The 71597-nt window shown below is 40.4% G+C and overlaps 4 protein-coding genes and 1 pseudogene across 5 annotated transcripts; 3 read left to right on the plus strand and 2 right to left on the minus strand.

Annotated features, from left to right (window-relative positions):
• Positions 1 to 1272: 1272 nt before the first annotated feature.
• On the minus strand, positions 1273 to 2909 carry LOC144539392 (chymotrypsin-like elastase family member 2A; annotated as a pseudogene).
• mns1 (meiosis-specific nuclear structural 1) lies at positions 2776 to 8557 on the plus strand. The gene is made up of 10 exons (XM_071910301.2): positions 2776 to 2910; positions 3086 to 3310; positions 4355 to 4482; positions 4663 to 4765; positions 5947 to 6176; positions 6726 to 6942; positions 7029 to 7136; positions 7313 to 7570; positions 8105 to 8230; positions 8336 to 8557. The coding sequence occupies exons 1-10, from the start codon at positions 2908 to 2910 to the stop codon at positions 8444 to 8446; spliced, it is 1509 nt and encodes a 502-aa protein (XP_071766402.2). The 5' UTR covers positions 2776 to 2907; the 3' UTR covers positions 8447 to 8557.
• Positions 8558 to 8893: 336 nt separating this feature from the next.
• Positions 8894 to 11282, minus strand: tex9 (testis expressed 9). The gene is made up of 5 exons (XM_071910304.2): positions 11228 to 11282; positions 10295 to 10468; positions 9916 to 10050; positions 9065 to 9199; positions 8894 to 8971 (listed from the first exon to the last, which is right to left on the minus strand). Exons 1-5 carry the CDS (start codon positions 11270 to 11272, stop codon positions 8894 to 8896), a joined length of 567 nt encoding a protein of 188 aa, XP_071766405.1. The 5' UTR covers positions 11273 to 11282.
• A 5223-nt stretch (positions 11283 to 16505) lies between these two features.
• On the plus strand, positions 16506 to 35738 carry rfx7a (regulatory factor X7a). The gene is made up of 9 exons (XM_078283648.1): positions 16506 to 16624; positions 21619 to 21652; positions 24278 to 24363; positions 25148 to 25270; positions 27565 to 27681; positions 29818 to 29902; positions 30068 to 30275; positions 30481 to 30779; positions 31043 to 35738. Exons 1-9 carry the CDS (start codon positions 16506 to 16508, stop codon positions 34367 to 34369), a joined length of 4398 nt encoding a protein of 1465 aa, XP_078139774.1. The 3' UTR covers positions 34370 to 35738.
• Positions 35739 to 41612: 5874 nt separating this feature from the next.
• Positions 41613 to 70649, plus strand: nedd4a (NEDD4 E3 ubiquitin protein ligase a). 2 transcript variants are annotated; one of them, XM_071910263.2, is made up of 29 exons: positions 41613 to 41852; positions 42654 to 42727; positions 44580 to 44658; positions 44763 to 44801; positions 45235 to 45288; positions 59210 to 59260; positions 59779 to 59840; positions 60044 to 60146; positions 61004 to 61167; positions 61329 to 61446; positions 61942 to 62097; positions 62251 to 62334; positions 62611 to 62730; positions 62946 to 63152; positions 63690 to 63767; positions 63996 to 64050; positions 64153 to 64211; positions 64380 to 64445; positions 64721 to 64950; positions 65693 to 65814; positions 65951 to 66021; positions 66163 to 66258; positions 66357 to 66430; positions 66527 to 66587; positions 66687 to 66746; positions 66845 to 66952; positions 67082 to 67178; positions 67498 to 67570; positions 68128 to 70649. In XM_071910263.2, exons 1-29 carry the CDS (start codon positions 41808 to 41810, stop codon positions 68228 to 68230), a joined length of 2709 nt encoding a protein of 902 aa, XP_071766364.1. In that variant the 5' UTR covers positions 41613 to 41807; the 3' UTR covers positions 68231 to 70649. The 2 variants fall into 2 exon arrangements, with proteins under 2 accessions (XP_071766364.1, XP_071766362.1); XM_071910261.2 differs by lacking the exons at positions 41613 to 41852; positions 42654 to 42727; positions 44580 to 44658; positions 44763 to 44801; positions 45235 to 45288 and adding an exon at positions 51350 to 52681.
• Positions 70650 to 71597: the final 948 nt, after the last annotated feature.

Genomic DNA, 71597 nt, shown 5'->3' on the forward strand with positions numbered 1-71597 from the left:
TGATTTATTAAAAAGTAACTTTTACTTTGAGTATATTTTAAATGAGCTACTTTTCTTAGGTGTTTACACCAGTGATTTTCCTTCTGCTTAAGTAAAATCTCACCAGACGCTTCCACAAAATTCAGCATCACAGGGCTGTTAGACCCTTAGTCTTGTTATGCTATGGCCTGTAGGTTCATAATTTATAAAAACAAAATCTCAATCTTAATACTTTAGCGTTCTGGCTAACTCTGCTAACTTCAGTATGTAAACAAATCAAGTTATGCTTGAAGTCTCACAGGAAGAGAGATCTTCTGCCATTGAAAGTTCATTCTATTAATAGAATTGTAGGCCTATTTTACCAATCCCCTAAACAAGCCTGGCAGGTTTACACGTGTGCCATTAAAATTAGCCAGCGCTAGAGCTGACACAGGTTCTCATTTCCTCACTTTGAGGATAATGCTAGTCGCCTATAATTACTTAACATACTGTATGCTAAAGCATTAGCATGTGCACCAGACAGAGCTATCTACCGGAGGCACAGAGATGATTTTGGTGCTAATAGGCTACTCTCGTCATTTGCATGTTGCAAGGGCACCAATTCACCTGAGAACTGCTGGTCAGGGATTATGGCTGAAACTAGTGCCTCTAGATATACATAGACACTCAAATCATGCATGTGTTCCTGGTAGATTGCCACTTTAGCATACACTAGTGATAGAATGATAGTAGGCTCCTATTAACACTACCAAGGCCAAGAGTTTTCAAGTTTTAGAACTGAAATCGCTCAGCTTTCTAAATGTGTTGGTAGACTTTCAAAATCATGTAAGGAAATAGTGGTTATGCTTTACTTCCTTCAGTTGACAGGTAGATCGAGATATCGCTGTTGAATAGAGCAACACCAGAAACGCTCGACCAAATCTGAAGAGTGGGCGGGTCAGGAGTCTGGCACCAGGCTAGGACTGGATGCTTCTTAATCACAGTATATCTAATCCACACTCATTTGAGCCACACATACTTAAAGCCACACATACTTAAAGGTCTAAAAGTGAGATTTAGATTATATTATTCTTGTGCATATATTTTGTGATAATATGTGCTTTTTGCAATGTATTTCATTTTGGTAAATGACTGCATTTCCTATGCTAAGTTTGAAAGGAGGATTTTATTTGCAACATGAATATTCATGCAAAGAATACATAATAGGGATTTCTGTGCACTCCTACCGCTGACAATTGGTTTTCAAAGTATGCTGTCTAATGTCACTTGAATGACACTTCAATGATAGATATTCTACACCTGTACGGCAGGTGGCACACTCCTACAAATTTTAAGTGTAACTATCTGCCACTTGAGTAGGAGTTGAGTATGAAACTTGGAATTTCATGAACATTTGCATTTTAACACTCAATGATTTCCTTTTAAGTAAAACCATTTTCCTGCTTTTATTTCAGCCCAACTTTAAGAGCCGCATAATCACCACCAAGAAATGGCTGTCAATCAATAGCTGTGGGTTTTAACGTTAATTGCCTTGTCACAAAGACAGTAAACCGTAAGTACGCTGAATCTATCTGCAGAGCTGTAAGCAACAGAGAGAGCACTGCACTAACATTGTCAAGTGGAGCCAAAAAAACAATCTATGCACTGTACTGTAAGGTGCTTTGGACAGAAGCGTCCACTAAAAGGCACATATTATATTAACAAATATTGTACAAGCCAAGCCCATTTCCACTCACATTGTTGATCCAGGAGATGTAAGCACTGGCGCGGGTGAAGACGGAGGGCTTCTCGGGGTAGTTGCAGCCCATGCTGGAGCTGAAGCTCCCCACACAGTGGACGTCCCAGGAGCCGTCAGGGTTCTGGCAGTTCAGGGGGCCACCAGAATCTCCCTGAGGGGTAACAGAGCCAGACGTGATGTTCAGGCAAAGGATGGCGAAAACATTTAGAAATTCTACATATATAATAATCATTATGGCACTGTGTAAAACTATTCTAAACTGTAAGGCTGGTATATTTTCACAGGAACTCCATTTCTATATTACATGAGACTGTAGAATAAAATTTAGGGGTTGTGGGAAATGAATGTGACTCACGTTGCAGCTAGCCAGCTGTCCATCTCCTCCAGCCCAGATCATGTTCTTGGTGACCAGGCTGCCCCACCAGTCAGGCTTGGTGCAGTTAGAAGGCTGACCACAGGCAGGAGGGCCTGCTGCAGGATGTCAGCGATGGGACCTCCAGCTGTGGAAAAGAACTGGGCATTCAAAGTTAGCGCTGTAGTCAACACCACCTTAATCGAGTCCAAGTCAATTCCAAGACCAGGTCCAGTTGAGTTCAAGTCAAGACCAGGTCCAAAGGGCATTGAGACCAAGTCAAAGCCAAGACCAAAATAGGCAATAAACAGTGTACATGTCTTTCCAAATGTAAAAATAAAGCTTAAGGAGTTTCTTAAGGATCAACATTTATTTATTTAATTATGACTAATATGGTCCTCCATAATAGATTGTTTCTCCTTTCTGAGTTTGTTGTCATTTAGTTTATATTATTATATAACTTTTTTTGTTCATCATCTTATTTAATCTGTATTTATAAGATGCAGTAGGCTATTTAATTTTTCCTGCCATTGTATGTTTCATAATTTTTTGTGCAAATACTCACTACTACTAAACTAATTAACTTACTTGCATACACATTTATAAACAATCCTCAGACAGGAACTCTAACGTAAATTTCCCAGAATACAACACGGCCCTGACGTCCTGGCGCGGTGTTGCTAGGACAACAAAAAACAAAACACCTGAGGAAAGCATCAAGTGTGCATGGCGGCTAATTCGCGTCTGTCGAACAAAACAAGTTTAAATGAATTAGTTAATATAAACGTATTCACGAATATAAGGACTAGAGAGCTGCGTAGCGAACTGCGCAACGAACATGGTAAATTTGCGCGGCCAAACTGAAGTCAGAGTTAGCTTGACTCCGTTCTTCGTTAGCTGTGAACAGAGCAGTCACGACTTAGCGTCAAGTTAACACAACTCTTACCGTTTGCCAACTGATTCGGCTGTATTTGGTTTGTTTGGTCGCTTGACTTTTTTCTCTGTCTCTCTCCCAGGCTTCAATGAGCCAGAGGCGCAACTGGACGCGCAACCAGCAGCAGAGAATAATGTCTCAGCGTCAGTGTCAGGAGGAGCAGAGACTACTGCAGACCAAACGCATTGACAGAGAGAAGCAGATGGAAGCCGGTGTGATGAATGAAGAGAGATCTGAGAGGAAGAGACATCTGCGTAAGGTTCAGGACGAGCTACAGGAAAGGCAGATCGAGGGCGCTCTTCTAAAGGTATTTATTCATTATTAAAGGCATTTCTCAATAGGATTTGATTTATCTACCCGTTATGCTACATAGGTGAACGCTCACCTACAAACCCGTAACGTAGGTAAGTTAGTTAACAACTTGGCACTCCCCATCATTGTTTTGTTGACTGAAGTCCTTGTCACCTGCAGGAGGCCCAACAATAAGTTTGGTATCCCAGAACCACCCATCTCTATATTAGCTCTTGGCACTGGGCAGACACACATTTGCCTACATTATGCTTTACACTACATATTACACTACACTGCATAGGCTTATTCTTTTGGCTTGAATTAGTCTGCACAGCAGTTCAGTAACTACACTACACTAGCAAAGAATAGACTAAACTATGTAATGTATGTATGGTTTACTACCATTCAGCAGTAGAGGCTTAAAGTTCAATGGCTGCCAAGTATACCATCCTATTGAAGCCAAGAGGAGAACTGATACTGCGGGCTTGTTAAGGCCCACTCAATGAATTTCTGAAACTTTATTGGACTCCTGACAAACAAATGAATAAAACCACTAATTGCTCTCTGCATAATCAGAGCAAATACATACATACCATTTCATGAAAATCTTTTGAAAAAGATAGTTTGTACATTATATATCCACAGGTTGTCCCAGAATTTAGGGGCCCTGACTATGAATGCCAAATCACCTTTTGTCTTTAATCTAAACTTTGGAACAGTTAAAAGGAGTTTTATTTGTAGATCTAAGGCAGCTCTTCTGTAGATAGGAAGTTAAAACTCTGTAATATAGGGTGTTACCAAGCCATTTATTGTATTTTGTGCTTTGTTGTTTTCAATAAAATCTTACGATCTTACAAATGGAAGCCAGTGTTGCAACAGTGCATGATGATTATGATTCCTGAAAAAGTACCTGTAATTGTAGTGCAGAGATTAAAATGCATGTTGATCTGATTAGTTACTTCGCTTTTGTAATCTGATTCCATAACCTAAGGATTACAGTTACTTCCCAACACTGTCAATTACATGTAGATAATCCAAGTCAAAACTGATTGACTTGCAGGCAGAGGAGGAGAGAATGAACAGGGAAAAGCAACTTGAACAAGAAGAGAGAATGGCAAAAGAGCTGGCCCGCATCAACTATGAGAAGCAAAGAGATGAAAAAATGAGGCAGTATATAAAAGAGAACAGGTATGCACACTTATATTGTCATTACCTTGACCTACATTATGGGTAAGTGTACAAACTCAGCTCTTTGATTGGAAGACCTTGCTTCTGTGTAATCATTATCTGCTTTGGTCTTTTTCATTCCTATCATCGCCAAATGTACATTTTTTTATGTTTTTTTTTTAAATGTATTATTATTTTCAGCATTGAGCTTCGAGAATTGGAGGTGAAGCTCAAGTCTGCATATCTGAACAGGGAAAGAGCTGCACAGATTGCTGAGAAGGAGGCTATGAGTTTTGAGACCATGGTGAGATCTGTCTTTATTTTGGCTGTTTTTCATTTCCGAGCTGCCAATTGGCAAACGTCGATTCCATTCTTTGGATTACATTCTCTCCTCAGGACAAACTATCTCTTGTCTGCAGTAAAACCAGACTCATTTCTTCACATTGTAGCTTTTGAAAGACAGAGATTCAGTGTCAACAAGTGTAGAAAATATCAGGAACTGTAATGACTAACATTCAATTCAATTCAATTCAATGATGCTTTAGCTAGCTAACATTAACTGAGAGATGTTGGGCAGTTTCAAGTTTTGATATGTTTTTGAGAGAAGGTAACCTGTTTGATCAGCTTTATGCAGCTGCTTCACAAAACTAAGGATTGGAGCATAATAGGTGCCTATTGTTACTGAAGCAAGTTAACTATGGCACACCTCATTTATTTATTTATTTATTTATTTATTGAGACTCCGGCTACTACTGCTTGACCATTTGCATAGACGAAAACTGAAATATTATTCATGTGATTAATGGAATTATTTGCTAACCATGCAATGGACAGTTACTTCAAAACATCAAAAACAGTTAAAATTGTGCAAAACCTACTTGAAACTGAACCCAGCTCAAAAATGACGTATTACCTAGCACTACTGCCTGTACTACCTTGTTGTGGAGTCACTATTCATCATCACTGTTGAATCTCTCCACAAAGCATATGGCTGCACCAGCACCGACGATTACTCTTCATTACGCACGTGTCAGGAGGCTTTGTTCTTTATAATGGCTGTGATAGTTTTCTGCTTCCTGCTTTTTACCTGAATTATTTTAATACAAGGGTGATAAATGCTACAAGGAAGTGGCAAGGAACCATTATGTCATGTCAGCCGATCTGGCCCCTGCAGCCGGTCTGTCCTGTAGAGGGCGACTGTGTGCCTGTCAGCTATAGACCAGACATATTTATGAGTTTGGCAGGTTGAACATTCTGTGCTGCGCGAATAAGACTAGGCCGAAAACAATTGTTTAGTAAAAAAAAATTCCCTGTTAAATGGACAAACAAATAAATACATTCCCTTGCACCCAACATGTATCATGGGCATAAAGATTGATAGAAACTGGATGAGAATAGTTGGAATCCTGACTCTGGTATTGACCACAAGTATATATTGTTTTGTTTTGAGGCTTACTGACTGTACCTCTTTTCCTCTGACATTAGCGTCAGGAGGCAGACTTTGCTCGCAAGATGAAGAGCGAACATGAGCGAGCGGCCACTGAGCAGCAGAAGCTGGAGCAGAAGCACCATGAGGAGCTGCTGCAGTACCAGAGGGAGCTGGAGCAGCAGCTCGTGGAGCAGGAGCGCAAGAGACAAGAGGCTTACGAGGAGTTCCTCAAGGAGAAGCTCATGGTTGATGAAATTGTCAGGAAGATTTACGAGGAGGATCAGATGTGAGCACGCAGCCACGCCCACACACGCATTTTTCTTGCTAATCATTACAGTCAAGGGATAACTGTGGAAAGAGATTAGTGCCAGCAGGGATTTGGTTTGAATGATGAAGATTTGCATGAATCTGAATTTGTTATCCCCATATTGAACTGGTGAATTAAAAAAATGGAAATAAGTTAATTCAATCATTTAATTTATAAGGCACGATTTGAAATTGAATGCAGTGGCTTGATATTGAATGGGATTAAATTAAAATTTTTAATTAAAATTTGCAAATCTTGCCATTTGTCCCATTCACATTCATGGCATTGCATTTAATTTCAAATTGTGCTTTACAGATTCAGTTATTGAATTCATTTATTCAACAAATCCATGTCTTTAAAAATTCAACAGTTCAATATGAGCATGACAAATTTAGATTCATGCAATTCAAATCCAATCTCTGCTGGCACTAATCTCTTTCCTATACTAAGTCCGAGTGTTGGAACGGTGTCAGAAATAATTGCTGTAGTGTAATTTGCTTGTTGCAAAATGAATGTCTTTTCTTGCAGGGAGAGACAGCTGAAACTGGAGAAGGTGAAAGCCACTCAGCAGTACATTGAAGAGTTCAAGAGACAGCAGGTTGAGTGGAGACGCATGGAGCGAGCGAAGATGGAAGCTGAGAACAGACGCATCAAGGAGTTTGCAAGCTATCAGCAGCAGATGGAAGAGAGCAGGATGTCCAAGATGAGAGAGAGAGAGCAAGCAAAACAACAGCTTCATAAAGTGGTAAGCGAACAATTCTCTCCAACTCCCATCCCTCCATCCAAGAATGATTTATTCCTTGGTTTGACTGTTTTCTTCCCTCCTCATAGCTCACTGAGAAGATTGAGATGGACAGGCAGCAGCGTGAAGAGATGGAGCGAGTCCGGGAGGAACTTTGTTTGGAGGAACAAGCAGAAGCTACCAGGCAGAAGGAGATCGTGAGGATGTTTATTTTACTACCTCAGTTTTCAAAAATCCAAACCACATTTTTAGCCACGTTTTCAAATGTCTTTTCAAGAGTATCCTTATGATATCTGACACTCCATGAACTCCTGTTAATTTATCTTATTTGCACCTGAATCCTGTGCATTTATTCTGGAATTTCTTCTAACAGGAGGAGATGGAGAAGAAAATCAGACAAAGGCTGATGTTGCAGCAGACCTGCCAGGACCAAATGGCATTCAAACAGATGCGGAAGCAGGCAGAGAAAGAGGAAGAAGAGGCTTTCCGCCAAATGATGATGGCCAAGTTTGCGGAGGACGATCGCATAGAGCAGATGAATGCCCAAAAACGACGCATGAAGCAACTTGAGCACAGACGGGAGGTGGAGAAACTAATAGAGGACAGAAGACGGCAGCATGAGGCTGACAAGGTACAGTTGGTTACAGGCCTTGCTCTCTGTACGCATGATCGGAAATATTCTACATTAAGAATAATGTGGTGCTGTTGGAACTTTTTTGCAAACTACAGTAGGTGTCCATTGATACTGATAGTATTGGCCCTTTTACTTTTACTTTGTATAAGTGAAGGCCACAGATACCAAGAACCAAGTTCCATCACCGCAGCATTTGATGTTTAGTCTTAAAAAATAGTACAATACGTTCAAAGTTTTTTTCCTCAGTTTCCCATAGCAATGTAGCTTCCTCATGAGACAAAAAATTGGTCATTAATCTATTTCTGATGGATCCCAACATGACAAGAGAACTAGTATTTTCATTTGCCTGACCTCATGGGCAAGACTAAACTTATGCAAAGAATATGTTTTATTGAATGTACATGGGTCAATATCAAGAGAAATAATCCTACCAATATGGTGCACCTCTAGTGTTGTCGTCTTTTAATTGTAATGTCACTTTTAAATGGCTTGCTCTGATGAATGGCAATTTGATCACTTTCCCCCCCCAAGGAGCTCGAGGCTAAAGAGAGAGCGATTGAGCAGGAGAGGGAGGCGCTGCGTCGACAGATAATTGAAGAGGAGAGGCAACGACTTCTTAAACACCATGCAACTAAACTCCTTGGATATTTACCTAAGGTATGAGGCTGCATGAATAATTCTATACAGGTTCATATGTTCTGTAGTTGAAGCATGCATGTACAGGATATGCATGTGTGTGACTGTCAGTGTAACTGTTTTCAGGGCTTGCTCCGAGAGGATGACCTCGAGCACTTTGATGAGGACTTCAGGAGCAACTTTCAGAAACGTCAGGCGAATATCTTCTCTGAGGAAGGCTGGGGAGGCGATGAATAACTTTCATTTTAAAAGTTTTATGCTATACCACTAGATGGCAGTCTAAGCTTGAAGTGAAAAAATTAAGTTCCAATTTTTAGTGGCAGCAAAGCCCTCAAGATATCATAGCATATGTTGATTCAGTAACAATAAAATTATTTCATCTTATTTTGTAACAAACTTGTCTTTATTAGGATACTATTGGACAGACATCAACATCACTCCAAACAATTACCAAAATAAAATTCACAGCTTTTCTGAGGTTTTCTGGTGGCTGAACGTGATAATGGGAAGGAATTAAGATCCGATCTTGCCTTGTTATGCTGTCACACTAATCAAATGCAGGAGAGTGGACTACCCTCCTGTACTCCACTACACACACACATCTCTATAAATATCCATTAACATGCATATCTAACAGGGTTGCTTTCTTTGTCCAAGAAATGAAATGCTGAATCTTCCACTGCTCTATGACTTCCCCCAGTCAAGAGCTGTCATGAATTCCTCTTCTGTGAACGACAACAGCTTGGCAGCTTCAAAGTGCATCTGCTCCGAGTAAGAAAACACTCACAATTAGACTCTGATTAAAAAGTAATTCGCTTTGATACACTGTTAACTCTCTTGCGTACAGAAACTTACTTTTTGTCTTTTGAGAATGTCTATCAACTTGAGCTGTTTCTTAAAACCCACAATGAGTTCTGCTTTCTGCTTTTTTAGCATGTTGTTTTCAGCAAGTAGATTTTCTTTGTTCTGATGATCCTCATTTATCTTGTCCTTATTAGATAGAAAAAGAGACTGAAATTAGTACAAGATTAGCAGAACTGAAAATCTGCATTCTGGGGCCTCAATTACCAAAGTACTTGAATTACATCTTCATAATGATCAAGAGGATTTCTGAAAAACATGCGTATGCATTATTTATGAGATGAACTGCACTTATTTAAGGTTACATACACGTACCTCAGGCTTATGTATGTGTCATATAAAGCACAAACTAACTACACTTCCAACGCATGTGAACAAGCTCAACTGCAGCTGCGGCCAAATGACTTCACTTATAAAGAGCTCAATCTGTCAGATCCAATATATGGAAGACTTCCTATATCAGATTTGTTAGCATCAAAGGCAGAATATGAACAACTTTAAAGGAAAATATTATCAAGTCTAGCAACATATGATATGAACTGTTTAGCACATTTTTGACAGTAAGGAAATTTAGCTCACGACAACATTTTTAACCCACATTTTGTGCTATTTTTACTCACATTTGGGATTTCCACATTCATATACATTCTACAATATCTTTTCCAGTTAAGATGGAGCACTTTCTGTAAATCAAGCAATCTAATTTTTCAAACATTGTGACAAGAAACAATGTCATTTAAATCCGCATCTTTACCCACCAGGTGTTTTAATAATTGAAACTACTTTCACACTTGAATATCTCCAGTATTTAAACATAGTGTGTGTTTATCTGGTAACTTACTTACCTTATTCATCTGCTTCATCTTATTCAGCTGAGCCTTTAACCTCTCCACCTCCTCCAAGGATCTGTTCAGACGGACCTCTACAGTGTTGTGGTTGCCTGCTGCTTGTTTGTGGGATCTGTTCAAACTTTCTATTTCCTGCAGAGAACATAAGCAACTATTAACAAGCACTGCCTAAGTTGTGTAAGTGCATCAGGCGTGTGCATTTTTTGATTTTGTACATCACAAGTATTGGACGAATATCAGATTTTACCATCTTTCACTGAAAATGAATCTTACCTGTTTTGCAGTCTATCATATTGTCAATCTTTACATAATATCCTTTAAAAATCCTTGACACTTTACACTGTACCTCAGACGGTAATCTGTCACTGACACAAACCTTTTGTAAACCAGCCACTTGCAGTTGGAGACCATCACATTTTCTGCCGGACTCCTCCGCTAAAGTTCTGTGCTTCTCTATCTGTGCTTGCTGAATGTTTGTGGTCTTCTGCAGTCTGGCTCGGTCCTCCGCAATCTCCTTTATTTTTGTGCTAAGCTTAGCGTTTTCATCATCCTGCAACAACAGAGACACGATCTTAAGTACATACAATATCCTTAAAAGTGATCTGCTCCTTCAACATATGAGCTTAAAATGATGGATTAGAAACAAGGATCTACAGAATATGCAAAAGATAATGCAACCACCAATGTAACGTCCTCTTGATTTGGTGCTTATTTCCAAGCATGGATTAGATTGGGGGAAGAGGGGACAAATTTAGATCCTGGTGTGTTAAGGGACTCTTAACACGCCTGTCTTTAGAATGATTGTCCACAAGCTGTAACTGGTTTTCTCAAACATATATGTGTCAAATTTGTTTCCACCCTGTGCTGCACTTGTTGGTTGGGTAGTTGCCGTTAATTTTTTCAGTCAACAGAGCTGAGAGTGACGCTCTGTCCCCCTCTGCTGATACACAGGAGCTTCTTACAGGAGCTTGCTTACTCATTAGTTTTGAAGTATCTTACTCATGCATGCTTGCTGACATGACTTGAACCCCAGTATCTCCTGTTTACTGGACTAGTGCTTTATCCAACTAAGCCACCTCTCCAAACCATCTGCCATCTGCATCATATTACTTGGTTTGATATCATTTTTATGGAGTTTCTGCCTTATTAGATAGTACACAGTGATAAGTGATAGGGAATACAGGGGAAGGAGGGGGATAACCTGCAACAAAGGTCATTGTCCAGATTCAAACCTATTGTGAGTACATGGTCACACTCAGCCAGACTGATAGTTTTAGTTTAGTCATTGTTATCTGTAAATTTACAATACCTTCTTACAACATTCATATGATATTCGATCCAGTTCCTCTTGCATAATCCGTAGTTTTGCCTTCAGAACGCGTATCTGAGCATCTGAAATGACAAAAAAAAACAGAACAATGAGCAAAATCAGATATAAAGTGCCTGGAGGGTAGTTTTCAATCCCCCAAAAAACTTTTGCAAAATTATTTGTTAACTTATTTGTTACCTGATCCCACGGTGTCTCCAGCGCTGGACGCATCATCCACAACATTTTCATGACTGCTGGGATCGTTCAGCTTCTCCTCCATGCTGCGTATGGTCTTTGCCAGGGAATAATCTGCTGAGTCTTCAACAGCTGCCATATCATCAACATGACATAACTTTGGTGTTCTGAAACAAAGCAAATATGAAACCTTTTAGGGCTCATTTGAAGAACTTTGATGCATAATATATTTTACAAATCCTTCAGTCTACACAATATAATTTCTTACCGATAAAAGTTTGTCAGAGTTTATCTTAACATTTTAAAAAAATATATAAACTCACGCTGTTTTATGGGAAACTTGCTCTTTTCTTTGTTTTCCACTGTGCGTGTTTCGTGATGCAGATGTTGGTGTGACCCTTTTTTTGGTCACTACCTAAGCAAGTAGATAGCAAACAGACGTAGCATCATCATACAATAATTGGTACAATAGGCCTACAGTAGTTGCATACACTATATCTATAGTTTTTAAATGTAACTTTAAGTTGCACTGAACAGGATATCTGCAGGTTTCAGACATCCAGATCCCCAAACTGATACCTTTACTCCAGGATCCTGTGTTGTAGTTTGTTGAGGCGTTATGATCCTATAGATAGATAGATAGATAGATAGATAGATAGATAGATAGATGGATAGATGGATAAAAATTAGTTGATGATTTTCATTGATGATGTTCATTTTCTTATGCTTTCTGCTTTGAATAACAAGTCTGAAAAAGTATTTATTACCTGGAGTCCTCCTCTTCATCTTCAATGTCAATAAGCAGGTGGGTGGATATTGGTTTTGACAAGACTAGATTCTGTTCTCTCTGGAATCCAATAAACACCACTTCATTAAGGATTTTAAAGCACTGAAAAGACTGCTCTCTAGGTTCAGTTTTCCCTCCTCTCAGTCTTTGAGAAGTAATCTTGGTTTAGTGCCCCTAGTCCCTAGACTTTTTTTCACTATAAGGGCAATTAATTATTTCTAAAATAAAATATAAACATGTAAATTACTTACCATAACTTGTTCTGCCTGTCTTACTAGATCAGCTGTTTTGGCCTCCAGCTCTGCATTCATGAGTCTGATGGAAATCACAATTGTGTGAAACAATGTTATATTTCTAGTTTTGACATCAATATTTTTGTACTGCAGGGCTGCAAGGGATATAGCTCAAGTGAACGCCAATCCACCGTATTTTTGGCAAGCTCTGTGACCAACACTGTTGTGGGACAAGAAGAGTGGTAAGTTTCACCTGTATATTCAGTATTTAGTGCCCTAAGGCGACTTTGATATAATGAAAATCTAGCTCATTCTGTCCACTAAACACCACATGTTTACACATTAGGATGCAACATTGCATACCAAATGAATACTGACTCATATATGAGTCGCATTTGTTCACAAAAACAAATTTGTCAAACTGTCTAACGCATATGTTGGGATTTTTTCATTCTTACATCTCTTACACATGCAACGGGGCAGTGCTCGCTAATTCCAGGATCAAAGACATCATCTGCAGTCGTTTTCTGGTCTGCTTGATAAGATTAGGTCAACTGAGGTAGAGCTTATTAAATTATTCAGATTTGGTCAGGTTGGTTCAGTGACTGGGTGTGTTAGACCAAGAAAACATGTCCCACAAATAACAGTGCTGCTCTTGTTGACAAATTAATAAAATTTTCATTTCTGGGGATCATCTGAAGGCCCGTTCCAGTTGGATTCAAAACAAAGCAAACAGATGTTTGAACAGGTCGTCTTACTTGTATTGCTCCTCCTTAGCAAAAAGGTCTACAGTAGTTTTCTTTGGTGGACCGGAGGCAGGTTTTCCCATCGGTCTGACCTCTGACCTCTTGGACCTGTCAGCCTTAGAGTCCATGCTGCCAGAGGATAGAGGTCTCTTGGGCTAGTCAACAACAACAAAACAAAACAGTACACTCTGTAACAATAATGCTTTAGGACAGTACACTCTTTAACAATAATGCTTTAGGGGATAATTTTCATATTTCATGGGGTCAATAAGAAAGTGATAGCATCATTAGATATGCATGATCAGATGCAGGTTACTAGTATAGGCCATGTACTTGCACAACGTCTCCACCAACATAATGGACATTGGAAGCATTTCTTGTGACAGGGCACCACCTGCCAACCATGAGTGTGTTTACATGCACACTGCATCAAATTGTACATTTGATGATAAACTTATAAAAGTTAGAAACGATCAATTACGATCGATACATTTGCCTTTGCAAATATTGTATTTGTTATTTTATATAACGTTAACGTTCGGCTAGATATTGATGTGTATATTAAGCTGAGTGGCAGTATTGCATACTATCTGAATGGTAATAGTATTTTCCAATTCTGTTTTATCGATTGCTTACTTATTACTTATGTTTATTAACCTGGGTAACGTTATTTATGAAGCACTTTAGCTAACCTGAGTTTAGCTTTTTTGTTTGCGACGTTACGTTAGCTGTTGATAACGATGTCACGATCAGCTCAGCTGTATCAAAAATCACGTTTTGCGAAGTGTAATTGGCACACTAACACCTCGATTTAAACGTGTGAGTTAACGTCACACTGAAACAGGCATACAAAATAACACTACATACCTCCAAGACTCTGGATAGGGACTTTTTCTGAAAAGTTGTTTCAGCCATTAGGTAAGTCAAGTCACTGGCGACGCGGTTGTGGTTGCATAGTAACGTGTCCACATTGTGCGCGCAGGTAGAGTTTGTCCTGAATGGGGACCTGTAGGGAAAGTCAAGTGGGGAAGGGGCGCCCTCTGGTGGTTGTAGTCCAACCTTGGTGAGAAAGGCTTGATTTCTCTGTAGGAATTTTCACTGTAGAAAATATCGCGGACAACACTGCATGAAATATGACAAGGATTCTGTTTCAATCTTTCTTTAGATTGTAACTTCTTGTAACTACTTGCGAAATTGGACGACATTACATTTTTAAAACATTTTATATCTTAATCAATTACAAAAAAAGAGGTTTCTGGTAAAGGTTATCAATGGGAATATGAATGGGTATTTTCTGATGAATGATTATAACCGACAGGGGGTGGTCACTTTTCTGTCTCATGGACTAGCCTTCAAGGTAGAGTCTATTGCACTGTTTGAGTGAACAAATCTAAATCAACATTGGCAGCAGTTGCAACATAGGATTATCTGGGAGACAGTTAAATTACTTCTCATGCTGATGAGCCTGCTGTGCATGCTATAATAAGGCACTAATGTACCTACCTGTGAGACAGTCTGAGGCAGCTGCAGCAAAGTTGCCTGCTAGACTGTTAAAATTAACCCCATGAAATGAAAATGACTGTTCTGAATTGTGTAGAGATGTAGACTACCACAAAGTACTCTGGGGCAACGACAGGCCAAAAAACACACATACACAAAAATTTCCACTCAAAACAGACAATAATTATTTTCTCCATTCTCTCTATAGTAGAAACAAGTAACTCAACCTGCATTCATGACTGTATCATTTTTATTGGCATCGTTATGAGAGATAGAGATGCTGTGCTGGGAGCTTGTTTTCAAACAGCTCTAATAGTTCATCTTTAGTATGCTTGCAATTTCAAAATAGGAGAATCATTCCTACCAAGTTACAGCAAGTATAGTGATAAAACCTGTTTAACAACAATTATATATAATCACTGTAATTAGCTGCTGCCATTGAGCCATTGGCTAACATTGAAACACCCACCCATATTGTACTTTTAATCAGTCAATTGAGCTTTGATTTCCATTACACAGGGTCTTAAAATTAGACTTACAGATCTGCCTATGACACACAACAGCTCCCAAAGAGGGGCTTCACTTTGACATGTTGCTCACACATACAGAGAGCTCAAAAGACTCCCATACCAAGTAGAGTTGGTGAGAAGAGGAGAAGGGTCTGGGTTTATCCACTTAGTGTGGCTGCCCAGTTAACATGAAGACAACTTTCTGGTCTAGGCATTAAAGGGAAGGAGAGAGAGAGAGTCTGCCATGCAGGGTCTCAAGCGACTGTTGAAAAGGCATCCTGCTATTTAAGACAGAAAAGATACACCAAGCTGTTACCTTCAAAGCACAATATCTTTGGCATTTAGATGCCCAGTAAATCATGACCATTCCACTCATTATAGATATAAATGTTCACATTTGGAATATTTTCATGCCATTTACAAACAGGCATGGGTTTAGCCAGTTACTATCCAATCACCAACTCGTGGGTGTTGAAATGACCAGTGAGAGGTGGACCTGCCTCATAAGATAAGATAAGATAAGATAAGATAGCACTTTATTAATCCCCTTGGGGAAATTCAGGTGCCACAACAGCAACTGATATCTATGAATAGAAATAATTATGAGAATAATAATCATAATTTCATAAACTAATGTTGGCGGTTTAGATGTTGTCTTGTGTGTGAGTGTGTGTGTGTGTGTGTGTGTGTGGGGGGGGGGGTGATGTTGACAACAACAATACTACTACTAATAATAATACATTAAGTAATGTCTTCTGGTTATATAACTATCATCTGTTTTGTGTGTGTGTGTGTGTGTGTGCGGGGGGGGGGGGGTATTTACAACAACAACGATACAACTACTAATAATAATACTACTACTAATAATAATAATACATGAAGTAGTGTCTTCTGGCTGTATGGCTATCTTCTGTTTTTAGTTTGGGAGGTTGCTAATGCGCATGCGCTTGCCCCACAGCTACTAGTTCTCACCATGCACATGCAAAGAAATCCCATAACGTGAAGGCAGCAGAGTAGACTGGAGTGAACCTACTTTTTATATTCTCTGCGCTTGTTTTCTATTCACACACGCTTTTATTTACACACGGCACAGTTTCGCGGTTGACAGCGTCGTAGTTTTGTTGGACACTCTCTTTAGGACGCACAAGTGTTGGGAGTTGAAGCCAGAAATGTCGAAGGAGTGGGTGGTAACAGGGCGTGCTATCCCGTTAGCACAGCGTCCTCCGGTCCATGTTGTTTGACCCTGCCTGTTGGAAAACACCACCCTCCACCCCTTCACCCCCACCTCCCGTCCCGAACCGCGCCGTGATGGCCGAGGATCAGCACCAGAATTCGGACCCCGGACCTGGGACCCTGCCGGCCCTGGGTACCGGACTGCAGGGCGCTGAAGCCAGTGCGCTGCAGCTCAGGATCAAGAACTCAATCTGGTAAGGGGGAGTGAGGAGAGACGATGTGTGAGATGTGTTGGGAACCAGATTAGTTATGCTAGCTAGCACGGTTTGATGCTTAACTGTCACGGTGTGAAAAGCCTAGCTATGTCACGAGCTAGCTTGCTTGCAGCGGTTGCTACCCGCCCATAACAACGGCGTAAACAGCGTGCCTGCTGTTGATGCTGACACCGTGATCTAAAATGTCGTCGGGTGATCAAAATGTGTAGATCAGGTCGGAGAGTGAGTGTTTATTTTTGCGGGACTGAGACTACAGTGGTGTCTTCGCACGAGAGAGCTTGTGAATTTAAAGCCACGATCATGTTACAAGAAATAAGTCCCTAACCAGATACTACTATCGGGAACTGGAGTCCTCCTCTCCTCCCCCGCCTCCTCGTCACTGGCTTGTTTACAGTTTGATATATTTGAAGACATTGTTTCAGTGTCAAAATGTTTTTATCCTTTTAAATTGTTTATATCAGATGGGCAGAGTAGAGCTGTTTTCAGTTCATTTTTAGATTTTTTTTAAACCATGAAGTTGACTCCCTCTCCATGGCACGTTGGACACCACAGGCATGTCTCTGTTGCATTTACAGTCTGGCACCTTCAAACCCTGTTCCTGCCATCTGCACAGCTGTTCTATTTTGACAAATAATCGCCTTTATGTTGTGCAAATGTTTTGTTTTTTTTCCTTTTTCAGAGTGCAGGATGTATTTGTCATTTGTTTCAAGTTTAACTATCAATACTCATCTAGCCCACATAGCAGCATGTTGAATGCTGCTGTTTTGGAAACTTGCAACACAAAGTTAAGGTTATATATATATATATATGTATAAAATAAAAATAAAAATCTTTGAATGATATATTTTAATTGTTTGCAGACATATGTACACAACGTTGCCCAAACATTTTCAAGCCAATTTATTTTACAGAGCTCAGAGTTCTGTGGTTCTTGGCAATTGGTGCATTCTTTAATCCAAACCAGGCAAAAGGTTTGTCACATGACCAAACAGGACCATAAAGGATGAAATTAACAATGTGAAATGAAGGGAAACTGTGCCAATAGGCATTCACATAAAAACCAAAAACACTGGCTCATGGCCAAGTGTACATGAAATGTAATGAGACAAAAGCAGAATGCAAACAGCAGTACAGTTCACTGAAAATCCCTTTAAGAGCCCTTTGCAGTCTGGCATGTGGCAGGCTGGTCAGAGAGGAAGCCTAGTGGTTGAAGGGTTGTTGGTACCACACTGAGAGCTTCCTCAGCTGAAGATAAAACGTTTGACAGTGCATTTTTCGTAATTGAAAAGCAGAATAAATACTGCTGGATATTTGCCAATTTGAAGATAAAACTGATTAAATAATTAAGCAAACATTGGCTTATATAATTTGTATTCTAATATATCTGTCTGGCCATACTTTAACATAATTAGAGTTGAGTGTCTGTCTGCTATGGGATGAGAGAGAGAAGTGTTGACAGTGTGTCTCCCAGTCCCTTCATAAAAAATAGACCCATCTCTAGTTCTGTAGCCGTCGCCAGTGTTCGTGTCTGTGGTTACTATGGTTTAGGTGAATAGCAAGCAAGCCTTTTACATACACACAGACAGACAGAGAGACATTAGGTCTGTACCTTTTTGGCTGTTTTGACACTTGTTTACTTTCTGTGGGGTGGGGGGCGGTGGGGCTGGAGCAGTCATTTGGGGGCGTGTGGATATTTGAGAAAAGAGGAAAAACTAAGAGTATAATAATATACAACACTATGCATAACAGTCAAGAGGATTAGAACAGGAATATTGAATTTCACCTCAGTGACCCGCTGCTGAGTTGTTTAAGGCAGAATGAGGCGGTCTTAATCGGGGTCAGCAAGTTCATTTGCACTGCAATACTGCTGGATCAGAGCTGGAACGGGACATGAGCACAGATAGCATACTCTCTGTAAACACTGTTACAGAGCGGTGCTATTTAGATGTAATTAAAAATGCACTGTCTATTGGTCACTTTATCTGTCTGTTGGCAGCACATTTTGACCAATATTTTGTGCAGATAATTTCTAATGACTGAAAACTGACTTAAGCAGGATTAATATGTATAGAAATAAATGTATTAATTTTGCTTTCATTTTTTCACACACTTCCATCTGTGAATATAAAACTGGATTAAAATGTCAGAGTTTTGACAAGTTACAATATCAATATTGCCAAAAATTGACATAAATTAATCATCTACATAAACATCACTGGAAAAGCAACAACTTACTATAAATAACGGCATATAAAATGAAACTGAAAATGTAAAAAATATATATATATTCTAGTTAGCTGGGGTTTGCAGTGTCACATGAGGTCGTATTTAACAGTGTTGGAGATTACAACAGTCTAAAGCTGTCAGTGAATTGACGTATATAGTCAAGGCCAGAAATTAGTTGACTCCTATACAGATAGGCCTGGGAATGGATATAATCAAACAGCAACTTTGAATTCTGATATCAGTACCTAAGAGTGTAATCTGTACATCTAGTGATTGCCTTTACAAAGTGTGTGTGTGTCATGTGGGCGCTCTGAGTGGGACTCGTGAATTTGGTTTTGAGTCCCTAAGCCTGAGTCACATCATCAGTTATGCCGTGCAGCAAGTCATGACGTCGCCCTCGCTGCTTTGTTTTCAAAGTCAGGTGGAACCGCCGCTGACTGCAACAAGCACTCAAAAATTTGTATTCGCTCTATTAGATTGGGAAAAAACATTGCTAAAAGCAATAGCTACATACAGTAGGTGATTTCCTGCATGCAAGGCAACACCTGAAATATAATGAAATATGAAAAGATCAAGGGCAGGAACCGGGTGAGGGGGTGAACACGAAAACCATAAGAGAACAATACTTTTGGAGGATGGGAAACATAACTGGAAACAAAAGTCATTTCTTATGTTCCTTGACATTACCATCATTCTGAATGCCAAGAAATCAGTTGATAACATTCTTTTACATTTTGGCGGTTATTACAGGTTTAGTTGTGAATGATCCCTGAGAAAGGCATCAGAACAGAAACCCCAGTAAACATATCAATGTCTCTTTCTGTCCCCTGCCTTCTCCTCCAGTCTTGACTTGCTGTTCTGCTGCTGCCTCTCTGCCTGCCTGTGTGAGCTAACCAAGGTGGCCCCTGCCTACTAACCATGAGATCATGATGGTAGCTCGTTCAGCTCTCCCTCAATTTGCTCTCATTCCACACATGGATTTCTGTGTTGTTTAAAATGTATTTACAGTCCTTAATGCCATGCTTATAAATGTGCGGACCCACAGAGAATGAAAGTTAATATCTCAAAAGTAAGTCATTCTTTGGATAAAACAGTAACCTGTGGCTCATTCTAGCCACCAGGATTTACATGCAGAACATTTTGATTAGTCAAAACATTTTGAACAATGAATGTGGAATGTCATAAACAGTTTTTTATAGGTTAGAATGTTGGAACCCAAATGAGAAACTGGTTATGCTCAGAACAAACCAATAGTAAAATCATTTCTGTTTGTTCCTGTAAAGGAATCTGTAAAAACTCTTGCTATCTTTTATCCAGACCACTCTTTTGGTAATCACATAAAGGCAATATCAAAAGCAGCATGTTTTCACCTCAGAAACATCTAAACTATCTTTAAAGAGTTTAATGAAAAGTAAATAATAGGTTAGAATATTAAGAAATTGAAAGATTTTGTGGAGAGAGTTTATGAGATCCACCAATATGTAGTGTCAGCTCTGCTAAGTAAGTTTATAGCATGGTGTGTGTGGTTATCGACTCAGCTTGTCAAGTAATGTGCAGGCAAGACTTCTCTCTGGGTGGACAGAAAGATATCCATCCAGCGCTCTATCCACTAAACTGAGGCCATAATAAGTGATGTACTTTGAAGAATCTGTTGAGATAATCTTCCCCACATTTATGTCTTTTCCCCATTCATTTCCCTGCAAAATGGCCTCAGGTGTCATTCACTGCACCTGCCAAAACTGTTTTATAAAGAGCTTAATGATGGCCTATCGACACTGGGAAATCCTTGGGCCCCCTAGTAACAGTCAATTAAAGTGAACTGTTCTCGTCGTGGCTTAGAGAGGTCTCCCGGGTCTGACCTGCCCAGCGTCGCCTAGTAAGAGTCTTTTAGTGTGACCTACCTTCTGTCTCAGAGTAACAACAACCCGACTTGTCTGCAGATTACAGATTAGGAATTAGACCTGACTGGAGAGGTTATTCACTTATCTGGTTTGACTGTTTTTAACATTGTATTGCTTTGAATCTACACAGAGCTACAAGATGCATGCCAACTAACTTATTTTTGTCTAAATAACTGCCCGTGCTTAGTGTCTTATAGTTGTCCCCCCATTTTTTTTCTCTGTCTTGCTGTCATGGTAATGATTGGTGTAAGTGCAATGCATACGTTTGCTCTGCCCCTTCCGCCTTTGTATGTTTATGTGTGCTTGTGATTGGCCTCCGTTTACTGAAGGATATAGGCTGCCTTTACATTAGGCATGGGGAACTGGACAATAATATCAGGGATCACAAAAAAGTGTTTAAATTAAAATAATAAATATGATTTAACATGGTGGCTAAAAACACCCATGAGTATAAGGTGAAAGTCTAACGTTTCATCATATTCATCCTTTGATATGAAATCCAAATTGGATGAAACTGAAGCATTGTGCTCAAACTTAAAAGTATAACTGTCCTCGAAGTGGATCAGATACTGATTCATACCTGTACTTTTCCTTAGTGACTGCCAAGGAATTACTGGGGGTCTGATATGAAAAAGGCCTTTTGTCTAAAGTTAATGCAGTGCCTGTCTGTCTCTTTACATATGACAACATGTGTTCTTGGTCGTGGGATACATGACCTGAGAGATGCTGATGGGAGGCTTGTCCCATACCGAACATTCCACTGCTTTATAAATAAATACAGTTTAGGCACAGTGCTCATATTACACTAGCTTCATACTAATTTATATTATGTCTCTCTTTTTCCAGCAAATCTGTACAATCAAAAGTGGAAAACATTTTGGTGAGTATTCTTAACAGTATTTTTAATCTATAAATTACCATTTTCATAACTCAGGGGAAATCCTGAGTCCTGAGTGATTTCTGTAGCTTATTATCTTTGTCAAGATAGCATGTGAGGAGATTTGTCATTCTGACTGACTGACATGTCTCAGCTCCAGCAGTTGAGGTTATGTCTCATGCACTTTTAAGTACCAAAATTTATCTTCCATTAAGCTTGTTTTATTTACCCTTCACATTTTTGGACAACAGGGAAAAGTCTAATAACCTCCAGTGTTTAATGTCTTCATATCACAGTTGAAAGCCCCAATCCATAACATGTTACATTCAATTTAGAGTTTGACTTAAGAAAATAACCTTTTTTGCAACTTTAATAGCCTGTCAGTGAACTTCAGTGAAAAATGTCTTCAGTCAGTGAATCACTTGGTAAACTAGAAGGGCACTCGGAGAGCGCAGACCTCCGCCAAGGCCAATAGTCCAGTCTTCTACGAATTGCTTGTTCGTGAGTCGGATCCACTATTATTCGCTATTATTGCTTGTTCGTGAGTCGGATCTGTATCCGCTCCAAAATTTAATGGGTTCTTCCTTGGCCCATGCTACACCCTTCCACGAAGTGTCATGAAAATCGGGCCAGTAGTTTTTCCGTAATCCTGCTGACAAACAGACAAACAAACAAACGGCACCAAAAACATAACCTCCTTGGGGGAGGTAACAAAGTCATGAGTGGAGCAACAGTGTTTCAACAGGGGGCAAAATACTGCAGTTAAGCATAGACACACGAGTAACCAACAATAGTGTAAGGTTTGTTACTCTAGTAGATTTGTTTCAGGCCTTGAATATTCTGTAGAGATGGGAGAAGACCATCAGAGGTCCAGAGTGGAGCGAGGTGTACTGTGTGTGCAGCCAAGTCACTGATACACATACCCACATTTTTTCATTTTTCTTTTTCTAGTATATGATATCTGAATGAGTTTCAATAGGTGTTTTGCAAAGAGCCTATGAATGTGTCCCTGTAACGTTATGTTTGGTCTGAGTCTTTAACCCCCATCACCACACAAAACCCTAGGTCAATGTAACTACCTGCATCCATGAAACACAATCACTCCTGATATCACTCAATATTAAAGCATCATTATTGAAAACTGCAGAGCATTACAGTGTATGAAAAATATACCCATCACATAGAATTGGTATATTGTGTATGGTGTATGGCAAGGCCCAAAAGGCATATAGTTAAGTGGATTAACCTGGAGAAAATATGTATGATAGGTCAGTGTAGTTAGATTCTAATAAATATTCTAATTTAGCTAAATATAATGAAATAAATTATTTTTAATCAAATGGTTGACCTTCATTTTCATCATGTGTGAACAATTCTGAGGGAATCACTGCCTTTGATGGCAAAGCCCACTGGGTGTTTCTGTCACATCTTGTGTCAGGAAGTGTCTCCTACACAGCTTGGAATAATAGTTACGGTAAATATACCCCTACAAATATTCACAGCCTCCTTAGCCTGTAGCTTAGCATTGCTTCAAAAATAACTAACACCTATTTGCAGGGGATGTGTACAGTGGGGCTGAGCAATAATACTCAACTCCAAACATGATGCTACTCTTCTTCATAGGAGCTCCCACAGTCCTAGAAACTTGTCAGTTAGACACCTAGCAGTGCCAAGCTGCACATATCAAGTGTTAGCTATCTGCAAAAGACTTCAAAATCCACACTGCATTATGTAAAACACTGTTAACACCACCAATGCGTCAAAGCAAAATAAATAAACTGATTTAAGTGTGAAAATAGGAGTTCATTGTGCATAACTGAGAATACAAAAACATACAGGAATTGACCATCCAAGTCAGCCGAGGTGAAGTCTGTTGAGCTTTAAGTGTGGCACTAAAAGGGCCCAGGATTGCATGCATGGCCTTGACATGCAGCCCACAGACACAAATGAATTGCCCAGTCTTATTGCCCCTACAATTTTAAAAAAGGACAGTCGTTATTGTTGTGAACCATTTGTATTTACCTCTCTTCCCCACGGCTGTGGCTGCTCGGTGAATGTTAACTTTAGCCATTGGTGATCTGTGGTTCCCTGGCAACAAAGAAGCGAATAGAAAAGACGGAGGGAAGAACATTTATTCTTAGAAACCAATTGAAAAGGGTGAAGAGCTCTGAGTGAGGGTGTGTGTTGGCAGTGTGTGTATGTACATTCCACATGACAGGCTGTCTGTACATTCACCATGCAGAGGCCGGTCCTGGGAAAAGGGTTAACAGCAGGGGATTTGAGTTCACCTCACAGGCTGCTGTCAATTCCCCAGTCCTGCCAAAACCTGTCTGGCTCTGAGTATCTGTCTGCATCCATTTGTATGTGTGCACATGCTCGGGTGCCTGTGACTATACATCTGTATTAATGCAGTATTTTCCCCTCCATATAAACTCATCACTGAACACGAATAATTAGATCATCTGCACAATGTTTGATGTGCACATCTGTTATGTTTGAGCTCTGCAGTTACAACAGGCATACCTCTGCCATTAAAACAATGAAGGGACATTATCATTATTGTGCTGATGAATTTGAAGCCCATCAATTATTAAAATTCCCTTTTTGTTCCCTGTCTTATTTCTATAGCAAGATGTCGAGAAGTTCTCGGACATTGAAAAGCTCTACCTCTACCTTAAGTTGCCTTCTGGTCCCAGCAGTACCACCGATAAAAGGTAAAGATGCACTTGCTCTTTAGCCAACATTTATAGAAATATAATCTGTATGTATACCCATGGACAGATGATGTAATATTTATGAAATATTAAATCACTTAAATGTTTAATCATTGCTAGTGGCATAAAGTTCAATGTGCTGTTTTCTGAATAATGTGTCTGTGGTGTTTAAATGATATAGAATGGTGCAAATTGCTCAAATGATTATTTTATGTTTTTCAACCACAGCTGTATTTTTGATGTCCTAGCATGCTAGTGATCAATTCATACTTATTTAATTGATTGGTGTGGCACCTTTAATGTTGTCTCTGTGACCTACATGGCTGCAACAGAAAACAAAAGCTAGCTATCGGACACACAAGACAGTGCCCATTAACCCCCTCGTTTTGAGCACTGCCATGGATTATTGGGATTGATTGAAGAAATGAAAACACTCTCTGGATGTTTTTACCACCTCGGTCAACATCTTCAGGCAGACCGTTCTCCTGGCACTGGTGTGGTAAATCAAACTGAAACAAAGGGAGGAGAGAAATCTGGGCATTCACGTTTGCACATACAGTATCTGTGTGTGCACACACCATGCAGCAAAACATTTTCTTGAGCATGGTGATCCAAGTTGCTGTGTGTGGCCACACACACACACACACACACACACACAGCTTAGAAGAAGCGTTGCTGAGGATGATTTCTAAAGGGCTGGGGTTACAAGGAGATGTCAGTCAAGTGCCTTACTGTTGTTCTTTCAGTGGTCAAACCTTAATCTATAATCCACATCTTTCCTCAGTGACCAGTGTGCCATGTCATCAAGCCGCACACAGCAGATGCATGCATTCAGCTGGATCCGCAATCATTTAGAGGAACACCCAGAGACCTCGCTACCCAAACAGGAGGTCTACGATGAGTACAAGTAGGTATAAACAGTGAGCCGATAGAGTGAGGTTTAGAGCAGTTATAATTACAATTACAGTAAAGTTTTTTAACATACGTTTTCTATTGTCTTTATAGCAAATTGTTTTAAAGCTGGAATCTGGGACTTTTGTCCAGTAATAAATAGTTATTTTATCCATCTGGACCGTGGAGTCAGGTTACAGTCAGAATACCAACTGGCAGTATTACCATGGTTGGAGACGCTCTCTGTAGAGCGCAATTGAAATTTTTGACTGGGCAGGATGAAAATCTGCTAACTATCCAACTAACGTTAGCCAACACAGCTTAACTGCGCCGGGTAGTGGAGAGCTCATAGCTACTTAGCATACTAGCCGACCCAAAGAGCTTACATTGAAAATTATTTTTGGCCAACCTGACTGATATGCTAGTGGCACACACTGTAGGCTGCTGTTACTGTCAAGTGGCAATATTTTACACCATCATAAGCAATGTTATTGCAGTCATTACAATAGTTACAATCATTGAAAGTCAAATGACCTGGTCTGGGGAAACCATTTTTACTGGGTGGGAACTGTTTACTGGTGAGCTGACGGCACACAAGCCACACTGGCTGCTACACCTTCTTTGACAATATAATACTACCGTGGTTGGTTGGTTGAAGTCCGAACATCATTTCAAATACTTTTCGCCTCCAGATGGGGCGACAACGTGGGAAAATCAAGGAAATCACAAATTTCAGCTTTAATAACCTGAACTAGCCACTTTTGAAGACTTTTGAGACTTTTCTATATTAACGCCACTGGTTCTTTATGAAACAGATGTGCAACATACATATACACACAGCAGAATTTTTTTTTTTTCATTTGATTTGTTGAGGTGATTTGTTAGTGACATTCAGTTTTTAATATATAACATCAGTTTATGTTTTGAGTTTCTTTCTCCTTTAAATTACTGCCAGCTAAAGCATCAGTATAAATAGATGCTGCAAGCATGGGAATCACTGTGCACCATGTGTTGGTAATATTAGAATGGAAAGTCTGAGACAGTCATTGAAATGCTGTGGCACTGTTATGCAACTGTCTTTTTAACTCTACTAGCGAACAGAAATACAGTGCCCTCCAGAAATACTGGCGCCCTTAGGATTGACAGGGGAAAAGGCTTTAAAGAAAAGTAATGTGCTGTACTCCAGTAATGTGCTCTACTCCTATATTTATAAAATCATATTTTTTATTCAAAAGTTAATAAGCAGTTTTCACAATGGGTTTCATACTTTGGTATAAAACCTACTCAAGTCTTTGTAAAATTGTTATTGAGTAAAATTTGATCTAGGTTCTTTACGCTTACTTGAAACAGGCATATGAAGTCTGGAGTGGAGCAAAATGACACAAATGAATGAGGGGAAGGGGGGAGGGGGATGCCACTACTGTGGTGTGTGCTGAACTTGACCCCATGATATTGCACCTTAGCCACCAGGACAGTCAAAATCGATATGCTCCATTACCTTGCTTCCACTTCATGATGAAAAAACAAAATCCAGTCTCGATGGGGATCTCCCTGTGGGCTATGGGGCTTGAAATAATATGAATGAGATGCAGTTTAAGTTTCAGTTTAATTTCCTCCCTCCACATTTCAGTACCTTCACATTATTCAGCAGTGTGCTCTACACTAAACCAGAGTAAATAATAGCCAAAGCTGAATCATACCCGAAAAGTCCATTGCAAGAGGTTACTTGAAGCAGTTACAATAATATAATATAATAATATAATATAATATAGGTGTAATTTTACCAGGCAGCAAAATTATGAGGACTTCAGTTTTTTTTCTCCACTTTTTTTTTGTTTGTGTGTTTGTTTTTTCCAATATAAAGTATTGCATTTTTTAGTCAATATTATCACATCTCGAAATGAATTGATGTTAATATTAAATTCTTAATACGGCAGCATTTTTGTGTGCAGATCTTCTGTTGTATTTTCACTTGGTGTTTTCTTTGATCCATCACCTATCTTTTGGATGTGTGTGTCTCTATGTGTGTGTTTCTTTTGATTTTGATCATATCCCGAAATAAACCCGAAACATACAAGTTGGTAGAATAGAACAATAGTTTTAAAGACTTATACAGCCTCACCTTCACCAGGGTTGCCAGTGATTCTGTAATAATTCAAATTCTGATAATAGTTAGCTACTTTGATATGGTTTGGTTACACGATTCAAGTCATATAAAGTGGTTTGTTTGAAAAATGAAATGGTTTTTGTGTTATTCATGCTGTATTCCTGATCTAATGGTTTGTTCTGTTTATTCATTATGTCTTTCAGGAGCTACTGTGACAATCTCAATTACCACCCACTGAGTGCTGCAGACTTTGGAAAGATGATGAAAAATGTCTTTCCGAACATGAAGGCGCGTCGACTTGGCATGAGGGGCAAATCAAAATATCCTTTACTGGAATGGATTGTAACAATCTGGCCTCTCTCTGGACTCTGGTCACGGACCATCTGCTGTTGCAGTTCATAAACTGTCTAAATATAGATGTGAAATGAAATCAAATAAAGTCCCCCTCTGCCTCGGGAGCAGCGGCATAGTACAGAGCCCCTTAGGGGAGTCGCTGTGATCTTGACCTTCACGACGCATTTGTGAATCAGAGGTTTTTTCGCTGACGTTGCAGCGCTAGACTTAGCATATCCATGGCCTTCAGTGAGATTACTGAAATTATTATAACATGAAGTGAGGTCATAGCTTATTTATTTTAATAAGTTCGGGTGTTTAAAAAGAGCATTTGAAAACGGTTACATGTATGCTCGTTTTATTTTTGTTTTAAATGTGATTCTTTTCAAAAATAGGCTGAACTTTTTATCGTGAACTGTTTATCCTTGTTGCGAGGGCAACTGAAACTCGATATGGGTGTCTATGTAAAACCAGTTGAAGTCAGAACATCTCTCCCTCCTGCAACCATCTGTTTCAGATTATTATGAGAGGTATATAATTGTTTGATTTTACACATCGTGCCCCTATTCGTTCATACTCATAAAACTGATCAGGCCAACTTTTTGTGAAATTGTTATCCAGAAGAAGAGTGGAGTTGGTTCTGAACTCATTTGAAATTTCTAATCTTAGTTGCACTCCAGCAAGGTGTCGGGGTGACAGGGATTGTAATGTACTGAGTATCACAGTACCCACAAAAATCATGTTCTCTATGTAGTATTAAGTGCTTTTTCTCCATTACTGGAATCCCATCTAACTCAAAAGTTTATGAAACACTTTTACTGGTAAAATGATTTGACTTGTACTTTCAAAGAAACTTTTATTTTAGAGGCAAGTAAACATTATTTTTTATATTTACTCTTGAATTGCCATTTACAGTTGGAGCAACTCCAAGCATTAGATGGTTTTGTGTTGCTGGTTTTTCAGATTGCTTAAAAAATCGTTATATTTATTTTTACATTGATGTCTGTGTGACAGCCGTTGCATGAGAAGGCACCCTCTAGAATTGGCTAGACTTATTTTACAGGCTTCACCTGCTGTCACACTCTAACAGGCATTTGATAAACAACCATTAACACAAAGCCACACTGAATTATTTTGAGCAGTGTTGTTCTCAACTTAAAAGGTTCAAGAGTGAGATGAGATTAACTGTTGTGTTGGAGGTTTAGGTGCTATGTCGCCTTCTAGTCAGAAGCTTCTTTCTCTGATCCTGTTGTGACAGTTTACCCTCATCTTACCTCGTGCTGTTGAATGAAAACATTTAGCTACTCATGGAGAACAATTGACTAAGCTTTATTATCCAAACCTACACATTTTGTCTACAATAGCCTTTGTAATAAATATATTCAGTGACATCCTCAACGGCCACCTCAGGATCCATAGACCAATCAGATGCCAGTTTTTTAAAAACTGAAGTGAAAACTATCTTAGTGCTAGTTACATGCTAGTTACATGCATTTTCATCTTAACACCCTTGAAACTGATTCCTCTACAGAGAGGGGTGTGTGTAAACTTTATATATCCATATTATACAGCACTATGAGGTGCTATCTCTCTCTGTCATAGTATTTAATGCCCAAGCAATCTATCATCTCCATCTACAGGCCAGTAGAGGTTACCACCACAGGTTCAAGCACATGAGGGATACATGGATCAAACAGTATCTGGCCCCTAAAGCTTACTACCACAGTCAAGTCAGACATTCACAGTTCAACATTGAGTTTAACAAAGTGTTAGTCAATCACCAACATGTCAAGATCGAGATATATGTTGTTTTTTTTTCTGATTGGTCTAACACAATGGTATTTAATATTAAGCTCTGTCCATTCTTCTCCAAGAGTAGCTGATTATTTTCATTCCTTTGGTTAATTTTTTTTTATTCATGCACTTAAGAAGAGCTGCAAAGGTTATGACAGATTTTTTTTTGCCCTCCACCCTGTCTTGTTGATAGCCTCACAGTGCAGTGATACTTTCTGGGGCATTTTTGGTCTTTTGTGTGTCACGCTTGGCAAACCATCCATATGTTATACTGCCAACATACATTAACATACTGGAATAAAGTGTTTTTGACCTTAACCCCACCTTACATATTGCTATAGTGGACTAAGGAAGAGGGCCTTTGTTCACATGCCATCATTACCCAGTCTGGATCTACATAAAACAGGGGATGGAGTAAGTTTTTTCTACACCTTCCATGTTTACCATTTCAAAATTATCTGACAATTATGTTGAAGTGACATTTGTTTGTATTCTCATCCCATTTTGTTCAAATTTGTCATTGTTCTGTGATGCAATGTGTCATATAGTTAACCACATATCTGTGTTGTGTAGCACCAGTGTGAGGTACCAGAGTCACCAGGCCAACTTAACAGCATAAAGGAAGAAGTGCGATTTGCAGCTTGCGGTCTGGTTTGTGAGTGGGCCCAAAAGGTGCTGAGTCGCCAGTTTGATGCTGTGGAAGACCTGGCTCGCTTCTTGGTCAACAGCCACTATATCAGCAACAAGTCTGTGGCAGCTCTCACCATCATGACCGGCACAGCAACAGGTAAGAGACATTCCTCATCATCTTTGTGCCTCTTGTGTGATAAAGAGGTAAATGGTGGCATCTGGTGGCAGTTGCTTCTTACTACTCTAACTGAATTGATTGTCCAATGAGTTGTTGCTTTGTTAATGCAGAACTGATTATATAACTTAATCATTAGCAGCAGCATATGATTATATATTTGAATCACCCTGCTTTCTTTCTTCAGGGGTTAAGTCTCCACAGCCAATCTCAGCATTTGTTCCTACTGCGGAGGCCCATTCCTTCCAGCCCCAAGTGACGACCCTGTCCTCACCTTCGGTCGACGCAAAGCAGCAGCTCCAGCGAAAGATCCAGAGGAAGCAACAAGAACAGAAGCTACACTCCCCCTTACCTGGAGAGGGCCAGGCCAAGCGGGTAGATGAGTGCGTGCCTGGAGCCAGCTCCATCCCATGTGCTAGCCCCACCCTTCACTCACCCCAGCCAACCATAGGCATCGTGGTAGCTGCTGTCCCTAGCCCCATCACGGTAAGCAAGCAGAGCTTTTCAGTTTAAGGACTGCCTTTCCTCAAAAGTAGATTACATTATTACACTTGCTCTTTTGTGCTATCCATTCAGTGGGTCACTCAAAAGGTAATACTGAGTGAGAAATGTTTAGATCAACGTATTTAGATTTGAATTAAAATGGTAAACTACATAATTTCATTTATGAAAAGCAATAAAACTTTATGTAACAGTAATTTTAATCTAACTTGCAGCTGTCCCTATTTTTTGATCTTCCATTTATGCAGGTGCAGAGGAGCAGGCAGCTGATGTCCCCCAGTCCAGTGGGAACAGCAGACGGCAAAATGTTGCCTATTAACTTCCAGGTGGTGACCCAGCCAGTTCAGCCTGTGAAACCCAAAACCCCACAAAATATTCTAGCCAGTCCAGTGGGGGACCGCGCAGCTCGGCAGCGCTATACCCAAATCTTGCCCAAACCCTCGGCCACAAGTGCCATCACTTTGCGCTCACCCTCTACCATGATCATCGCCAACAGCCCCATTAAGACTGTGATGCCTGCATGTCATGTCAGCTCTGTCAATGTGGTCAAGATGACAGCCATATCGCTTGCACCCAACAGCAGCAATACCACCACCTCCCTCACCAACACTATTTTACGCCCGGCATCTGCAGGCATTACCAGTTCTGGAGCTGCAGAGGACATTGGGCCCAGCCAAAAGATGAGGAGTGGGTCTGCTGCCCCCATACTGGCCCCTGTGGCCAGGCCAGGGCGGGCTACCAACATCCATCCCATCGACGTCGAAATGGAAGTTGAAGCTATACATAAGAACAGCCAAGTCCGAAGTCCTAGCAGTCTCACTTTGACTCAAGGAGGAACAGTAGCAAATAGGGCTGGAGGGGTTATACCTAGGGCTGCCAGTGTGCCCATACCTCAAACTAAAGGCTCCCTAGGACTGGAGGAAACATCTTGTACTAAAGGCAGTGGAAACCCCTCCTCAAGTACTAACACTGTGGCAGCTACAGACAGGAGCAATAATAGCACAAATAATGAAAGCACTTTGCACTTGATTGCCTCCACTCAGAAAACCAGCACTGTCTCAAATCTGATTGCCAGCATGGCACCCGCATTTAGGGGAAGCAGCAATGGAGCATTACCCAGGGAAGGTTTCTTGTCCACTCAAAATCTCAGGAAACGCTCAGGCCTCAGCCCAGAGTCTCACCTCTCTCCAGTCAAGAGGGTTTTCATCTCCCAGCAGCCAGTAGGGGGCTCTGATGGCCTTGGATATGGGATAAGTACCACAGCGAGTAACCTCCGCAGGCCAGGAGCTCCAGTTAGACCTGAAAGTGCACCAGCCATTGGGAAAGATGCGGTGAAAATGAACTCTGTTGTGTCCAGTCAAGTCCTTGCACTCTCTAATTCTTCATTTAGACCCAGTGGCTTTCACACTGTTGCCAAAACACAGAGCTTGATGCAGAGGAAAAACACCTCCAGTGTTATGGAAACTAGCACCTCAGTCAGTCATGCACTAATACAACAACAGCAGCAGCACACAATGGGTAACGTGCAAGCCATACCTAATAACCCTGACCTCCAGAAACATTCGGTTGTGAGTGACTTTAGGAGTTCGATCTCAACCAAAGGGGAACTGGAAAGATCTCATCAACAGATCTACACTCACTCGGTGGAGCAAGCAGACCATAAGCAAACATCATCCACTCCAGTCATAGAACCTCTGGATTTGATTGGTCAAGCTCCATCCTCCAGCCAGCTCCCTATGCAGACAGATATGGACTACTTTTCCTTTGATGATGATGTAACTCAGGACAGCATTGTGGAGGAGCTGGTACAGATGGAAGAGCAGATGAAACTTAAAAACCTGCAGGAATTTGGCAACTGTGTCACATTGCAAGGCCAGCAGGCTGTAATGCAGGGCAACATAATGTCCTCCAATCAGACCATGGCTACCTTCTACCACTCTGCAAACAGCAGCAGCAACCCAATTCAAACTCCAACCCCCACCCCGACACCCACCCCCACACCCACCTCTGAAATGATGGGTGGACTCCAAGGCCTGACCAGAGAGAGCCCCTGCTCCCGCATGGCCTCCACAACCCCAGTGGACAGCGCCCTGGGAAGCAGTCGTCACACCCCCATCGGTACTCCGCACTCCAACTGCAGCAGCACTGTACCTCCCAGTCCAGTGGAGTGCAGGAACCCCTTTGCATTTACACCCATTAGCTCCAGTATCACTGGTTACCATGACAGCAATACTGTCTCTAGCAGCCCTGTCAAGCCCATGCAGAGGCCAATGGCCACCCATCCAGATAAGACCAAGCTGGAGTGGATGAATAACAGTTATAACAGTAGCTGTGGGAGCTCCAACAAATCAAACAATGGAATGGGAATCCTCCCCAGCTATCAAGGCCTGATTGATGACCACTTCCAAAAGCCCCATGCCTTTGCCATCCCTGGGCAATCCTACCATTCTCATGCAAGGCACCACGACAACCATTTTGGTCGCCTGACCCCCATCTCCCCTGTGCAGCAGCAGGTAGCCAGCATGGCTAACATGACGAGGCAAGAGGGTTTTGCTGTGCCCGCCCCTCTGGATAACAGAGCCACCAGCACTCCCACTACAACTGCAGCTTTCCGATGCCGCAGCGTAAGCCCTGCTGTGCGTCAGCGAAACTTGAGTGGCAACACAGGAAACGCTGCCCTTCCCAATGTCCTCCGGACAGTGGTGTCTCCCTTTAACTCTCCTGTGACCCCTGAGATGTTGAACATCTTTGCCAACAGCCAGACAAATCTTGGTGTGAACAGCATGGCCCAGAGGAGCCGCTCTGTGCCGCTCAACATCATGATGCAGACTGAGGTACTACCCATGCAGGGCCCACAATGCAACAACCAAAAAATCACCAGTGTACTCCTGAGCAAGATGGATGGCGACCGTGATGACACTGTGCGGGGTCTGGGCATCAATAATTTACCCTCCAGCTACACTGCACGTATGAACCTCACCCAGATCCTAGAGTCTGACCCCAACCTCCCCTGCGGCGACAACCACCACACCATGATGACTTCTACTGACACTGCCAGCACATTCAATTTCCAGAGGCCAAATTACCTCATGGAAAATGCTATGAATGAACAAATGATTCTTTCTGCAGGTGACAGCCAAGCACAATCCGCTTCTGGAGAGCAGCATCAACAGCAGGGCCAGACTATGTTGCTAGCTCTGAACCCCCAGCAGCAGCAGCAGCAACATCAACAGTTGGATTTCAGCACCACTGTTAAAGAGCTTCTAACTGACAGCAGCCTTACTCCTGGCAGCCAACTCATGGGACAGGTGTCAGAACTAAATACTGGGGGGGCAGAGTTCCCTGGTGAAATCAGAATGACATCTGAGCTCTCTAGTAGCATCAATGACCTGAACACTTTGGACACAAACCTTCTGTTTGACCCCAATCAGCAGCAAGGGCAATATCAAGATACTACACCAGAGGAACTGATGAATGATCCACTGTTTCAACAGATATGTAGCGAGACGGCCCATTCAAGTGGACTTGATTGGCTAGAAAGCAAAGATCATCCCACTGTGGGATTGATGGGTTGAACATAGTGCTTACTTTATTTAGTTATGTGTATCGTGTTAATGTGTGGTTGCGTTTTGTTTATTTGTTAATTTATTTTCAAGCATTCACATTGTATTTTATAATGCAACACTGGACACTATGAAATTTGTCCAGTCTAAGTGCCAGGCTGAACTGAAATGATTGCTTTTCAAATATGCTGAAACACTCTGATTCAAATGCTGGTCATTTCCCTTTCTTCAGAGAACATAACCTCATATTGTTTATTCAAGAGCATTTTAAACAAGTAGATAAAGGTACTTTACTTTTAGAAAAACACAGGAACCTAATCCTAAACATATGTATGTGTTTGCATGATTCATTTTTTTATTTATTTTTTATGTCTGTCTAAACAGGGCCATGCATCATTGTTTTATGAAACATGAAACCATTAATACGCCATTTGCAGCAATATTTCCCCCATTATTGTATATAACTCATTGCTATTTCAGGTATTTTTTATAGGAGTCTAATTAAGGCATAAGGTGGAAAATTGAAGACAAATTAAAATACATGCTCAGCTTACCCAATAATATCTAATAACTAGAAAGTGTGGGTTGGCGTAATGTAGGCTCACTGAAAGCAACTGGAGGTATTGCTAGTAGTGACAGACTACTTTGGCACTCAGTATGAAGAAGCTTACCAGCCTGAGCAAGTAGTAACATGACTTGAAGTTAAATGTCAGGGAGCATTAAGTGTCAGAGTGGTTTCAATGCATTTTCTTTAGCTCAAAGACTGCCATAGTAACTACATGACATCTTTAAAGAAATGCACCAAGTTTTAGGAGGATTGGTCTGTTGGTCAACTTACCGTGATTAAGTGTTGAGAACATAGACACCAAAATCATCCATGGGTTCCCGGTAAGTAATTTGCTGCCTAAAAACCGCTAGCACACTTGTTTATGTGGCCTGTAGATTCCTAAATTAAAAAAATGAAATATTATTTCATATCAATATAGCTGATGTGTCACAGTTTATTTTTGGAACTATTTTAGGTAGGCATGTCACATGGAGCATTGGATTACGGGATACCCTTCATGCTGGAATGCTACATTTTATACCAGTCACTGACATCAGGACGTTAACCATTTAACCTCACTTCATTTAGCTGCCATTAGTCATCTGGGTATTTCAGAGACCTCTACCAAAGGGAAATAAATTGCAAGAAGAAAACATTTAACTGAGAATGGAATCCACCCCAACATGGGGAGCTCCTGCACTTTCAGAGTATGAGTATGTAAAAAGAATTATGGCTGAAGAAATGGAAATCATTTTCCTTAGCATAGAGGAAAATTTACTTGCTTGTGCAGAGAACTCTCCTACTGACCTCTTAAACCTCAATTTACCTTATGGAAAAATGTGCGAAAAAAGTGCCTTTTTGATTTGAAGGCATAGATCTTTATTTGAAAATGATTTGGTTTTGATATGGCTTTATTTGGATGAAAGTGAAAGGAAATTAATTAAGATTCTTATTACCAAAGTACACTAGAGGATCAGTCATTTGGAAAGGATATTGTATACTAAGCTCATTAGCTCAGCACTCTTCTGAACTATGCATTTTTTCACAACACAAGCCCCAAAGAGCAAAAAAAGGGGGGAAAAAAACAAATGTTGAAAAGGAGGTTCTCCAGATCAATAATTGTTACTGTATATGTAAAATAATGAGGCAGAATATTAACAGTAAATGCTCTAGAGGAACCTTGCAAGAGTTCGACAATCATTACTTAAAAGCGATGGAAATAGGTAGTTGCTTTCATTCTGGATTAAAGATCTTGCACTATGACAGCATCCCTGACAGATTATTTCACAACAGTGGAGGTCTATATGAAGTCATGTGCTTATATACGAAAACGGTTGGTCAAATAAGTTTCTTTATTTCTGAGTAGCATGCAGTATACTGATAACAATGCATTGATGTGATCATTTTGTGATTTCATTTTGTGATTTAAGTGCACAACTTCAGCAAGTTTGGCTCCTTCTGTAGCACCCATCATATTGCAATGACAATCTGTAATATAGTTCCTGTTTTTATCACCCTTTGTTTCTTTACAACAATGCACTGTATTTGGTTTGGATGATGAAGGAAAGTTTTCACCAAGAATCTGTTGGCATTCAAACATGCAAGACAATTAAGTATGACTCACTGATCAAAAGGTGAAAACCTTGTTTTACACTGGTGAAGAGCAGCATGTGAAGAAGGCATGTAACTCCCTGATGAGAGATGACACTTAAAGGTGCTTATCGGGTTTTATTGTCCTAGTCGTTATTATGGAGTTTTAGCTTCCTGAGCCTTATGTCCATACCAAAGAAAAACATTTAAATGTCAACCAGAACAACATGCAGTAAGATCTTGGGCATCTAATGCAAATTTCCCACATGATGGACATATTTAAGAATTACCTTTGATTATATAGCCATAAGTATTCTTTCATATGAGGAAGAAAAATAACAATGCATTGAAAAATAAGTGAAATTAGCAATGTCTTTATAGTACTGGAAAATGTGCTGAAAAACATTTTTGGTTTCTAAAACCAATGTGTCAGGAAAATATTGGAGATTACTTTGTTTACTATGGTTCATCCTTTTGTAGACCCAGTTGGTAAATAATGGTTTTAAGGAGGTAAAAGACACTGTGTGTTATTAGTTAACTGATACTTGTTCCGTGATCTAAAATCTATATGCCTATATGTTAGCATTACGTCACTTAGTGTGTGTATGGTTGGTCACACCAACATCATTTCTTGTACAGATTATGCTGGGGGGTTTGGGCATTTGTCCAGCTCAGCTTGTTTTGTTTTTTTTACTTAGTTATTTAGAGTGCAGTTTGTTCAGAAGACGTAACCTCGCAAACCACATGATCTTGTGAAATCATCTGGCTTGCATGGTTACAAATTGTTTTGAGTGTTGAAATAGTATAGTTTTTAAGTGTCATAACATATTACCAGGTGGCATCATATCCTCTATTCTCTGACAGATAATTTGTCCAATACCTTGTGATGGATAATGAGAAAATTTCCCCAAACTCTCAAGATTCATCTTGTCCTAAATCTTTCATGAACTGGATTTTGGCAAATTCATTTAAATCTCCCCAAAATGTTTTTGCACAAGTTCTAAAATGGGGAAATGAGATAGTCAAAATTATGCCTAATTATCTGGTGTAATATTACAGTAATCTCATAATATAGTTTTTTTTTACTAGTTTAGGTTTTGGTTAAACCTCAGTCTCATGCATGGGATTACCAAACACAGAATATCAAAGGAATATCTCTCAATATGTTCATAAATTGGCAACATTGTTTTGTACACACTACAGAATTTGTAACTTCTGTAAGAGGGCAGGTTGTGTCATATGGTAATATATAATCACATGTTTGTAGCATTATTCAATGTTGAGTATGTTAGATAAATATTTATAATTCATGTTTAGTTTATGAATCAGTTCTCTCAATTTTGATGTTTTAAGTTTTAATATGTGTCTGTGAAAAAGTTTGCATTTTTCTTTTTCAAAATCCATTAAAATAAGCACTGATGTTTGTGCTCAAATGAAGATATTACCCTTCCTCTACTTGTGTGTAGGACTTGGTAGACTTACTGATGACTGGTATGGTAGTTCAGAGTTGTAGAATGACCCTCCGCTGTAATGTTGTTGTTGCTGTGGTCAGTGTACAGGGGATTTTTTGCATTTCAGCAAATATGCTTTTTTTAAGGGGAAGTGCTCATTGATACTGGTTTTGAAGTCTTTTGTAAAATCAATAAACATTTTTTAAGTACATCAATATCTTGGAGTCCGTGTTTTTTTAATATCTGGATTTCCTATAAATACACGTTAAGAGGCCAGGCAAGAAAACAGTAAAAGGCCTCTCATTCCACTGATAGACACCCAGGAAAATAATTTAGTTGGCCCATATGAATTAAACCAGTTTTGCATTTCTATTGGCATAGGCGTCATGTTGAAACAAGCATACTTGGCTGGCGTACTGATGACAAAATACATAAACAATATTTTAATATATGAAGAATAAGACATTTAGGACAGCTTGGAAGGTTAGCAATGCTACCAGTCTTTCTCAGTATCTGTTAGCAAACTGAAATGAGTTTCTTGACATTCTGAGGTTGACATTCAGGGGTTATAGCAAGGTATACACCAAAACATTTAGTGACTTTATATATCTACATAAAGGTATGGAAGTGGATTCGGGCCACTTGTGAAGAATTTATTCAAGTTCTAATATAATTCTGAGAGTAAAATCAGAATTCTAAAGTTAGAATTCTGTGATTATTCTCAGAATTAGATTTTTTTTTACTCAAAATCTCAGAATTCTTATTTTAATCTTGGAATTCTGACTTTACATTCAGAATTCTGACTTTATTCTCAAATTTCTGACTTTATTCTCAAAATCTCAGGATTCTGACTTTATTCTCAGAATTCTGAGATCAGTCTTAGACATCAAATAAATCTTTCATGTGGCCCTAATCCTCTTCCATATAGAAGGCCTTGGTCCCATTGAGTTTGATCGAGATGAGCAGAGTTTCAAGTTATTCTGCAGCCAGTAGAGGGTGATAGTGGGGTCGTCTCTCACTGGACTTGTTTGCTTCAAAAACCAATGCTAGTAATGTTGAGAAGCCCACTTTCTGTCACCACCGATGAGTCTATGATCACATATTTTGGATGTCAATGAAGCCTATAATAAATTGCAGGTGTTGTCATTGTCACATACAGTATATTTCTGTGACTACGTTTACATGCAGGCTTGAGGCACCTTATTTTTCTACCTGGTGTTGAAGGAAATTATGTTATCTTCATAGTCAATGCATAATCTATACTTAATATAATCAAAGAGAAATATATATTTGCACATTCCTTTGATCAGACAGCACACATACATGTACTATGCACAGTAAGAAGAGTGTAGAGAGAAAGAGGCCTTTGATACCAGCTCATGCCAGTAAGTTTCTCACAGACAAGCGAGAATAATGGGATTGTTATTGCCAGAAAGAGAGGTTGTATCCAATATTGCACGCAGAAGAGCATTGATATCAAGGACAGAATGATCCAGGACTTAGGGAGGAAGACTCCTAGTTTCGGCCTTGAGGTACAAAACAGCAGGTGCTTTCCGTCTGCAATAGCTGGATTGACGCACTGACCATATTCCGACAGTTAGACCAATTAGAGAGCCACATTAGGTAAAGTTTGGAAGCAGACTATCCTTCTAGGTGGAGCATTGTGTGAAGGAGGGTTAGAAGATAGAAAAGAATCTGAAGATGAGAATTCTTGGTCAGACCCTTCACATATCAGTTGTATCGTGTACTCTGTTACCTGAAGAATAAAGCCAAAGGAAAGAGTCCGAGTTTGTCTCATTCGTTCTGTGTTCAGCTCCTCGAACCTTAAAGACGAGATGAAATGAAAAATGCCTTTTTAACCCTTTTAGATCACATCCCCGGTCATATTGTGCACCTATTTAACAATATATGCCAAAAAAAATACCAAAAATCAATTTCATTGTATTCTTATATCAAAATTCAATCATGTTTTCTTCCTGTAAAACAAAATATGCCGTGTGCTTACGTAAGCATGCCCGTAACTAATTTCAACCAATAATATCATGACATCCACCCATCAATCAATCTTCAACTTTTAGCACACAGAGCTAAGAGGCTAAGATTCATTAGTTAGCTAGCTAGCAACAGCATGGTACTTCGGTGTGTCTTCGGGTGTTATGACACACCCACTTTTCAACGTTCAAATCAAATTCCTCCCAACGTTATGTCCCGCCTGTCTTTCCTGTTTCACTCGGAAATACGTCACGATACGGAAGTTAGACACTCTCGAAATGCCGTTTCATCTCGACTTTAAGTGGAAGAGAGAAGAAAATCCACTGTGACACCGGGTAGACCAGGTATTAATCCAACGTTAGCTAGCCTAATAGAATATAATTTTGCAATGGCTGAGGACCACAATGACAGACAAAAGAATACAACTGATAGAGAAAGCCCACCAACAGGTGGTGACATCACCTGGTACCAAAGATCAGCCAATAGCAGATAGCAATTTCAGTAGCATGCTTTGTACCTTTAGATGTCAGGCTTTACACAGATTTGGGTTTGGGGTTTAGTTACTCTTTAATATTTTGAGTGTACAGTAAGTTTCTCACATAGGCCTATCTGTTTTATATACACTTGAGTCAAGGAAGCCGTTGCTTCAGAATCTTTGACAAGCTGCTTTTTGTCGCATGGCAGGTGGATTAGGAAGATTTCCTCCATTGTCGAAAATGGGTTCTGTTCGGGCACAAGATCACAGAAAATGCGAACAAATTGCAGCGACTTCTTGAGTATTCCTGTGTTTGCGAAATAGTTTCAGTAATCTCACATACCTACACCTCTGACACAAACGATGGAGGTCTGAAGAAATTCTCATCATACAATGTAGGATAAAAACTTAAGTTTCCATCGTTAGCTTAGCTACAACAATTGCAACTTTGCTGAGTAAATTAAAGTTAATATAAACACTTTGGGTAAATTAAACAAGCAAGTTAAAAAGGAATGAAAATTTTCAATCAAGATTTAACTAATTCTGTTTTGCCAGCTAACTTGTTCCTAGTAGCCTAAAAAAGTGAACACGTGCCAGCCTCCACCCTAGCGAAATCTGACTGGTTTGAATGTTGACAACGTCGCCGCCCTTTTCTAACCAACTATTGTGTTTACATTTCCTCAGACCTCCTTAATTTAAACCAGAAGTGTGGCTACACGAGATTAGTTACAGTAGCTTGCCAGACATGGTCATGGACTACTTTTTACTCCAAGGCAGTGGTTCCTAACTCCTGTCCTGGTTTTCTACCCTACCATGTAGTTAATTGCATTCACTCACCTGGCATCAAATTTCTGAATCAGCCCCCATTAGACTGCTACAAAGAAAACCAGCAGTACGTTTGGTCCTGAGGACCGGAGTTGGGGACCACTGCTGTAAGGTGAACTGATTTTGGCCTGTCCACCTCCACCACCTCGCTGCCAATAGTCATAGCATGTGATGTAGACCTATTTTGTCAGACAAACTGTACGCTGATACAATGTCAATTCTATTCAATGAAGAAATAACAACACAGGTGCCCTCTCAGTGATTTTGTACACTGACCGGGCCTGCTCAGGCTGGAGGAGTGGTAGGGCAAAGGAAACAGGAGGAGGAGGAGGAAGAAAAGGAGGAGGAGGAGGAAAGGGAGGAGATGGATGGATACTAGAATGCGCGACGACGCAACTAAACTAAAGTTGTTTGTTTTAACAGCTAGCTAGTAGGTCAGATTCTAGGTAACTACCAGCCTGATCACAGCAACGCAGAGTGGTAACTGAACACCGAAAGAGTCTACTGTTACCTCGATCAGTGTGTCCTTGTTACCTTGTTATTGTCGCCTGCTGGGAGAAGGGAGAGGATATGGCTGCACTTTCCCCCCAGATACGAGGACTTCAGACAGATGAGGTGACGTTACCAAAACATTTGCTAGCGTTGAAATGAAATTGTTCATGTGGTCCTGTTAGCCAGCTGGCTAACATAGCTAGCGTTAGCGTTAACGTAACGACGGAAAACAATAATATGTTACTATGCTGTGAAGATAACGCTAGCGAGCTAGCTCATTAACCTAGATATAGTAACGTAACTGATGTCATGTGTTAAAACGTGTCACTGGTCGATAAATTGTCAGTATGGTTGATCGCCATTTTTGACGTTAAAACTACTTTCCAGCTAATGCTATCCATTACTTCCTAATTGGAGAGCCATTTCTACTTTTTAGCCAGGAAACCCACAGGCTCGCATTACTTCGTCTTTGCATTGGCAAAGCTGCTGTTTCCCGTCCTGCACATAACATTACACAGATTTGTTTTTCAAATTGACAACATTATCAAATGCCTAATCAGTTCCAATCATGTTAGACCTGTCAATTCAGGTACAGTGTAGGGCCCAAGTAATTTTCCTTACACTAAGCCATGTGATTTATTGCGAAATATCATGATGAGTCAGGAGCTACAATAAAAGCATGAATGAGACTGATATGGAAAATTTACAAAGTAGTGTCCAAATGTCATGTGACACAGAGGTTAAAAAGTGATTGTAGCTGTCATGTGGCTGTGGTTATTAGTACGTGATTAATACAAAGACACATTTATCTTCTCCCCAGATGTGATTAATGAGAATTAAAGCTCTCAATATGCTTTATCAGTTGGGTCAACTTTGTAAATGTCATCATGAAATTGAGTAATAGAACTTTTGTTGTTATTTCAGGAGGAATCCAGGATCCTAAGAGTGAAAGTCGTTGCTGGAGTTGGGCTGGCCAAAAAGGATATACTTGGAGCCAGGTAAATTGTTGATATTAAATACTTACATATCTTAAGAAGAGTTAGTGTTAGGGTTAGTGTATATTGTGCCTCAGTACATTTCATGTAATTTCAGATTAGTTTGTACTTTTTCACTTTCTGCCATACAGAGGATGCAATTTTAGAGGCCTTTTCCTGTCCAATGTCCTGCCCATTATCTAGTAAAGCTGGAAAAGAAAAACATGGAATTTGCATCCTGTGTACTTTTGCATAGAGTAGCAGGAGGGTGGTGATTTCTATTTTTATTTATTTTTTCTGAAACCTCAGTGACTCTACTAGAGCCAACTGTAAGTGAACCATATGCAATGTTGTGCTTGATTAGTCTACCACTCCCTCCAAAATCCCATTAAGTCCTAAACTGATGTGTTCATGGGACCTACTATCAGCATTATCAAGATTATCACGACTCAATTAAAACCAGGGCTATTATAGTTTGGGATTTTTCATTATTTATTACTTTTTCATTATTTTCATATTGTTATGCATAGATTGGTTAGTTTTCAGTGTGAGTTTGGTTTTAATTTAGTTATATATTTTTTTCAATGTTTAGTTTTTGTTTAGTCTCAGTTCTAGTTTTAGTATTTTTGTGAGGGGTGTTTTTTTTTTAAAGGTATAATGATAGAAGTTCAGAACACGGATTTTGAATATGTTTGCAACAGATATTCTGTAATATAAACTATATCATAAATCCTGTTTAAAAATGATTTGCATACATTTTTCAATGCACTCCCAACTAACTTAAAGTTGGGACAGCTTGGTTTCGTGCTGCACAAATGCAACAGCAATCTGAATTCAGACCATTTAGCTCAAAATAATCCCAGATAATATAGTATAATATAGATAATATAATAATCCCATTCTCCCAACAATTTTCCACACGTGTTGTGCAGACGATGATGCTGACACTTCCTCTGAGAGCCAGAGGGGATCATGGGGGTCGAACATGTCGGTCTAGAGGATATCGCCATCTCATGCTGTACTTAGCATTCAATAAAAATTCTCTGCCCAAAATTCATTCCTTTTTACCCTGCACATCAACCAAAAGATGAAAACATTTCATGCATGTTTTTGTTTTACAAGTAGACAAGATAGTTTTAGTCAGAAAGTCTAGTTTTTATTTTATTTCTGTTTAACAGTGATGATTTTTAATACCTGGTTTTTGGCTTAGTTTTAGTATAATAACCTTGATTGAAACACATTAAAAATGTTCTTATTTTTTGATAGAAAGGAGCAGTGTGCATACAACTCTGACCAAAAAAAAATCTAATTGAGTGCATTTTGCATATTGCATATTGTGCAATAAAATGTGCAGAAAGTCAAGAGAGTCCATACTTTTATACCTACTGTTTGCATAATATTAGTGATTTGGCTCCAAAATTGCCATATCAGCAATGAACCGGTAACACCAGTGATTCAATACATTGCCGATAACAAAACATTGCTGCAGTTACTAACTTTGTAATACCTGTGATGGTAAAACCAGTGAACTAAGATGTGGTTTTATTGGGTGTCACAGTGCCTCAACCCATGCTTTCCTCATCTCAGAATCAAACTACAATCCATTTTATGTTGACCATAGCTGGAAGCATCATGTTAATCTTTCTCATGTCCGAAGGTGATGCCTGGTCTGATCAGACTTTGAAAAGACTTTGAAGTGATCTTTAGCCTTTGGAGTGGAAGAAAAGACTCAGTAATGCCAGAACGTTTGTACAAGCCATTAATACATTGATAGTTGCAAAGAGAGTGTTTTATTCTTTATAGACGGATCTTCACGCCATAGTTTTAATTTGGAATAGCTGTTCAAAGCTCTGTTTCTCCCTCTTTTTTGTTACAGTGATCCGTATACAAGACTGTCCCTCTATGACCCTGTCAATGGAGAACTAACAAGTCTTCAGACCAAAACAATAAAAAAGGTGAGTAACCGAAAGTCAGAATAAGCAAATACAATTGTGGTTTATTAGTGAGCTCATATCTTATTATTAATTCATTTTTCTTTTGCATCTCTTTTAACCTGAAGACATTGCACCCAAAATGGAACGAAGAATTCTATTTCCGAGTAAGTGAAAAGGCATCAAAAGCAAAAATTTTAAGCCATCATTGACTTAATCCTCTTGTGTGATTTAGCTATGATCATTGATATGCAGTTCACTGTGGCTCCATGGCGATAATTGGGTTGGGTGTGACAGGATCTGGGGGAAAGAAAATGTCAAATCTGCAATAGCTCTACAGCTTAAAATGCTTCTATTAATCTCCCACTTTTCTCACAAAGTGCAGTTATGTGCCTTTGCTGTGCTGTAGGACACAGAGCAGATTTGGCATCTCATAACAGGAAATTGGATTAACCTATATTTGACTAGAGCAGAAATTACATTGTATTGCTTATCAGGTGGGCTTCTTAGACCTTGGATCATTTTTACTTGCACACAGTAAAGTGCTTCCAACCCATTGATTCAACAGTTTTAACTTTGTGATTATGTATTATCTTTCAGGTTGATCCCAGAAAGCATCGTCTGCTGTTGGAGGTGTTCGATGAAAATCGTCTGGTAAGTTCTTCAGATATGTTCTAAGTTACTCAGATATGTTCAGCATTTTATGTGATTTGTTTGTCAGATTTCAAATTTAAGTTGTAGCTAGGTGTGTTGGGCCAGTTTTTTTCCCTTTTAGATTGTTCTAGTTCTGTGTTTCTTGTTACAAAATCTGTTTAAGTAGCACCCAAAGGTGGATAGGACCAGAGTTTCCACTGGGTCAAGTTGCTGCTCCCCGGCAGCTCTCGTGGTAGATATCAGTTTGCCGGGAATATGGGGTCATATGTTATCACTGACTATATTGTGTTTAAAAGCTCTGGCCAATGCATAGGCTCTAGATGGGCAGGTCTGGAAAATCTTGAATGAACATGAAAAGAGTATTGAAAAGTACTGGAAATTAATTGAGGAAGAATCAGCTATAGAGGGATATGGCTTAATTGATTTTTGGCATCAAGGAAAATCTTATGTGTTTTAATAAAGAAGACCTTTGCTCATGTAAACAAATATTCAAAGTCAAGACATGTCATCCTATTTAACTTGACTTGTGTGCAGACCATAAAACCTTTTGTGAATGCCAAGTCTCGAATGGTAGTCTGTCTCGAATAAGTGCAAGGGATTGTGTCATATTTCTGTAAATAAAGGCATCTTCCAGTCAGTGCCAGGCTAACATGGTTTATCTGCCTGTCAAATATACAGCCGCCCTTATTTTGCCATGACATATTTGATATTGTTTGAAACCTGGGATACCTTATTATCGAGAGCTGTAAATATGGGCAAAGCCTGGCTACACTAATGACATCCTAACGCCTGTCGTTGTACAGGCGTAGACCGAGTTCAAAGGCAGTTGCATATCACATAGGGTGTTGTTTATCACTTAGGTGGCCATATTATGTGAAGAGATATGTTGCGAAGTACTGATTATGAAACACATGCATAGGGGTCTTATGGTTGGTAGCCAAACTGTGAGAACCCGTGTGTTAGTTATTGTGTGTTGCTGGATAAGATGTTGAACTGCAGACAGGAGATTGTTGTGAATGTAGCCTAGATACTAGTGTCCAATGTTATTTTACATTTAGTGCACAGCATCGTAAAAGCAGTGAGGAGTGAGAAATAAGTGGCAGGCTGAAGCATGATGCTGGATCAGTACAGCTGCTGACCCAGTTTCCTGCCTGCCTGATGTAAGTCCTGGGACACCTGATGATGGCGGCTCTAAGCACCCAGACTCAAGCCCCACCCTCCTCGACTCAAGTGACAGCACCACTACCGTCTGATACTTGGAGCTAACTGTGCTAACCATATGTAATATAAACACAGTCTAGCAATTAGCCAGCATTAGTGGCCCCAAAGTCCTGAGTTTGACCTCACACACATTTAGACACTTAACCTTAAGCAACAGTTATATCAACTAAATATAACCACACCCCTACACAGCCGTATTGCAAGTGTATATTGTTATGTAGTCAATGATTTGCATATTGCAATGTATCAGTAGAGTTTTATGCAACATTGTAGCAGCAGTTTCTCCACACAATAATCCAATCATCAATCGTAAATGTTAAAAGTGAACCAGTCAACTGTGAGGTCTGGAGCCAGATAAATAGTGTGGTAACTAAGCTGTAAACTATGTCTAAACTTTCTCTTTGAGCATTAATTAGCCTCTTGCATTAGTATTAAATTTCTTTCTATTCTGCACTCTGAATCTATTTTAGTTTTAGTATAGTACAGTAGTAGTAGTTTACACGTTTAACAGTTTGCTTATTTAATTGCACTTACAATGACATTGGGCATATCTCTACATGCCCTGTCCTCAATGATCCTCCTGGGCTTCTAACTGGGCGCTGCCTCATCAATAACTTGTCTTACTGGCAGACTGCTCAGTGACTGCAAAAAACAGCAGCAAAAAACGAGATTCTTACAGAGGAAGACATACAGTAGATCATTAATGACTAAGTCAATGCACTGTTGTATGTCACTTAGATGGCCATATAACCATTTTGTACTTAATACTGCTGTGTAATGCATGTCATATCATGTGCCTGTTTTTGGCCCACTCCCTCTCTGCTGCTACCTCTGCCTTATTATCTTTGTCATCCTAATTATCTTATGGGACCGTCAACTGTGAGCTTGTTGTTGTTGTTGAAACATGTTGGTCTGTTTGGCACATTTTGCAGTGCTTTTTTAAATATCTGTGCTTCCTCAGCTCCTCCTTTTCTTTTTCTGCCATTTTGTTTACAGTTTGACCTAAGGCTTCTAGAACTTGTCATTACGTCATCAGTTTGCCCGTCACGTGGTAAAACAAGCCTGGGTTTGACCGATTCTAATCTGCTTTGTCATCCTTCAAGTACATTCTGTTGTGATTTGGAGGGGCGCGTCAGTAGTAGTTGTGTGTGTGTGTGTGTGTGTGTGTGTGTGTGCGCCACTGCCAGTCTGACATGGAAAGAAATAGAGAGAGAGAGAGAGAGAGAGGGCCGATAAAACCACACAGACCGTCGCTGGTCGGTTCACACAAGACAACAAATATTCACAAATTGTTACATGCCGACCAGTCCGACCGGCCCACACACTCACTGGCCCAGCAGGATTCTTTCTGCTTCTCCTGGTCTGTGTATGCTGGAAACTACAAAACTTGTCCTTCATTTATGCTGAGTTCAATATGTCAGCTTAGGGTTTGTTACATGGTCTCTAATATCTAATTACAACCTAAAGATGAAGTCTGCGTAACAGAAGTTGCAAGTAATTTTTGCCAGTAAGTCATACTCTTATTTGAAATATACACACTCACATAAGGTTCTGGGATATTTTGAGTTTGATGAAATTGAGTACTTGGCTTACGTACGCACATAATCTCAAATAAATGCACCCTTAGCATACTATAATATGTGAAAAGTAAATGTCGGTGAATATGTTTTAGTGACTCTAAGTCTGCATACTTTGTTGCTCAGCTACAATGCTACACTCTTTGTCAGTCCAGAATGTAACTGTTACTTTTCACACATAGTGGTACTGGAACAAGTTCCCATTAGGCTTAAGAGTACAAGAGACATTTTATTTTTCTAAAAATCCTCATTAATTGGTGAATGATTGGTGAATCAGGCTTTAGGTTGATGCATGAAAACATAATATCTCAGTTACCCAGTTGAGCTCATACTCGGTTCAGATGCCTGGCTCACTCCCATATTAAACGAGTCACAGTGGCATGTAAACATCTTACTGCTTTCATTTCTTGTTTTCGCCGTCTGTGCAAACTCAAACTCAGGCTCACACATTGTTATGGGTACATTTTCATGTCAACAAAAAACATGGCGGTGAGCAGGACTTACCATTGGGTTTATCATTTGTTTCCCCTGTATTAGAAGTAACCTCAGTCAGATGGGGAGAGGGGAGCCGGCAGCTACATCTTTCATACTTTTTTTGGCCGGCGGACTGTTTTATCTGTGGATGAGACACTACAGGTGGACAGGAATATTCTGTTAACTGATTTATTCATGGAAACAGGGTATCAAAAGTTCATGTAAACTGCTTAACCCAAATAATACCTTAATTGGAGTATGGTCCAACAGCCAGTTACTCCATGCATGTAAACATAGTCATATACAGACATCATGTAGATGGTGAGAGATTATTCATGGTGATAGTATTCACAGATTGGATGAACACAAACATATTTTAAGAAATCAGGAATGGTAGAAAGTTGTCACATGACAGTGGGAAATTGTTCTGATCAGTAGCAGACTCAAAGAGAAGTGATACTGTAGAGGTGACTGATAGGTGAAAGGGGTAGTACTTGGGCAGAATGGCCATCCGGCTGGTCGTCAGTTGGTGAGAGCAAGAAAATGCTCTGAAGGCATGCTGCTTTGGTCATGATTGACTGTTTCCTAGCCTGTGGGTTCTGGCTAACAAATGGTTAGACTCGATGCAGGGGAGGCGACAGGAGTTAAACGCTTGCTGGACGACTGTAAGCAGTTTGCCCTTGGATTGTGCAGATGCAGCACTGAACCAGACAGTTAAACAGGAAGTGATGATTTATTGTGTTGTGGTTGTGCAAAGCCTGCCCAAGAGATGTTGAACATCTTCAGTTGGTGGACAAAGTACATCTGCTGCCAAGCTTTCTTGGAAGTGATGTTGTTCTCATCACACTTCCTGAGAGATGGTAGTTCACAGAAATTTGAATGACTGTACCCTGCTGAGTGCTGAACCTTTCACTTCGAAGGGTGGTTTTCTTTGTTCGTCATTTCCTCAGTTCTAAGGGAAGTCGGGTTCCAACTTGTTAATGCTCCATGACACTAGTGCACCTCTCTCTGCTGTTCATCTCCAGCTCATTGTTGGAGATGAGGCCTGTCACAGTGGTGTGATCTGCAAGATCTGTAGGTATTATAAAACTCCCAATACTTAGGAATCTTCTGGTCAACTTAACTCAAATTGTTCCTATGTGAATTACCTATTATTCTGTCCACAGAGAAGAAGTTAACTCATGAATATGATATTTGCCCATATGCTGACCAAGATTAACATAATTTAATAAAAAATAGTAACACTGCTATTTATTGTCCAAAAGTTTGCTGTTACTGCTTTATATGTAATGACACTAAAACGTTCCCTAAAGGCTTGAGTAAACATATCCTTTTTTTCTAAAATGCTGCTTTTGGTACAATGTTGCTTTTGGTACCAATTTAATGTCTATTGTCTCTATCACAGGTCGGTGTTTTTCTATTTATTCTAGGCTTACTACACCGTATGACTTGGCATAAACGTGTTTCAGCACAGTGCGCGTCAGCCACTTACATCCTCTGGCTCAGCCACCACCACCTGCTTTTGCCTAGATCTTTGATTTACAGCCTGTCATGAGGTTTCCTGACAGTAGTCACATCGGAGTTAGTGTAAAGAATAGGGAGTGAGCTTCACTGCATCAAAGTGTCCTCTGAGTCATGTCTGTATCCTGGCTGAGCCACTTACCATTACGCATTGTACTGAAACTGACTTGGTTGCAGAGTAATCCCCTGAAATAGCCCGGCCTCACTCACAATAGGCTGTCATTAATAAAGAGGACTGTCAGCAGCCAGAGAGTGGAAATCAAACCAGCACTGACTGTTACATGAGGTGTCATATCACAGGTGCCATGCCACTCTCAAAGCAGTCACAAGTCTGTCTTGTCTATCCACTATTTTGTGTTTGATGGAGAGATAAAATGTAGCAGATTCCTTCTTCTCTGTAGGTCATGTATTACAAATTTCCTGTTTCTTTGCAGGCCATCAGCTAAATCTTTCATGGCTTTATTTTTCCAACATTTGAACTATGAATTTGATGACTTTTGCTTTTTACTACCAATCACTTTCCTGCATATTTCCACAGTCTGTGGTGGTTTCATGTTTGAATGCTATTTGGCAACCCAGTCCTCAGTTTGATATAGAATTATGCCGAAAGTCATTCCCTTTGATTTCCTGTAATTCAATACCAGTGGGTAAAAATATTTGTGGGGGCACAGAGCAGCAGAAACTTTAGAAGCATAGCTGCAGGGGAAGTGGAGTCTTGAGCGAGCGGCCTGAGGCAGACATAACAGTTTACCAGAGCTTCAGTCTAAGATGCAAAGTGGAGGACTACCGTGTTGTTGTTTTTTTCAAAGGGGTAACCACGAGTGTGGCGGCTGGAAAAGGCAGAGGGTGTTAGATACTTTACTAATCTGGCTGGAATTCAAGAGGTACAGTTGCAACAAAGCTGAGGCTGGGCTCTAACGCAAGTCGGCAGTGGGAGCTCTGCCCTTCAGGATCCAGTGTAACTTTTTGTTTTCTGAGTAGGGTTTAAGCCCCTTAAAGAGGAGGACCTCTGGGATTGCTTTAGTTTCAAGGGTCGTGTGTTTGGGTCATTCCTCCAAACAGAACGACTGACCGCCTCTGACTAATAGCTGAGATCAGCCTTGAGAGGAATGTAGGTTGTCACCGGAGCTATTTTGGCAATGTACAGCCGCTAATGATTGTAATCACAGAGCAGAACTCGGAGCAGTTGCGTTGCTGTTCTTTTTTCCTGCTAGCAAGTTTTATCATGCCACACTCACCAGCATTGCAGGGATTAGAGAGTTAAACGAATGGCACGCCGGCTCCGCTTGCATTTCGCGTCGAGGAGAAGCAACACGGACCCTCTGTCAGAGAGCCTGAGCAGCCATGGTGAGGAAAGTGGAGTCAGTGCGTCAGCTCGGAGCCCCACAGAGAGCCTGGCGCACAGCTCTGTCCACCTGAAGGTGACTCCCCTGTCACCAGACTACGGTAATTTACAGCGTTACTCTTCAGTATTCATACCCAAGGTTAACACTGGAGGATGTAGCAAGAAGAGCATTTTGCAGATCTCGCTTCAGCCCTGTGGTAAGCTCAGTGGAGAGCTGGAGGGCAGTGCAGAGGATGGAGAGCCAGGTGGCTGTGAAGGAGGAGCAGGTAGCGGCTCTGACGGAGGCTCATGCAGCAGCAGCATGGCCAGCGATGCAGGATACTGTAGCAGCAACAGCATCTTTGAGCCAGAGGCTCCAGAACAGCACAGGACTGTCCAGGAGAGGAGTCTACCCTGCTGCAAGTCCAAGGTCCCTTTGAGACGGTGCTCCTCCTTGGTTATATTTCCAAAGAGCCCCTGTAGCACCCCACCTGCCTCCCCAGTCAGCCCAGTGGCTCTGCCTGCTCTCCCTCCAGCGAGGGGTTCTCATCAGACATCTCTCCAGACATCTGCCAGCGAATCCTCACAGGATGATGAGGAAGTCACTTGCAAAGGGTCCACCGCCACAGCACTAAATGGCCGTCGCCTCTCCAAAGGCAGCTGTTCCTCAGCTGAGTGCAGGGACGGCAAACACATGGTGCAATTTAACGTTCCTTTACAGGATGAACCAAAATGTAAAACGGAGGACAGGAGCAAAATAATGGAGCGGTCAGCGATGTTAGACCGGTCAAACCGGCACTCTAGCAGTGTGCTGCTTCACTTTGCCCACCAGAGACCAGTGATATCTGGGAAGGGAGCTACAGCCAGGGCTACAGTCAGTGTGGAACATCCTGAGGCTTCTTACCCAGCGCCACAGCCCGAGGGTGAACAGGACCCTCACAAAAAGCTGTACCGAAGTACCTCAGCTTGTTTGTTCTCCTCAGCTAAGCCATCAGAAAAGAACCACAAAGTCTCTCCAGGAGGAAGAGGACAGGAAAGGCCTGAGGAAACCCACTGTCATCGTGCCATACAAAGGAGCTTTTCCCTGGAAGTGCCCTACCCCAACACTGAAATTTCATGTCACGTTTCAAACCCAAATCTCACTAGCCCTTGCTCTCCACATGTGCACATCCATCTGTCCCCTTGCTCTCCCGCTAAGGTGTCTAGCTCTGTCGCTGATGTAAACACAAGCCACAAAGGGGATTATATTCCAAAGAACCCCGGCCAAAACCCCAAGGTGAGTGTTACGTTTCTACACCGGAATTAACTGCTGCTCCCTGCTCAGCAGAGCTGCGACTAAGCAGGGCCCAAATGTCTCAAGCTTCTAAGAAAAGGAGAATCATTGTTCAGGTGAAATGGCTATACATTTCACCATGACTTGAGAGGCAAACAGTTCTCAACTCAAATTAGTACTTAAAGACCTCCCTGAATACACATTATACCATAAACTGTTTTGCTGTGCCAGCTTAAGTGTAACAACTTCGAGTTCTGCTTTCATGTACAGAATGAAAAGGAAGTAGGATGTCAATGAGCACTGTGAATGACAAATAACGATGGTGTTGATAAAGTGGCTGCACTATGTATTTTGCTTATTGGGCTTATTGTTGCCAGAGGAAAGTTTAATTGCATAATGTTTCTAACACACAGGTGTGCGCTACCAGAGACGTGAATAATTATAAGACAGGCCTATGTTTATGCGCAATATAATAATGCTGTGATAATGCTGCTCTCCTTCTCTGATATCACCATTCAAATCCGTGAAGCTCTGTTTACTCAGGGTCAGCCATTAGGCTCTCCACAAGAAACAGCTACGTTCAGTAACTGAGAAGATGGCTACAGCTAAGTCATGCAATTAACAAGCCCAATGTGGACAAACATTCAAAGGCGTTTGGTTACATTACAGTAAGCCATTTACATATTGGTTTCCAAGAAAATGCTGAAAGAGAAGGAAAAATTCAGCGTCCTTTTGGCTTGTAAGTGTGTTGGGTTGTTAGAATGTGAATACACACATGCTTAATTTTAGAATAGTTCTCCATTTTTATTATTCTGTTAACGCTTTGAGTAATCAGCTGAAGTATTTACCCAGGCTAATTTTAGTTGTGGGAAAAGCAGAGCCCCTTCCTGATATAAATAAAGCGCCTCTGAAATATTCCCCCTGACTCCAGATAGTCTGGTGGGCTGTAGCTCTGCCCAGTCCTGTGGATTCAAATTTAACAGCATGATACTAGAGCAGCGCTCAGTCATGCCAGCCATCTGTGGAGATGGGGGGGGGGGTCGTGTAATGTAGGCAGGGTGGGAGCGTGAGCCTTTCCCAGTAATAGGGTGGTGTGTTCCCTTCCCTATGGGTCCCCCTGCCAGGCAGTGTTTGTAAAGTATCAGGTGTCAGCCCCCCCCCTTCTCGCTCTGCATTTAGCAGGTTGTCAAGAAAGAAGGCCCGCGCCAGTAATTAGCTAGTGCCCTTACCTTTAAGTCTGCTTATGCAGATCTAAATTTTATTTTCTTAAAATAAGGTATCTTTAAATGTCCTCTAGATACTAATCATGGTGACTAGTAAAAGCATTATCAAGGACCAAGTGTATTTATTTTGCATTTCATCTTGATGTCCTTAGTTATCTTCATGGTTATTTAGCAGAATTTAGACACGTCTCTCTCTCAGAAGTCTGCGTCAGTCAAATATCACACACCTTTGTTTACATTCTGGCAATGCCTACTAACACTTGGCAACCCCAAATGAATTGATGATTCACAGAGTAACGTGCGCAATATTTCGAAATGTTAAGCAACAAGTTCCTCATAATCTAAATGACTTATAAACGCATGTAAAATATACCTTTCACCCTAAAAATACAAACATTTCACAAAACATTTTTGAAAATGAATATCCCTCTCCCAAAGAGAGAGCTGCTCCATTAACACCAAATTGGGCACAGATTTTATTGAGTAATACAATGTTTTTTGAGTTTTATACTGACAAATGAGCTTCATTTCACAGCAATGATAAAGGTTCTGAATGCAAAAATGTGCACACATCCTCAGAAAATTACGATGCAAACAGTCCAACAAAAAATCTAATGTAATCAAAAAATCATCCAGTATTTTAATGTAACTCCCTGAGACTGGGAACCAAAAAATAGACAGCTGTAACTTTGCGAATGTAATAATGTTTGTGAAATAAATTATGACAAAATCAAAATCTAGTCCTATGTAATTTTTCCAGTTGTCATCCCAGAGTAAAGAGAGAGACTAACTGCTGTTGCTTCACTCAGATGTACTCAGGTTTTCCAAAAGATGACTGCAAAAAAAATAATCTGTGCAGCTCTTAAGTGAAGCTTGAAGAGAAAACCATGCTCCCAGGGTTGTGTTTTTGTTTTGTAGCGGTTCAGTCAAGCAGTGAGAGCTTTGTTGGTGAAGCAGTCCATTTTGTTGATGGTTGCCGGCTATGTTGTTAAAAATACCACAGTGCAAATTTCATGAAACTTTCCGCTCTGTTGTTCTTATCGGTAGTGACCTTGCAGGCCTCATCTCTCAGGTTAATGATCAGCCAGGTCCAGACGCACTATGGAAAGAAGGTGAAGAAATGGATAATATTCCAAACAGGGGATCTCCGTAGCAATTAAACTGTACTCCAGTAGTCATCATATGATCTAGGCTCATCTTGCATTCACATGATAATGAACCAAGAATGTATAGAATGAATGGGGGGAAAAATAAACAATTCCATTTTCAGAGGCCCAAATTAAGTCCAGGGTATCAGGTTGAAAATGACCCACCTGCCATCATGGACTGTCCCAATTTTATAGTCCAATTAGTGTTTTGTAGCTGCTACAGTGTGTGTGTGTGTGTGTGTGTGTGTGTGTGTGTGGCAGGGGTGGGTGGCTTTATTTCATAGTTAAAGTTTAAACCTCGTTTTGAGACGTTTTATTGCCAGTCACACCTACCATGCAGAAAACTGTCCTTTTTCCCATGTGCAGACTATTGAGCTTTAACTTTCAGCCCTTGAACTGCTCAAAAACTGAAAAATAGCCAGCATTCATGAAACATTTGTGATCTTTGTCGCTATTTACTAGTTACAATGAACATGTTTTGGTTGCACAGCCTCTATCAGAATCACCTGGCAAACAAACGGGCTCATTGTTTGTTTGAAAAAGTTGGCAGCTGAGGATTGGTTGGCCTTCTGCCTACTGGACAGGATGGATCAGGACACTGTTTCACAATAACCTATACAAGACAAACGTAGAACTGAAGAAATGAAAAGTAACATGAATGCCAGAAAGAAATAACACACCCTTCAAAATAGGCAGAGCCGATAAGGTGAAAAAACCTGAACAGTATGCAACAAACATTTGTAGTGTGTGTGTGTGTGTGTGTGTGTGTGTGTGTGTGTGTGTGTGTGTGTGTGTGTGTATATATCTATAAAGAAAATCATTCAGCAGATAGAAATCAAGACACAAGATACTTTTCCCTCCTTAATAGTGCATAGGGCATCAGTCTGTATGAAGCTGGTCTCTTTTGCAGTAATGTCAAAAGATCTCAGGTGAGGATAACAAGGGCTTCTCAAACCTTGTTACAGGTTTGACTGAACTTGGGGATTACAGTGAAGCACAGCCCCTGCAGGTCCTGCACTCTCACCAGGCAGCCTGTGTCCCTAACTCCAACAAATATCTAAATGTTTTTATCTCATTTTATGGAATCCTTTCTTAGACCCTTAACCTCCTGATTACGATGGTGCGGCTCTATACATCCTGCTCCAATAACATTAGCTGCGTAGCTCTTGAAATGAGTAGTTTCACAGGCTGCTGTCCACTTGTCAGAAGCAGTTTGTTGTTGCCTAGCTACATCAAGATAGATTTCACCAGGCTTGATTCACAGAGACTTAACATCTGTCTATAGATGTTTGGCACAATCTTGTTTGTCATACCAGATGATGCAGTGAGTAGCATTTGGTTTTGTAAGCCGTCTATGTCTGACCATCAGGAACACTCTGAACAAGTAATGGCCATTTATTTGTAGGCTCATCTTTTCATTGGGCAATTTTTTCAAATACATAAAAAAGCACCCAGTTCTTCTTTGTCAAACTTAGGCATCACTTCACCTCACCTTTATATCCAGGGAGGTACCAAAGGGAAGAGACAGTTTTTCATTTTACAGCAAATGCTGTAATCTGTTTTTTATTGACATAAAGGTGAACTCGGTGACCTTTTGAAACCGGCAGGGACAGGCGTTGTTTTGGGTCTGTGATTGCTGATGTATTGTAGTTTATGAACCACAATACATCTGGGCTGTTTCAAGACAGAGGGGTCAGTTGGCCCATTAGTCTGTGATTGTTGGTGCAATGCAACTTCTGAAAATCTGAGCAGGCTGTTTAAAGTTAGGAAGGTCAGCATATTGACATATTGTTGCTGGGAGTTATGGGAGGTTCAAAATTAGTGGGTGACATGTTCTGGGTGAAGTGTAAGCGTAAATGTAGGCATAGTGGAAGTGGAATTAGGTGAATGCAGATCTGATCAGTGCTAAAAGGGAAGTGACAGCAGACACCTGTAACACCTTTTTAGCCTTCTAGATGTCGTTTGTATAATTCAGCGCTGCTGGATTTTTAACTGAAGCTTGTGCTCCCAAGATGCGCACTCCATTTGAAGGCCACACATTGACCTGAATGAGACCTGATAAAGGATGCCATGATATTGGATAACCTATACAGACGTGTGGGACAGGACGTTTTAGGAACAGAAATCTCCTCTTTTCATACTTGCACTTAGGAGGATGTGCTTCTCTATGAAACCTTTCAAAATAAGAAGTGTGCACCTGTATTGGCGAGGTGGAAGCCAACAGGTCTCAACAAACTTAAACAAAAGAGTCTGCGCACACTCTTAGCTCTGATGCACACATTTATTAAGACATCACAATAAACCAATGTTTCAGCAATTCATGCTGCCTTCATCAGGGTTAAGTCTTAACCCTGTCTTAGTAAAATCTATGCATCAGAGCTACGAGTGTGCAGCGACTCCTTTTTGTTTAACTCTATGAAACCCTAACAATACATAAACTCATCTATTAGCCAGTTTACTGGAGATGTAGTACACTATATATGTCTGTTGTGTATGGACAGTATGTAATTATTACCAAAGGATATGTAAAATCTGAGAGGATTCAACATCCTTCTCAAGTGGATGATCATTTCACCTCAGTATCAATAAAAGTTGGAAAAGAGGGAAAAAACAGATACAGAGAGTAATGTATAAAAACGAATTATACAAGAATTGGGCTCAATACACCTAAACCACCAGACAGATATGCAAAACAAACTGGTAAGAATATAATAAATGCAGTATATCTTGTGGAGGGTATATATGCGTGTAAGTGTGTGTGTGCAAAAAAAGTGTGTCTGTGGTTTTTGTTAATGTGGCATAAACACAACAGCAGCTAACTAAGTGAACACAGGTAAACATAAATAAGCAAACCAGAGAAAGAACCAGCAGTCAGCTACTGCTAAACACTTTACACAAGACAAACATGACCAAGTACGTGTACTCAGACCGACACACACACACACACACACACCCCCACACACACACACACACAAGCACACACACACACACACAAAAGACATGTCAGTATCTCCATTGGTGCTCATTCCAAAAACTAGGCAACGTAACAAGGAAAAATACCCTTCCAAGACATCCAGTGACGACTCTGTCCATCTACAGATTGTAACTAATTGTAAAAGTAAAGAACATAAATCTTTCCAACAATCCCAAAGACACGAACATTAAAGATTCATAACGGTCTCGACATTGTGGTTAAAGTCTTTAACGGTCTGGCGCAAATGACTGTACATATAGGAGAGAGAGATTCATATGGCAGTGGATTTAAGGCTTGTTGAGGCTGGCCATCGCTGGTCTACATGCAGCCTGTCCTTGAACCTGGGCTTATCTGTTTGTCTCTGCCGCACCGTTAGAAGTGCAAGTGCAGGACGAAGGAGGGTTTCATCTATATTTGTTCATGTAAACACTCCATACTGCTGTCAGCCAGTTTGACGTGCTGGGGGTGTTAATTTGGTCACAAAGCTGACTCTGACACCGTTGTGTGTTTGCCTTCAGCCTTCAGCCTTCTGCCTTCAAGGTTGTAAAGGCAGTGTGATCAAGGCATGCAGCAAAAGAAATGTTCAGAGCAGAGAATATGAATCTGACAAATGCTGCATCTGTCTGAATCCTCTGGAGCAATAACACAATGCGACCATTCAATGACATCTGACAAACAGATTGCTAAGTAGGCCACATATACTGAAATATATTGGAAATGGTCATCATTTCAAATAGGAACATAGAGCAGCTTTGTGTGCTGTTTGGTACTTTTACTGCATTGATGAATAAAGATAATAATTCCTGATAGTCTTCATGATTAAAGATCTAACAGTTTGCTAGAGGAGTCGGCCTGCAGAGAAAGAACTATAGTATAATACATTTTTGAACGGCCTGTTGGAATATTACAGTGATACAATAGGAGATAAAGAAAATACCATAAGAATGATAAGGTCACTATAAGGAATATATAGGAATATTATAGTGATTTTTCATTGGGTACTCTAAAGATGATTGAATACAGTATGGCTGAATAATGGCACCTGAATATCTAGACCAGTCGTGTGTGTGTTTGAGGACAAGATACTACTGTCAGCAGCTTCTCATTTAAACGTGATTTCAGGATAATTACATAAATCATTCCCTCTCCCTCTCTCTCTCTCTCCCTCTCTCTCTCTCTCTGGCAGACTCGTGATGACTTTCTGGGCCAGGTGGACGTACCTTTACACCAGATACCGGTGAGTCCTGACTCGTTTGCGGATGGTTGCTTGAAATCCTCGCTACTTTCTTACATGAATGTTTGTGAGTGGAAAGTAGTTTGCTGTTGTACAACTACATCATCGCCTTATTTTAGATCACGTTAACTGAATCAACTGAATCTAATTTGTTTTGCCGTAGCATTTGCGAGCACTTGACCTTAATCTCATCCATGTCAGCATGTGAATGTAAACATGCGCACCCTCATTCGAGTGTCTGTTCCACATCGCTGTCTATAGTTTTGGAAATACAGTCCATCATGTTTGTTATGTTCCTGCTGATGTTTTATTATAAATAGAACACCCACAGGTTGGCCCCATAGTACAGTTTCACCATCCTTTCACATGATGGTACTTTTACTGTTGATATAGTACAGTATGTTACATGATGCCGTACAGTACATCTATTTTATTTTGTGCAGCTGTCAAAGTGTTTGAAGTATTAAAGCGTTCCCTTTTATTGGTTTTATTGGGGTTTTTTTATTTTTTATTTTTTTCAGACAGAAAATCCTAATACAGAAAGGCCATACACATTCAAGGATTTTCTGCTTCACCCAAGAAGGTTGGCATTATTTCATGGTTATTTAATCCTTTCTCTTTCCTTGTTATACATTCCATTCTTACACATTTTAGCACATTCTTTCTAATTTTGCAGGAGAAATGATATGGTCACAGTGTACACTTTATTTCTAAGCTTCCCTGATGAGAATTATTACTTATGTTCTCAGAAACGTTACCTTTGATATGTTTGTCGTTCCCACGCAGCCACAAGTCCAGAGTCAAGGGTCATCTGCGTCTCAAAATGACTTATCTGCCAAAAGACTCTGCCTCAGATGAGGACGCTCCAGATCAGACCGAGGACACGGATGTAAGTCCAGCTTATCCTTTTACAGCAATCAGTTAACTCCCATCTTCTTATCATCACAGCTCCTCTTCCTTCTTCTGTTGCATTTGCCTGTACAATGATCCTTCTCATCCGTTCATTATACTGTTTCTGTTCCCCCTAATTTGGTTGGTGCTCAGCCATCATCCGGTAGCATGAAAAACTCCAGTGTATTTATGATAACAGTCTGAAGGAAAAGAAGCCAGGCTTGTTCTACCAGACTTTAATATTGTCAAGTCCAACAGCCTAAAGGGTGTTAAGCTGTCCTGATGGAGGCTAATGACTAATAAACACCTACTAGTACTACTAACAAACCTCAAGAGAAAATTTAGAAAATTCACATGTTCAATTCACATGTGTTATGACCTTGGACAGTTCACTGTATATGAAAATCAGCAGCACTCCAGAGAACCAAGAGTCAAATCACTCTCTTTCTGGACACTTTCTGGAGTTGCTACGCTGACAAGTAATTAGAGATTGTCTTTTAAAATGTATTTGAGCTTTTAGTGTCACTTGTTTTCACCAACAGCAACAGTTTCAACTATTCAAGATCATAGGAATAACATGAGTTCTTTCTGAGCATGGATTTTTAATGTAAGCCTTGGCTTAAAACACCATGTCCATAAGGCCAGCCTATATTTGTCCCACTGTGGTCCCATGGCCTTTGAGGAATATGCTGACAACCTCTTTAGAATGATCTGGAGCCGACCCAGAGCTCTAGTCCGCATGATAGCCAGTGAGTTTTCTAACCAGCAGCCAAGTCTCCTTTGACTTGAGGCAATAGGATATTGTGTCCACGCTGCCTGTGCTGGGTTGTGAAACATTTTTCTTATGTTCTACAGCCTGGTTGGGAGTTTCTGGAGGGCCAGGACATGTCGGGTCCCAGGCACAACCACCAGCTGCCTGCCCTGCCCCCTGGCTGGGAGGAGCGGCAGGACAACCTGGGGAGAACCTACTACGTCAACCATGAGAGCAGAACCACACAGTGGCACAGACCCACCATACAGTAAGACCGCTTCCCACTCTGCAGCGCAGTTTCAATATTTACCTTCATTAAGCAGTGCGTCATTATAATATGTGAGCACATGGGGAGGGCCTCTTGCTTTTGGGAGTTAAATATTTGTGTGTGTGTGTGTGTGTGTGTGTGTGTGTGTGTCCCTTGCACAGAGACAGTGAGGTGGAGACACAAAGAAGACAGGACATTAACATGGAGGCCCAGCATGCATTCATTACTCGCAGACAGATCTCAGACCACGATGAGAACGACAGGCGAGAGTCTCCTGAGGTAATTCTGACTTACTGGATTAACATACCTCACATACGTTAAAAACAACATATGTTCAATTAAAATGCATTCACCTGCACCCTGATGAGAACAGAGGCTGAAACGTTGTATGTATAAATGTTGATAGTTCTGTTTAATTCTTTTGCAAGAGATAAGTGTTCGGTCTGCTAGTTTTCTTTTGTATTTAACTGGACCTGTTGACCTGCACTTTCCTTGGATGTGCGTTCTCAGCCTTTAAATATTTGAATATGTTAAAATGTATTGTCATTAACATATGCTGTGTTGGAAAGTAACACAAATTTGCATTGTCCCAAAGGAGACAAACAGATGTTTTAAAAATGACATCTTTTTTTAAGTGCACTTTCTACCCCGGTCAAGATGTTTAGTTAAGCTGAGTAATTTGGCAGAAGTGTTGTTTTTACATCGAACTTCTATCCTGCCATCGCGAGATCCCACCTAGTGTGCTTCATGAGTCTTTTCTGTCTTGTCCTCTAGAGCTGGGAGATCATAACAGAAGATGACTCCACCTTCTACCACAGCAGTAACCAGCTCTCAAGTCCTCCACCGCTGGAGTTCCACGCTTTCTGCGAGGACCTGGAAAACATCCAAGTATCAGGGGCCACACCTGGCGAGCAACGCACCTCCCAGACGGTGAATAATTTCCTGCTGTGATTATATAATACATAATGAGATTAACATGAACCACGAGCCATCAGTGAGAGATGGAAAGAGATGGAGAGTATGTGCTTATTAATGGCCTGGTAATGACTGTTGTGTTTGACACATCCTTCCCCTCTGCTGCAGGATCATGCTAGTAATTCAAGCCATTCCAGTCACAGAGGAAGTGCGCAGACCTCTACAGGAGAGGAACATCCTGTTAATCCTGTGGTGTGTATCTCACTCCCTGATGAAACCCTTCCCAACTAGCTTTCACCAGCCCTGTCTTGGAGCTTCTTATTGTTACAGTATACTCTTCTCCACGTTCAAGATTCTTCAGCTTATCTTTTATCATGTAGGCATCACAGTTTCCATCAATTCCTGTGGTCAGAAAGTAAGGCAGTAGCTTTAGTGAGGTTATACTTCCTTTGTGGGCTATAATGTAACTTAAAGAGCTTGAGGTTTTCAGTATTGATTACTTTATTTCCTTTTTCTACTATTCAATAGCTGCTACCAACCTCAGTTGGGCTCCCTCCAGGCTGGGAGGAGAAGCAGGACAGTAAAGGAAGACGCTACTATGTCAACCACAACAGCCAAACCACTACATGGACACGACCCCTCGTTCAGGTAGACAGCGGTGTCTTTCTCACTCTAGTTGACGGGGGCAAGCGGTATGCACTCTCTGCATGGCAATTCTTAAAGTGAATTCTTCCAGAACATGTTTAGTTATGGCACTATTATTCACATTCTTCTATCCAAATCTATCCATTATGCATCTGTATGCAATCCAGTCAGTTGGTCCAAACCAGTATTGCCTGGTCATATATTTTTCCGTTGGACAGACGACCTCAGAGGCAGCAGCGCAGAGTGTTTTGTCCCAGAGCCCCACAGTGTACCACCCCCCCATGTCCCCCGAGGAGTCTCCCCAGCACTCCCCATGCCCAGAGCCAACATACGAATGTGGCTTTATGCCTGCTGGTTGGGAGGTTCGCAGCTCTCCCAGCGGAAGACCCTTTTTCATCGACCACAACACAAAGACTACTACCTGGGTGAGAAAGCAACAGACTCAAGGTCTCCAGGTTTATTCTCTCCTCCCAAACACCAAGGATCTAACCTCTAAGCAAAATATGTTGTTGTGTTGCTGGCCAGTAGCTATGCAGTACATTGGCAGCTTAGCTTTAGACACTGAGGCATACAAAGCCTTTTTGTCTTGTGTCTGCATTAGGAACTGTCCAGGACAGAGTAGACCCAGCCTGGTTACTGCGTTCTGGTCTGGTGATTCCCTGATCTGCTCTGGTCCTGGTTGACGTTCTTTTTTCCGAGATAGAAAAGTCTTTTTCAGAACAATGTGGAAACTTTATTTGGGTCACCCATGAAGACCTCTACAACAGTCCTTTATTTGCCTTTAATATTTTAGTGGGAAGGTAGTTTACATATGGTGGCTTGGTTGTTGCTCGCTTTGCTCATAATTATTATTGAAAAGCATAGTCTTTACCATTCACCTGCTTCACCACCGTTCTCTGTGTCATCAATTTAAACATTTCCTGTTTGTCTGAAACACTTCCTGTTTGTCTGCCTCTAAACAGGAAGATCCCAGGTTAAAGATTCCTGTGCACATGAGGAGGAGACCCTCACTCGACCCAGCTGATCTTGGCCCTTTGCCGGTAAATCCATCATTGATATTATTTCCTGGAACAAAAATCAGTTGAAAAGCATTTATCAACACTAATGTCTAAGACATCAGGCAAAATGGCATATATAGCATAAATGTTGATAGTAAATCATATTTGATATGAAAAGCCAACCCATTGAAGAATTGGACAACTATTGCACTGTTACAGAGGAGAAACCTACAGCGTCTTAGTCTGGTAACATATTTGTTATTTCCCTAGCCTGGCTGGGAGGAGAGGGTCCACAGTGATGGGAGGATATTCTACATAGATCACAGTGCGTATGACATATAATACTGAAAATACATCTCGGACACATATGTGGTAATGAATGGCTTTCATTATTAATGAATAACTTATGTTGTCCTGTATTTCTTAGACACCAGGACCACACAATGGGATGATCCCAGATTACAGAACTCGGCTATAACTGGACCAGTGAGTATAGATTGTATTTGTCTTCCTCTGTAATGTGACATAAGCATAGAATCAAAGCCTATCTCTATTTATAGTTTCTAAGTTTCCCATAAATATGCATAATTGACCATAGGTCATATGGTTGAAATTGATTTGTGGTCACTGGAAACTATCCCCTGTCAATTACAGGCAGTGCCTTATTCCAGAGATTATAAACAGAAGTACGACTACTTCCGGAAGAAGCTGAAGAAACCGGTGAGCTGAACGCCTTCAAAAGAAGGCTATAAATAAGGATGAAATGTTTATAACTACCTCTAAACCTGCAAATATTTTGACAGAACTATTCTTAGAACTATTCTTGGATCACTAGGACTGGATAGTGTTGCTTTTACCTCTGGTGTCACGTTGTTACAGTGTGTTTCTCTAGACAATGCTAAGACCTCTCATACCTCAAGCATGCCATATTCATTTAATCTGTAGGTGATCATAAAACCTTTCTACATGAAACTCAGTAATGCATTTTTCCCCAGGCCGACATCCCCAACCGGTTTGAGATGAAGCTGAGGCGGAACGCGGTGCTGGAGGATTCGTACCGACGCATCCTGTCCGTTAAGAGGGCCGACTTCCTCAAGGCGCGGCTGTGGGTGGAGTTTGAGGGAGAGAAAGGCCTGGACTACGGGGGCGTGGCCAGGGAGTGGTTCTTCCTCATCTCCAAGGAGATGTTCAACCCTTACTATGGACTGTTTGAGTATTCTGCCACGTGAGTCCAGTTTTGTTTTTGTTTGTTTTTAACCTCCTCTAACAGTGTTATACATCATGAAAGCAATCAGAGGAGGTCTGGAATTGATCACACAGAGATCCAGAACAGCTTTGTTTTGCCCAGATGTTCCTCTTTCTCTCATTGACATAAAAGTTTAGAGGAAAACTTCTTGGTGCTCTGGTTAATTGTGAAACAATACATAAAAACATGCCCATTCAAGACATTCAGGACTGACGCTCTGCCTGCAGGGTTTCTATACAGGTCTGGAAAGATAAACATTAAATCCAGATTTACATATTACTGCCTATTTTATGTAGATGTTGGCCCATTGCCATCTCATGTATTGTGATATTTGCTGTTGTGAAGAATAATATTTGGTTATAGTGTGGCAGGCCATATTTAACAGTCAAAATCAACAAATGCCATAAAGAAAATAGGGTCTGGAAAAAGTTTGTAATTTTGAAATGGAAAATGTAGAGGAACCCTGTTCTCCATGGTGCAAATAATGCTTCCTAAGTTGTGATAAACAAGAATGAAAGTACAGATTTAAGTCATTTCTTTGCTAATCTTTCTTAATTAGCTAGTTCACAACCACAGAATTCAGTGGTGTATGTTGTCTTATAATGGTTGCGATTTAAATCCACCTAAAAACGTGCTAAGCATCTGTGGGCAGGAAGCAAAAGGTTTATACTTTGAAGTGCCTCTACCATAATTACGATATGATATGATGTATGTGTTTCAGGGACAACTACACATTGCAGATCAACCCTAACTCAGGTTTATGTAACGAGGACCACCTGTCCTACTTCAAGTTCATTGGCCGTGTGGCAGGCATGGCCGTATATCACGGCAAGCTGCTCGACGGTGAGTGCTTACTGATCACATTCCACTCATTAAAAGTATTTATAATTGCTGTTAGTAAAATATTTTTGAAGGGCAGGGGGATCAGATTGGATTGTGGGATTTTATAGATTCTGACATCTGTTTGTTTCCCTCAAAGCCTTCTTCATTCGGCCTTTCTACAAGATGATGCTGCAGAAGCCCATCACTCTGCAGGACATGGAGTCTGTGGTGAGTGTCTGGGTTACACTCTCATTTAAAATAGATGAAATAGGTGTCACTGTCAATCACACACTACAAATTACAGATATTCTGGTACCTATAAATATTTTTGTGTTTATATGTTTATATGTTTAACAATCGTCTTTCCAGGACAGCGAGTATTTCAACTCTTTGATGTGGATTTTGGAAAATGACCCGACAGACTTGGATTTGAGGTTCACCATTGACGAGGAGCTGTTTGGACAGGTTCGCTCAACATCTTTTCTTTACCTCGTCGCCTTTCAGCTCGATGCTACGTGGTTATCTGTGTCATTAATATGACGTATCCCATGCTTCCCGTTTAGACACACCAGCATGAACTGAAGCCGGGCGGCACGGAGATTGTTGTCACTGACGAAAACAAGAAAGAATATATCCAGTAAGCAGCAGCAGCGTTCCTAGCTCAAACAAAGAGAAAGCACATTTTAATCAAATGTAACAGTTTGTACACTAATCTGTTGTTTTTGCTTGGCAGTCTGGTCATGCAGTGGAGGTTTGTGAACCGGATACAGAAGCAGATGACAGCCTTCAAGGAGGTAAATCATTTCTTAATTTATTTTTGTGTGTAACATAGTTGTAATCTGAATTTAAAGAATGAATATACAAATCTGGCACACTTTTCTCTTGAGTCTTAGGGTTTCTATGAGTTGATACCCCAGGATCTTGTCAAGATCTTTGATGAGAATGAGCTAGAGGTGAGTTTTCAGCCCATCACTCCTAACTGGAGCTGGATCAGATTCTTTCCACTGAGATGAGCGATGTTGATGATCTGTCTGTCTGCCCCCCCCCCCAGCTGCTAATGTGCGGTCTTGGAGACGTGGATGTGAACGACTGGCGGGAGAACACCAAGTATAAGAACGGCTACTGCTCCAACCAGCCAGTCATCCAGTGGTTTTGGAAAGTAAGACAACTTTCCATTTCAGGAGCCAACAAGCTAATCTGTGGTGTGGAATCAATTGGGCTGTAAACCTTAAAGTGTTTTCTGTTCCATTAAGAAGGGCTTTAATGTGCATGTGTGTTTTTGTCATAGACTGTGCTGCTGATGGACGCCGAAAAGCGAATCCGGCTTCTGCAGTTTGTGACGGGAACATCCAGGGTGCCCATGAATGGCTTTGCTGAACTCTATGGTGAGTTTTTCTCAACAGTTTCTAGCTTTGCGGAGAGGTTCGGCTAATTGATATTATAAGTACTGCATTAATAATGAGAGTATGTTCAGCCTGGTCTATTACGTTTTATGTCCAAATGAGTTATCTTATTTCTGTATGAGTTTACTATCCACTGTACATCAGATCATTTTCCTCTATACTTCACAGTATCCACCTATCTTAATGGGACACTTGGCTTTAACTGCTTTTTTTTGGATCCATGCAAATTTATTACAGTTTAAATCAAACACTATGATTTTTTTTTTCCCGCTCTCATCTTATTTGTCGTTTGTTGTTCCAGGGTCTAACGGGCCGCAGCTGTTCACCATCGAGCAGTGGGGAACACGCGACAAACTGCCCCGAGCCCACACATGGTGAGCACTTCAGGGACTTTTCCTGAATATTCCTCACAGTTGGGATTGTGCACAAGTGCATTTTCTCACAGTCAACTATTCAGCGTGTGCTGAAATTTTAAAAGGCTAAAGCAGATTATGGACAAAAAGAATCACTTGCTTTCTGAGATGATTCAGCATTGTTGAGATGGAGCCATCGTACAACAACTCTGCTCCACATACCTTACACTGAACAAGATTGTCTTTTACTTTATTGAAGTTTGCCCATGCTGGGTTTTTGTGTGGCTTTGATAATGACATAATTGCTACCAAAAGCAGCTACCTGAGGATGAGCACAAAACGACGCCAGAGAGTGTGGAGGGTTGAAGCCCTCTAGTGGCTGCTGTACAGTTATAATAAGTTATAGCTCTTACTCTGCCATTTGAGCAACACATATTTAGTTCCAACTGCAATTATTTCAATGGCATATTTCAATATTTTACGGACAATCTCCGTAAAATATCCCTGCAAATGTGCAAATCCCTTCTCTAGATTTTTGACCTGAATTCACTCACTGTCTTTCCTTTCACCCCCTAAAGCTTCAATCGGCTGGACCTGCCCCCCTATGAGTCCTTTGAAGAGCTGAGGGAGAAACTTCACATTGCCATAGAGAACGCGCAAGGCTTTGACGGGGTGGATTAGTGCGGGTGCGACATCGGGGTTTGAGTTGACCTGACTGCTATCAAAGTGAAGCCGAGCAGCATGATGCGGCGAAGCTGTCGGGAGAAAAGCTGTGCGTCAGACACAGGCCTTACCTGCCAGCCATGTGACAGATGAAGGACCGTCACACAGCCTTCCCTTCGCTCTCCTCTTCGGCACACATGGACAAACTGAATCTGGAGTGATTGAGATATCTAATCTCTCCTTGTTTTCTCAAGTTTACAAATCAGGTTTTCTTACGCCGCGTTGTATGATCCTTTATGTTAAGTCGCTCAAAAGTGTATTTACTCCTTCTTGTCCTGCTAAAACTAGTTTTAAGATGCAGTTGTGTGTTTTTAGCCTGAAGTCTATATGAAGAAGTCTATTCTATCAAATGAAAAGATTATAGAAATGTATGTGAATGCACAAAATATATATAACAAACATCTAATTTAAAAAAAATCTTCCTCGTTTCATTTGGGCTGGATTGCTTCAGGGAAAAATTGTGCTTCTCATATCAGGTATTTCAGAGACTTCCTCTTTACATTGTAGTTGGGGTACAAAGCCATCAACAAGTCCCTTCACTACAGAGTGAAGACTAAATGCTAAAGCACACAGTGAACTTTTTCATAGTATGAGCACAGTGCTTGAGGATTGAAAGGAAAATCCTTACAATTGGAACAATTTTGCAAGGAAATGCTGTTCAAAGATAACAAGAATCAAAAGATGAAGTCCAAGTTATATATGAAGTTCATTGTTTTAAGCAGCAAAATATGAATGGCGGGTTGGCAGTTCAACCTTAATGAAACAAGTGGGGAGATTTTTTTTTTCTTCTGAAATTTAAATTGAGTTTTCTTTCTGTTATTTAAATTTTATACCTTCATAAATTTACATTTTCCATTCCAATATGTTAGAAAATAGTCCTGATGCAAGAAAACCCAAATAAGTGCACACTGAAAGCATTTCGTAGCACGAAGTGTGCACATTGTATACATTTTTGAGTGATGATACTTTAACCAAGTGTATCAATACATTATAGTAGTGATGTACCAATACCAGGACCAGTACAAGGCTAAACTAATTATACTTCACATCTGTGCAGTCCACAGATACGAAGAAGTGACTACATGCTCAGTGTTATTTGATTGTGCTGATTGTACTGATGAACTATGCATTATTGTATATATTGAAATGAGATGGATATCACTTGATTATTGAGGTTCTCAGTAATTACACAACTTTATTGTACATGCAAATATTGTTTCGCTATTCTAGAAAATGGTAAAGCATTGTTGTCAAAATTGTTGTCACTGAAAGTAGTCAAATTGGCGAAAATGGTTCTTGGTGCACCTCTACATTATAGAGTTATTTTTGTTGTTCAGCTAGGATCAGTAGCTACTCATACTCATATCATAAGTAAGTAGAATATTAACTGTATATGTATCAGAGGAATGGACTCTATAGTATATCTCCTGTTCAGTAGCTTACAGAGAAACCTATTATCAGGCAGACTGACCCAAACCTACAGTTGGCACATGCTGAATATTATGGATCTTTTTTCAGTGAGTGAAATCATTTTGTTTTGTTCTACTCATCATGGGTGTGTAATTGCAGTACAGTGCTCTGTTTTTAAGAGCGCACCTTTAAAGTTGCTCTTTTGGTGGTAGCTCAAATTGTGTACAGATGAATCATCTCTGTTTTCAAAATGAGTCCTCTTTAGTAATCGATTTTTGCCTAATACCTTTGTAGGAAATTAACTGTACTTAAGCAGTAGTGTTTTAAGAATTAATTTCTTATTTTATGAATGGTAAAACATATGTTTACACTACCTGCCATGTTTACAGGTTGTTGATGAAGGAAAATATTATGGGCTGTTTCTTGTCTCTAAGAACACAATTTTATACTAATGCTTTTATAAAGTGAAACACTTTGTTAATATAGATAAGTCTTACTTTGTCTAAATCTATCAACTGCAGACTGCTTAAATGGCTGTTTAAAGAAAAGATCCTCTGCTTCAAGTGCACATTTGTTTAAATGTTTACACGTGAACATTGCTGAAAATAAGCACATTCTCTCCTTTCACTTATATTTAAAATTAAATAATGAGGCCTTCATTTGTAATGTATTGTAGAATTTGATTGTGTCGCATAATAACCTTTTCAGATGTCCTAATCTTTGAATGGAAGTACTGTTATATATGTAATATTGTCTACTGAAGAATAATTGATAGATCAACACTTAATTTGTGATATATCAAATTTTGTTATTGTAGAACTGAATTATGACACCTATAAGTGCATTACAACAACATACATGCAACATACATACAATTTAAAGGATGGAATAAACTTAAGTTGTGAAATCCCAGTTTGATGTCCTAATTGCACACCAAATTGAATCAGTATATTTAGAAAAATAAAGATGGAAAAACAAATATCCCTAGTGTCTTCATCTATTACAGTTATATACTGCTATTGTTGTATTCACTTGTTCATTAAGTGTATTTGCTGTCACTGTTTTTGTCTTTTTAGTTTGTCTGAATCTATGTCTAACTGATGATTTCAGTTTTTTTGTGTGAAAATTGATATTTACATCTCGTTTCCAGCATTTCAGGTTGAGCTTGTTAGATTCAATGTAAGGATTTTTCCCCGTTCGATTAGCACTCTGGGATCTAGCCATTTCTCATGGCTTGCCCTAACACAGATCTTTGTAATACTAAACTGTTCCAGAGGGGGGAGATGAAACACTGAGTCATCAGATCCCTCCTGCCCACAAGGGGCCAATATTTCATCTAACAACTGAAGAAATAATTAATTTGTTGCAAATCATATTAGCAGCAAAGAAGCTACATTGATTTTTGTGATATTGTATTATTTTACAATTTAACATTTTTACTTTTAACTATTGTCTACTTTATTCATAGGTGTCATCATGGGATTAATGTTAAACTATAGATGTCTGGATTGCATAATATTTTGAAGAACTAGGAAGTCAATTAGCCTGTTTTATCTTGGGCTAATCTGATTCCCTAGTCTCCTAGTCCTAGTTTCCTAGTCCTGGTGTAGCCCAGTAATAATCTGTGTTTTTGAGTGAGTACTTTTTAACCTACAAGATGGGGCATACTTGTAAATGTTCACAGTGTTGACTGCTAACAAGAGGAGCATCATCATCCTGTTTGAGGTCTCTTCTCTGTGTTGGACCTTTTCCATGATTCAGCTGAACAGCCACAGTCCTGATATTTCCCCCAACCCCCCACTGTGCCGGCTAAAGACCCCCCCTCCTCCACAGGGGTCAGTGGAAAGGTCACGCACGGTCCAGGCCAGCCTTTTGGACATTGTTGGGGTCAGCGGGGATGGGCATGTGTGGTAGC

This window comes from Centroberyx gerrardi, chromosome 1, assembly GCF_048128805.1.
Source record: "Centroberyx gerrardi isolate f3 chromosome 1, fCenGer3.hap1.cur.20231027, whole genome shotgun sequence".
NCBI classification, from domain to species: Eukaryota; Metazoa; Chordata; class Actinopteri; order Beryciformes; family Berycidae; genus Centroberyx; species Centroberyx gerrardi.

Coding starts and splice junctions, on each gene's coding strand:
- mns1 (XM_071910301.2), top strand. Junction 4,766..5,946: donor CTATGAGTTTTGAGACCATG/GTGAGATCTGTC, acceptor CTCTGACATTAG/CGTCAGGAGGCAGACTTTGC. Junction 6,177..6,725: donor ATTTACGAGGAGGATCAGAT/GTGAGCACGCAG, acceptor CTTTTCTTGCAG/GGAGAGACAGCTGAAACTGG.
- tex9 (XM_071910304.2), bottom strand. CDS start 11,272: ATGCAAGAGGAACTGGATCGAATATCATATGAATGTTGTAAGAAG. Junction 10,051..10,294: donor AAGTGGCTGGTTTACAAAAG/GTTTGTGTCAGT, acceptor TGTTCTCTGCAG/GAAATAGAAAGTTTGAACAG. Junction 9,200..9,915: donor AGATGAAGCAGATGAATAAG/GTAAGTAAGTTA, acceptor CTATCTAATAAG/GACAAGATAAATGAGGATCA.
- rfx7a (XM_078283648.1), top strand. CDS start 16,506: ATGGCCGAGGATCAGCACCAGAATTCGGACCCCGGACCTGGGACCCTG. Junction 24,364..25,147: donor AGCAGTACCACCGATAAAAG/GTAAAGATGCAC, acceptor ATCTTTCCTCAG/TGACCAGTGTGCCATGTCAT. Junction 25,271..27,564: donor GAGGTCTACGATGAGTACAA/GTAGGTATAAAC, acceptor TATGTCTTTCAG/GAGCTACTGTGACAATCTCA.
- nedd4a (XM_071910261.2), top strand. CDS start 51,350: ATGGCACGCCGGCTCCGCTTGCATTTCGCGTCGAGGAGAAGCAACACG. Junction 66,431..66,526: donor AACAAGAAAGAATATATCCA/GTAAGCAGCAGC, acceptor TTTGCTTGGCAG/TCTGGTCATGCAGTGGAGGT. Junction 66,747..66,844: donor TTGATGAGAATGAGCTAGAG/GTGAGTTTTCAG, acceptor CCCCCCCCCCAG/CTGCTAATGTGCGGTCTTGG.